Consider the following 72089-nt stretch of genomic DNA (forward strand, 5'->3'; position numbering starts at 1 on the left):
ACTGAATGCTGCTGATTTCATAGTATGCAATAATTTTTACCTCAAATTTTGATGGAGGTTTTATTTAAATCATGTTTTATTGGTGGCATCTTGCAATTGTCATGTTTTAAACAGCATTTTGTTAACTAGCCTGGGATCCAGCTTGGAGAAATGGTGGTTTAAAAAGATAGATAAATAAATAAATAAATAAATAAATAAATAAATAAATAAATAAATGGGTCTGTGCCTGTACAATTTCCCCAGAGTTATATGAGTCCAATCTCTTTTGTTGCCCAGTGGGCCTGGGACACTGTCCAAGTGCAAATATGATGGTATGTATCTGTCTTCCTTTAAATCCCTCCGCACACTGTATCTTTTCAGCGCAACCCTATTTTTACAGTGGCCAAGGCATGTAAGCTTGGAGCTAAGCATTCTTCCCTCATGGCCTGTGATTTTCTGACTTCTTCTTCTCTGTATTATTTGTTGCTCCTGTGTCTCCTTCCCTTCTCTCTCATCTTCTCCCACTGTCCAGGTTGTCAGCTCCGTGGGGCAGGGAGCTGTCTCTTTTGTTTATAGCTGTTTAGAGGCGTATATGTATATGCGGGTGGCGCTGTGGTCTAAACCACAGAGCCTAGGGCTTGCTGATTGGAAGGTCGGCAGTTCGAATCCCCGTGACGGGGTGAGCTCCCATGGTTTGGTCCCAGCTCCTGCCCACCTAGCAGTTCAAAAACATGTCAAAGTGCAAGTAGATAAATAGGTACCACTCTGGCGGGAAGGTAAATAGTGTTTCTGTGCGCTGCTCTGGTTTTGCCAGAAGTGGCTTAGTCATGCTGGCCACATGACCCGGAAGCTGTCCGCAGACAAACGCCGGCTCCCTCGGCCTATAGAGTGAGATGAGCGCGCAACTCCAGAGTTGTCTGCAACTAGACCTAATGGTCAGGGGAACCTTTACCTTTACCTTTATGTGTTTGTAGGCCAAGGGCAAAGCCTCTGCCCACATCCAGCATGTTAACTGAATATGATTTGAAATGTTTTTACGCAAGATACCATGTTAAAATAGGGTTGCCATAGGTCTGGAATTTCCTGGACATAGCTGGGATTCGGTTGTCAGAAGCAGTGCCCAGGTGGAAATCGCTGAAATGTCTGAGAAATATGTACAGAATATAAAATCCAGAACAAAAAAGACCAATCTAAAATAACATGGTGAACAGACTGAAGGAGGAAAAGTGCTTTTTATTTTTTTATGCATATGTTTATATATCCCCCAGCTACAGAAAAGTTCATTGGAATGAAATAGAAGAAAGCTTCAAGCAAGTGAAAATGAACCCTCACAAATATTTCTTGCAAATCTTTTAACCTTTGACACTGAGAAGAATTATATTTGTTGAGTCTTGAGCACGCAGGCTTAGGGTCACTAAGTCACAGAGTCCGCAACGGGGTGCTATTTTATTACATTTCTGCAGGATATAACAGCATGCCTGCCAGCATAAGGGGGAAGGGTGCAAAAGTGCAAAATCTGAACTTGAAATTCACCCAGTTCTGTTGTGTTTGAACATTTACTCTATTAAGACATTCTAAGTCAGCATCATAGTAAAAAAAAGTAAGCCAGCACCATCTAGTGTTGAATAGAAATACAAAACTGCAGTGTAATACAGTATTTAGATTTTGAGTTAAGAACTGCTGGGGAAATTTTATATTCTATGTTAACTTTGTTGTAACTCCATCAGCATCTTAGAATGGATAATAGGCTATGCATATATTTAATACTGAATAAGGCAGAATGAAATGTGCACAGTGATTAATAGTGTTTGAAAATGAAATGTGTATTGTACAATGATAATTTATTGCCCTTTCTCTTGAATTGTGGGTGGGTGGGAACAATGACTGAAATATGCAATTTTTAAAATGAACCAATAAATGTGTTGCTGTGCTGTGCTTAAGGTCATATCCTGCACTTAAGGAGAAAGGTCCATTTACTCCATACATATACTCACAATCTGTACATGTTCAAAGGTCTGTCACATTCCATACACGTGCAAAGGTTTCTGTCAAGACATTTCTTTTCCCTAGGGAGAGGCCATGCTCAAAACCATGCACTACATGCTGCCAGTTTTACTGAAAAAGTGATGTATATTATAGAGTACATGACTCTTCTATAGTCTTTATACCAAAGTCAGATCTGCTTTTTTCAGTTCCTCCTCTGTTAGAGGCTTGATGATGTGAAGGAATTCCATAAAGTTTAGTATAATTCCTCTATCGAATGGATTGAAGAACTTCCCTTGATGGTCCAGGAGATATGCATACTTCGTTGTTTTGAGACATTCTGCAGTAGTTAAGTTGACTGCCGCCATATAAACCTTTAGAAGTGAAACACATAGAGTTGACTTTCAGCTTTACATATAAACTGTTTGCACTGCTGCTGTTGCAGCAGAGGACACCGTACTGCAACTAAGATTCATTACACTACAAGCTGACCAGCTGAACTTTCTGAAATAATTCATCATTATAATAAATGTCTGACTTGTATGTAACACCTGCAATTAAACTGTGGAGACCAGAGGCAATAGACTCTTGGGTGTTTTGGTGTAATGGAGAAAGGATAGCAGCTGAAGAATTTGAGTTTACCAACACATATAACAGTTGTTAGTTTACTGCCAAGAAGAGTCCTTGACAGAAAGGTTGTGTATACACCAAGAAACAATATAGATTATTTCAATGGTCACTGAACTGAGAAAGCAGAGCAAAGCTATACTTAAATATGGACTAGGCTAAATGTCCCAGCAATAGATACAGGGACAGTCTGACAAGTTCTGCAGAAGCCAGTTTGGGACACTAGAAAAACAGTAAATCATCTATCAAAAGTAGACAAGTGAGAGTGTCAGGCAGGATCACAATAGCAGCCAAAGCTCTAAATTCAGTTCACAGGAAACTATGGTCTAACCCAGCAGTGGGAAACCTGTGGCTGGTAGTGGATGGCACTTACCTGACTTTCCTCCAGCTGAGTCACGGCTGCACACAAGAACAGAGAAGGGGGAAGAGGGAAGGGGGTGGGGAAGGCGAGGCCAACACAGTGCAAACATGGTGGTAGGACCACCAGATTTACTACTGGTGTGCTTGTACCTGGTCAACCTCACCACTCTGTTGCCTCTCCACCCTGGTATACAGCAGCAACTTGGGCAGAGGGAGGTCACATAAGTGGTGCCGCCCTCCCTCTGTGCAGTCTACTACTACTTGTGGCCCTCCAGATGCTGTTGGACTCCCAACTCCCATCAGCTCCAGCCAGCATGGTTAATGGTCAGGAATGGTGGGAGTTGTATTTCAGCAGTAGCTGGAGGGCCACAGAATCCCCATTCCTAGTCCAGTCTGTTGGAATCATCTCTACATTCCAGTTCTTATGACTGTGGGTGATGTATTCAAACATAAACAAAATGTATTTGTACTTTTCCTGTTGGTATAGTAGCAGCCCAAGACCAGTTGCTTATCATACTGGGCAGCAGGATACAAATCTAGAAGGTCTTGGTTTTATCTCTGCTAACTCTACCATCAGTTTTGTGACTGGCTGTTTGGAGAAAGGCCAGCAGTGGTTAGTGCCTATTTGGACTGGTAGGAAGACCAGCAGCAAGTGGTGCCAGAGCCAATGACAGCCAGAATCATCTAATTCTAGTTTTGTCCCCATCCTCCTCCCTCCGCAGTTCTACAAGAGCAGACTCTTTTCCAGGGACAGTTCCAGATTTAAAGAAGGCATCCTGGTTTCTGACTTGATCTCAGAATGTCCCGCTTTTCCTTAGGATGTCCCTATTTTCATCAGAGAAATGTTGGGGGGGATGGAGTTATGTGACCCCCTGAGCCAAGGAGATAAGTAACTATACAATCTTTAGAATACATCTCAAGGCAACCCTGTGTAGGGAATATTGGAAGATGCCCAGAATGTCTGGGGAAGCCCAGTCAGATGGACAGGGTATAAATAAAAATTATTGTTGTTATGGTGATGAAATAGGACATCCCTATTTTCATCAGAGAAATGTTGGAGGGTATACAAGAGCAGCACTGAAACTAAGGAGGAGGCCACTGTCAGGCAGTGCCACAAACCTGGGCTGGGTGGAAGTAAGAAAAGCAGGCTGGTCAAGGGCAGACTGAGCTTGGTAGGGCAGTGCCCCATTCACCTTAATGGACCACTGGGAAAGGCCCTAGCTCAGTGGCAGAATAAGTCCTTTGCATGTGGAAGTCCAAAATTCAAGATCCAGCCAAGTGGATCACAACTAGTGGAGATGCTGAGAGTCACTGGTCTGACTCGTATATGGCAGCTTTCCATGTTCAAGGAAGCAAGGACCATAAGGAACAAATAGTAGCGTAAGTGAACTACCAAATATTCTGCTGCCTGTCATCTTAGTTAATGATTCTTCTTATGAGAGTTCATCCCACGATATCAGACTATCCTGTCATTGGGTAGTAGAAACTCCCAAACAGAAATAATACAAGCTGTCAGGGAACTGCCATCGGAAGGAAGGGAGGTGGAAGGGCTCACACAGGTTGGGAGAGACTCAGCAGCTGAAGAGGGAACCAGTAGGGGGAGAAGAGCTGAGCTGAGGGAAAGTGAGCAGGAGGGATGGCTCCGAGACACTTCCAGCGAAAACAGTGGGGAGGTTTCAGGACCTCCTGTAGGGACACCCACTCCTCGCCGGAAACTGTCACGCAGAGAGTCCAGAAGACGTGTTTCCATTAAGGAGCTTTTATGTTGGAAGCGATTCCGAAAGCAACCACTGTCGGAATCTGCAAGCGACTGACAGAGCCATGTTTAAGGGGCTCCGTTACAGACAGAGGTTTGCAAACTTGACCAAACTCTGAGGGACTTGGATTTTACGCACAAGCAGCTCATCGTCCCATCACAGCATTCCGACAGTCTCTGTGAGCAGTTTGTGCAGGAGAAGGCATCATGAGCAACCCAGCCGGAACCGGAGAAGCAGGAGCTGGAGCGGGTCCAAGCCTGGAGGAAAGGTACCAGGCGTTGGAGGTCCAGCTAGTGCTGCAGACGGCGAGGCTTGAGGAGAGGAGGGCTCAAGATGCAGAGAAGGGGAAAACCACCCCGCTCGCCAGAAAGTTGCCAGGATTGGTGCAGAAGTTTGGGGGGGGAGGCCAAGGACTATCATGCCTTTAGGACAGAGATGCAATATGCCCTTAATCTGCAGTTTGATGACTTTCCCGACGAGGAATCGCGGGTGGCTTTTGTGATTGGGCATCTCGAAAAGGGGGTGAAAGACTGGGTGAGGCCCCTGATGGCAACAAACAATGACATCCTGAAGGATACGAGGAAGTTTTTTCGTGCAATGGATTTGATGTTTTCCAGCGATATTGAGCAGGGAGTGGTACGCAGACAGTTAATGGCGTGCAAACAGGGGAGCCGATCTGTGCGTGAGTACTGGACTGAGTTTACCATGTTGATCCATAAATTGGGGTGGGATCTATCGGCGGAACCCATTCAAATGCTCTTTGAAGAAGGGCTTGCTTCGGCGGTAAAGGATGAACTTTCCCGGGCGCCCAGGGCGGAGTCTATGGACCAGCTGACCAAATCAGCGCTGACCATAGGAGCGCGCCAAGAGGCGAGAGCCTTGGAGAGGCGGGAAGGGAAGGGGGAACGTTGGAGGGAGCTTCGCATTCCAGAGATTCCAGAGCCACCGTTCCCGCCGGGAGAGCCGATGGAAATTGGAACAGCGCGCGCGCAGTTTCAAAGCCCAGTGAAGAGCGGAAGAAGGAGGGAAAGGGCGCCAAGAAATGTTATCTCTGCCAACAGCCAGGTCATTTTGCCAGAGTCTGCCCCCAAAGAAAGGAATGGCAAGGAATGGCGGGAGCTGTTGGGGAGAGGGAGGAAAAGGTACCGGAGCAAGTAAAAGCCAACGCCTGGCTGCCACCGTCGGGGCACAGCAGCCAGGCCAAAGAGCAGTGAAAGTGCCCACGCCGGAACCTCCTAAACCCGCCCTAGTGATAGAGGTGTTACTAGAGCTGCCTAACGGACACCCACTAAAGATAAAGGCGCTATTGGACTCAGGCAGCTCCTGCAATTTCATGAGTAAGGAGTTTGCTGCTGAGCACCAGATACAGACTATCCCTTTAAGTAACCCTTTGCAGGTGACCACGATCGATGGAAGGGAGCTGCTGGGAGGAGAAGTCAGCCAGCAGACCGTCCCAATGATAATGAGGGTAGCAAGACACACTGAGCTAATAGCGTTTAATGTGGCTACCTTGGGAGGAGCTCCCATTATTTTGGGGATGAGCTGGCTAGCGTTACATGATCCGCTAGTGGGCTGGCATCAGAGAGTGGTCTCCTTTGGGTCAGCACATTGTCTAGAACACTGCAAAGAGCGGGAGGCTCAAGGAGGGGCCAGAGCCACTCTAGCAGGGACGGAAGTAACGGAGAAGGGGAAGGTTCCCCAACAATACGCCGACCTGAGCAACGTCTTCAGCGAGAGGGAGGCAGACAAACTACCCCCACATAGGCCCTTTGACTGTCAAATCAATTTACTCCCTGGGGCACAGCTCCCTGTAGGCAAGCTGTACGCCATGTCAGACAGAGAGATGCAGGAGCTAAGGGAGTTCATTGACAAGAACCTGAAGAGAGGGTTCATCAGAGAGTCCAGGGCGGTGGGGGGCAGCCCAGTGTTTTTTGTGGACAAAAAAAAACACGGACAAACCCAGGCTTGTAGTGGACTTCAGGGCCTTAAATGCAGTGTCAGAACCAGTGACTTTCCCGATGCCCAGAATTGATGACATTTTGACAAGGGTCAGGAAGGGAAAGATTTTTACTAAACTGGACCTGAGGGGGGCGTACAACCTGATACGAATAAGGAAGGGGGATGAATGGAAAACCACCATGTTCACCCCTTTGGGGGCATTTGAATATTTAGTTATGCCCTTCGGCCTACAAGCAGGCTCCGCGTGCTTTCAATCGTTTATGAACCACGTCCTGGGGCCTTTGCTTTACAAGAATTGTGTGGCCTTCTTAGATGACGTGTTAGTATATTCAGAGACTGAGGAGCAGCATGTAAAAGACGTCAGGGAAGTGTTGGGCAGACTGCAAGCCAATCAGCTGTGGGTGAAGCTAGAGAAGTGTCAGTTTCATGCCAAGGAGGTGGAATTCCTGGGGTACCGCTTGTTGGACAAGGGATTGGCCATGGATCCTGGCAAGGTCCAAGCGGTACTGGAATGGAAAACACCGAAAACAAGGAAGGATGTGCAAAGATTCCTTGGATTTGGAAACTTCTATCGGAAGTTCATCAGAAATTTTGCCCACTTGACGGCTCCCATTACGGACTGTCTCAGCAGTAAGAGGAAATTCGTTTGGACGGCGGAGGCGGAGCGAGCTTTTGAGGAACTGAAAAGGGCATTCGCTTCGGAAGAACAGCTCCTGCATGTGGATTTACAAAAACCGATGCGAGTGGAGACGGACGCATCAGACCGGGCTGTGGGGGCGGTGCTTCTGCAGCCTGGGAAGGAGGAGTCAGAGTGGAGACCGTGTGCCTTTTTTTCGCGAAAGCTGAACAAATCTGAGAGGAACTACACGGTGTATGACCGAGAACTACTTGCCATTCATGAAGCGTTCAGGAGATGGAGGCATTTATTAATTGGGGCACAACATAAGGTGCAAGTGTGCACGGACCACAAGAACTTAGAGTATTGGAGAACGGCACGAGTGCTCAACCAACGGCAAGTGCGATGGGCCCAGGAGTTCTCCAAATTTCACTTTGAAATTTGTTATGTGCCAGGTCCAGAAAATGTTAGGGCGGACGCTCTCTCACGCAAACCTGATATTTGGAAGGGGAGGGGGGACCCGAAGAGAGACATGTCATCCCAGAGGACCGCTGGGTGTGTGGGGCGGCATTGGTGGGGCAAAGAGAACTGGTAGAGGAAACAGAGAATGATGAATATGCCCAGAATAAGCTCAGAGGTCTTAGGGGTGAGGGAGAGGAACCAGGGGGTTTTGAGGAAAGAAATGGAGCGTTGTATTACAAAGGGGCACTGTATATCCCCGAAGGAGACTTAAGGGGGAGGGTACTCAAGCAGTTGCACGACAGCCCCACGGCGGGGCATTTTGGACAACACAAAACCATGTGGTTGGTCACCAGGGAATTTTGGTGGCCTAAGGTGAGGGAAGATGTACGGGAGTATGTAAGAGGGTGTGAGCAATGCCAGCGAGCCAAAGGGGAGAGGCGGGCGCCGGCGGGGCTATTAGAACCCTTACCAACCCCAGAACGACCTTGGGAGGCAGTGTCGATAGATTTTATGACTGATCTGCCGAAGTCCAAGGGGAAAACAGCCATCATGGTGGTGGTAGACCTACTAACAAAGATGTGCCACTTTGTAGCCTGTTCGCATGCAGTCACGGCGGAAGAGACAGCGAAGTTATTTGTAGAACACATTTTTAGGTTGCACGGGATGCCATTGAGGGTGGTCTCAGACAGGGGAAAACAATTTACTTCCAGGTTCTGGAGGAAGCTCATGAGCTTACTGCAGGTGGAGGTCAACTTTTCGACTGCCCGGCACCCTGAAACCAACGGGCAGGCGGAAAGAGCAAACGGTGTTCTCCAGCAATACCTGAGGTGTTATGTCAATGACAGAGAGAATGACTGGGTAGAGAAGTTGGCGCTGGCGGAATTTGCCTACAACAATGCAGAGAATGTGTCCACAGGGATGAGCCCCTTCTTGGCTAATTATGGGTGTCATCCCAGGGCATTCCCAGGGGGAGGAGGGGAGAGATGGAGCGTTCCGGCAGCCGAGCATTTTGTAGAAGAAATGGAAGCAATCCATCGTCAGCTCCAACTCAACTTAGAAAGGGCGAAGGAAGAATACAAGAGGCAGGCAGACAAGAACCGAAGGGAAGGTGAAACCATAAGGGTGGGAGATCGGGTGTGGCTGTCAACCCAAGGGTTGCCGTTCAAAGGAGGTTGTAAGAAATTAAGACCCAGGAGGTTGGGTCCCTTTGAGGTCATTCAACAAGTCAACCCAGTGGCTTTCAGGCTCCGGTTACCCAACCACATGAAACTGCACCCAGTATTTCACAGGTCGTTACTGTCACCGTATGAGGGGGGACGAGAAGGGATGTCCACTCGGGGACCGATCATAGAAGAAAGGGAATGCAGCAGCCATGTGGCAGAAATCCTCGACGCCAGGTGGAAGGGGGATCAGGTGGAGTATTTGGTAGCGTGGGAAGGAGAACCGGAGTCAGAAAACACTTGGGTAATGGCAGAAGATATCAATGACGAGGTATTGATAGAAACGTTCCATCAAAGGTTCCCAAGGAAACCTCAGCCTGTGGAGAGGTTCCGGAGGGAATACTTTGGGACCACTGATGAGGAGGAGGAGTTGGAAGGATTCACGGATTCGGAAGGGGAAGGGGAGATGGACTCTGAGGAGGAGGAGTACTTCGAGACCAGGAACCGCAACAGGTGGAGAGAAGTGTTCGAGACATCGGAAGGTGAAGGAAGTTCCTTCCGGGGTTTTGCCTCCTCACCGCCCATAGAGGAGGGGGCGGGAGGGGGTGAAGGGGGCCCTGGAGGGGAGGTGGATGTCAGGGAACTGCCATCGGAAGGAAGGGAGGTGGAAGGGCTCACACAGGTTGGGAGAGACTCAGCAGCTGAAGAGGGAACCAGTAGGGGGAGAAGAGCTGAGCTGAGGGAAAGTGAGCAGGAGGGATGGCTCCGAGACACTTCCAGCGAAAACAGTGGGGAGGTTTCAGGACCTCCTGTAGGGACACCCACTCCTCGCCGGAAACTGTCACGCAGAGAGTCCAGAAGACGTGTTTCCGTTAAGGAGCTTTTATGTTGGAAGCGATTCCGAAAGCAACCACTGTCGGAATCTGCAAGCGACTGACAGAGCCATGTTTAAGGGGCTCCGTTACAGACAGAGGTTTGCAAACTTGACCAAACTCTGAGGGACTTGGATTTTACGCACAAGCAGCTCATCGTCCCATCACACAAGCATACAATTTAATCATTTCTGTTGCCAGCTGTATTATTTATGCGGGTGGTATATCAAAACATAAATTATTCTTCAGTACATGTTATAAAGTTAATATATGCTTATATGCAGATACCAGAACAGTAAAAGACCGTATATCCAAAGGGATTGGCTAAAACTTACTCCCTTGCAAATTAAATGTATTTCCCACCAAGCATGCTATTGTTTTATTTTCAGTATGATCCCACTTGAAATCAGCCAGTCGAAAATAGTGCAGTTACTTAGCATCCTATTTGAGCAAACTTTCTCTTTCTCTCTGGCTTTCAATAAAGAGACACTAGAGGGCATTAACAGTTCTATCTAAAGTGAGCTGCTGTTCCCACTCTACAGTACTATATATAACACACATTAACCTCATCTGGTTTTTCGTAACTTATTGCTCTCCCTCTTTTAGGCGACAATCTTTCTAACATCAGCATCCTGTGTGAATGGCTGAGGGAGAGAAGATTGCCCTTTATGTAACAAAGCTGGTGAGCTTTAATATGCAACTCCAGCATCTAAATACTACGAAATACTAAAATGATTGCCTCAGGCAGAATGCAGAAACCCGAAAGCAGGAGATTGGGACCACTTGGGCCTCCAGATGTCCCTGGGCTACAACTCTCATCATTCCTGACTACTGACCATGCTGTCTGTGACATGTTTCAGGTTCACACAGTCTTTTCCCTTTGACTTGTCAATATGCGGTCTGGGATAAGAACGAGGCCTGTCTTACCACTCAGAGAGTCAGTGCCTTTGCTTCATTTTTTACTATGTGGGAAAATCCTACCCCTGCCATCTCTGAGGGCAGCAGTGGCTACCCAGCGGCTCATAGCTGGCTCCTGAAGACCCCTCCCCCCAATTTGTCATTAAAAAGCAAACATTTCTGCTCCTATGAGTCCTCTACTTCGATGCCGTGATGACAAAAGGTGACCCCTTAAAATGTTGCCGTTTTTTACTTTATTTTTTAAAATCCTTTTAATAAAAACTATTGACTGATCCTATAGCTAGCTATAATGCCAAAAGCATTTTTGTCATCTCCCCAAAGCCTGCTAATAAAAAATATGCATTCAAGACAATACATACACACAGTGAAGTCATCATTGCTGATGTTGTGGCAATGACGGAAAGAAAGAGAAATCCGATCCCGATGAAAATACTACGTCCCATTACATTAAACCAATTCCAGCATAGATATATTCCAACCACAGAGTTCAGACACATAGTAGTGAGGAATCCTACAAAATAGGGCCTAGAATGAAGCAAAACAGAAACAAAGCAATGCTTCTACTATGTAAAAAGCTAACAAAGCCTTTGCAAAGTTCAGTCAGTATCTAGAACAACCTCTCTCATATGCAGCTGATGTGGTGATTTAATTCATAAGACCATAGGATGAAGCCAATGGCCCATCTAAACCAACACCCTATTCTCACAGTGGCCAACCAGATGTCCGTGGGCAGCCTGGAAGCAGAAGCTAACCAAAACTGCACTCTCTTTATAGTACTCTTTACTGGAGGTACTGATTACTCTGTGAATTTAGTCCTTGGCTCCTGCTGTGTCACCACTTTTTTAAAATGAAGTCGGATCACATTAAAAACAAAATCTGTCAGAAAAGAACCTCAAATGGTAGCAGAGTGTGCTCAAGGTCACCTTTCATAAAAAGGTAAAGGTAAAGGGACCTCTAACCATTAGGTCCAGTCGTGACCGACTCTGGGGTTGCGGCGCTCATCTCGCTTTTCTGGCCGAGGAAGCTGGTGTACAGCTTCCGGGTCATGTGGCCAGCATGACTAAGCCGCTTCTGGCGAACCAGAGCAGCGCACGGAAACGCCATTTACCTTCCCGCCGGAGCGGTACCTATTTATCTACTTGCACTTTGACGTGCTTTCAAACTGCTAGGTGGGCAGGAGCAGGGACCGAGGAACGGGAGCTCACCCCGTCGCGGGGATTCGAACCACCGACCTTTCTGATTGGCAAGTCCTAGGCTCTGTGGTTTAACCTACAGCGCCACCCGCGTCCCTCACCTTTCATAAATATGCCCGTAAAAGATGATGTGGGGAAATAACTGTGGTAGTGCCTTCTATGAGCACCTTATTTCTGAGGAAATGTCTTCTGTGTGACTTGGATGCGTATATGATTAAAAATGAACAGCAAAGCAAGCAGTTGATAATACACGCCATCAACTGGCCTTCAGTGGGTTTTACATGAGCTTAATTGTCATGTCTTCTGCACTAAATACCTGGTCTTGGATTTCTAAGTATGGCATTGACCATTTCCCCCTTTACAGAAAATCAATTCCCCCATTGTTTCATGGGGTGGAGGAAGGAGCCACAACCATTTTCTCAGTTTAAATCTGTTTTGTGTACCACATTTTTGGCTTTGCCAAATAAATAAGTTTATGACTTATTTATCAATTAATTAATTAAATGTATATCTCACACCCTGCTCCAAAGGAATCAAGGGCAGTACACATTTCAATACTAAAATAACACAATTAAAAATTCTAAAAAACAGTTAAGAACAACTTCCTAAAAACCAGTTTAAAACTCCTGAAAGTAATAATCTACCCTTAAACTAATACAGTAATTTCAGAGGTCTCAGGGACAGAACTTTCAACCATCAAAACTTTACAATTTTTCTAGGTATCAATAAGTATTTTTTTAAAAAATATTTTTCCCTTAAAAAGTTTGTAAGTAGGGAGGCTGATGCAGCTCACTAGAAAGGGCATTTCACAAATGGGGAGCCACTACTGAGAAGGCCCTGACACAAGTCACCACCAGCTGGGTATACCCCAAGTGGGGTGACACCAACAGGGTCCACCTGCTGATTGTAGGGCCACAGATGGCTGATAGATACAGTGGTGATCCAAAGACTTATTGTGTCACATGTTAATGTTTCTGATGAAAGATATCAACAGTGCAACATCTGACGGTGTTGTGAAAAGGGGGGGGAAGAACGCTTAGTTACTAAAGACTTATAAAGTAGACGAGCAAAAATATCTTGAACAATCTTTCCCAAACCTCTTGCCCTCCAGCTGTTGTGGGTCACAACTCCCATCACCTTGCTGGCAATGCTGGCTGGAACTGATGACACATCTGAAAGCTAATGGGTTGTGGAAGGCTATCTTAAATGCTACAGGAAAAATCTCTTTTGCACATCTTTTGCACATCTGTACTGGTCAGGGGTCCCTTTACCTTTACCTTACCTGTTCCTGTATCCCACGCTGTTGTAGATAAAAGGACAATAATGATCAAAGCCAGACACACAACGATTGATGATATGACAATGTTTAGCTCGAAGAGGTTTCACAAGGTGGCACACATGACATAGTCTAGGCAACAGGATTTTGCCCTCTTCCCAATAATTAAGATAATCCACCTTAGAAAGAAGAAGACATCCAGGATGGAATCTAAAATGCAATGGCAGAATCTAAGAACCAATTGTGGTGTTTGTACGGAGCCCCCGGTCGTCGCACGGACTATTGACCCATACACCACTAATCCGCTGCCACCAACCAGGTCCTCCCTGGTAAAATCACTTCAGTCTCAGTCAGCTTTTCAATTAATAAAGAAGAGTGTATTTTATTTCAGACACAAACAAAACTTTTACAGCATTCCAAACATTGTTGCTCTTTACTTTCTTAGTCTTATTTTCCTCTCTCTATCTCTTCTACCTCCCCACACTCAAGAACCCACGGCCCTAACTGTCTCTCTGTTACCAACTGCCTTTCCCAACCAGCCAACCCACGAAATCCAACCAACTACCCACCCACAACTCCCAACGAATTCGTCCCAGAACTGGTTTTATAAACCCACTGACTCCACCCCCCTGGGTCCTGTCTGTGCAACCTATTTAACTATTTCCCCTCCAGCACTCTCTCATATATGGTAATGTCACACCAACTAACCTAATGCTTTTGTATATGTGCTTTGGACAATAGCATCATTTCAGAAAACCAGGTGATTCAGCTGCTGTTCATGCTTTATGTTTAGGTGGACTTGCATGAGTTTACCCATCTCCATGGTAAATGCATCAGCAAAAAGTGCAATTTCTCCCTTCCAAAGCAGGAAGCATGTAATACAGTGGTTCTCAAAGGGTGTGGCGCACCACACAGGTGTGACAGGCGAGGATGGCAAGTGTGGCAGGAAGATTCAATCCATATTATATATTGGGAATGGTTCATATTCTCATGTAGTTGCATTGTTTTATACTATCGGGATGTCCCGTGATCATATTATAAAACATGACTTCTTAGTGGAAAACAAAATCAGTCACCAAAACAGCACAATTCTATACTTGTCTACTCAGAAGTTAAGTCAATGGGACTTTCTCCCAGATACGTGTGCAGAAGTGCTGAAGCCTTTCTTTGCTAGCTGCCTGCATTAATTGAATTTTCTTATCTTCAACATTTAGGCATGTATAAAAAATGATGACAAAAGAAGGATGCTTTGAATTCAGCAACAGAATTATTACTAATGTGTGAGAGATGGTTGCATATGCAAAGGTGTACGAGAGAAATACCTGTCTGATGGCCTGGTAATATTCATCAGTGTGTTGAGGAAGCAAACCTGGGTTCATCATAGAAGCTTTTAAGAAGAGGAACCACATCAGAGCATTCCCAAGGAGGAAGGTAGCATGGGCGTTCCACAGGGTATTAAAAGATAACGGCATAATCTGTGCAATGAAAATAGACAAATGTCTTAACACTTTGAAACTAATCTGATACACTGGCACACAAACTGAAACATCATGCAAATCATTGTACAAAAGCACCAGTCATATACTTGACCTCTGGCTGCCTACGTATGTATACTGTTTACATGAAATCTCTCTCTCTTTCCCCAACCTCTCTGCTATCTATGCTATCTATCCCACTCTTCTAGTGTCCATGTACTACTCAAGGTGGCTTTCAACAGTTAGGGACTGACAAATCCATAACTGGGGATACAGAAACGAGAATTGGATGGAACTGGAGGAGCAGTTCTTGAGAGATTTCTCAACATGAGAGGTGAAAGAGACACAGAATATTATAGGCAAGCAGTATGAGGAAGCAGAAGGAGCTAACAGTAGGCAAGCTTATTGAGAAGAGATAACACAAGGAGATGTGTAAGAACTTGGCGTGAACCAACTTGGCGTGACCAAGTTTCAGGTTTCTGTGGGCCACAGGCAAGAAACCTGCTGTGGGTTTTCCTGTGTCACCAGGTTTCTGAGAAATAAGCAGTGTGAGGGTTTGAGGGCATGAGGTAACTTGCACCTGATTCATATTGGATGTCTGTTAGCTTCTGGGGGAAACTAATAAATTGTTGTTGTTGTTGTTGTTGTTGTTGTTGTTGTTGTTGTTGTTGTTGTTGTTGTTAAATGATGGAGCTTTGTGTCTAAATATATGCAGATGACCTAACAAAGATGGAGGTGCTTGGAGTGGTGCTTTGCAATGGGCCTTTTGCTAGGTCAGAGAATCCAGCAGCTGCTCAACTATGCCAACTCCTGACATTGAGCCTGTAGATAGGAGATACAGACACCCTCAAAATGAGGGCTTAGTCTACACATCAGTTTTCCAAATGACAAAGTGACAATTTATATGTTACGGAATTGCATCAGTTTTCCAAATCACAAAGTGACAATTTATATGTTACGGAATTGCATATTTTCCTGCATTGCAGGGGGTTGGACTACATGATCCCCAGAGTCCCTTCCGACTCTACGGTTCTATGATTCTATGGGTGAGCTGTTTACATGTAGATTTTCCATTAAAGTCTTTAGGAAAGAACCATACGGGTTGGGCAAATTATATATTTCCTTGCCAGGACAGTATTGTCCACTGATAAGTAATCCATCTGTTCCACGTTATTCCTTCTACAGATATTGCCACAGCAACATGAGGTCCAGATACAAGGAACTGGCTCCCATGTTTCTACATGAATTGTTGCTTAGGCATCATTACAAACTGAGTGTAAAAGCATATTGGGATTTCAAATAATGTTAATCAGGCAATTGCTTAGTTGAGAAGAGAAGTGGAGATCTTTAAACAGTAAGGACCAGAAGTATGGCCATGCCAGAAAGTCAGTTTAATTATACATAGCCACAATAATGAGCTATGGAGATGCATAACGTGAATGACAGTGAAGGGAAAGGCATTTTGCAGAGACGTTTTGAATCATTAGGCAGAGAAACCACTGTTGGAGGAGAAGCAAACAAAGGGGAGGTTACTGTTGAATTCCTGCTTTTCTTTTTTCCCTCGCCTTGGATAGAAAATGTTTTAAAACTTCACTTCTCATGAAAATATGATTATTTCATTTTGTAAATGTAGGTATCAAAGCCTAGAGGTTGTAAAAGCCGCTCTGAAAATCGATCCTGTGACAACTGTAGTCATCTATTCACTTAAATGCAAAGATATTCCCCTTTCTCATTTCATGAAATATAATAAAGTGAAAGATGCTAATAAATTACAGCTAAGTACTGTTCTAGAATATATTTCTGATCTTTGTTTTCAATTTAGCTTGGCAATTTTGCTCTGCACAGATAAAATACTACCATTTGTTCCATAATACGCCCGCCAGCTGACTGAAGAATTATGCTCAGATTAAGGAATTAAAGATGCAATCCTGATCCAATGATCCAATGAAGTCAATGACAGAAGTGCCTTTGACTTAAACTGAGCCAAGGATTGCACACTAAAGCTTTGGGAAAAGTTCCAGCCAGCTCCCTCCCATAAAAAGAGCAACAGGGAATATAAACAGAATAATGTATTATATTTGTACTGTATTGTATAGATTAAAGTCCAGAAAATGCAGAACCTTCTACCTTCTCAGGTCAGTGAGATACAGATATCCGTATGATATGGCATGTCTATCATTTATTTAAATAAAAGCATATTAATGGAATGCAACAGTTTGATATCACACTAGATAACAAGTACCATAAACTTTCTAATATTGGCTGCATTTCATGGAGTCAGTTGAGATAAACTCTTTTCAGGATTTCTTTTTGTCTGTTCCTTTCTTCTCTGTAAACCAAGGGGAATTGCCTAGAATCTGGGATCTTGGCCAAGTAATAATAGACATATATTGGCTTGAAATAACCATTTGTACATTATTATTCAGCATTGATGTGATGCACACCATGAATCAACTGCATCATTATCATACTGTTAAGAGCAGTTGCTTGGATGTAATTCCACAGAAATTTGTTCTTAATAACAGTTTCAGGATCAGAGTGTACTGGTATATCAATTCTTACCTTTATTTTCCAGAAATACTGGTAGCCCTGGATTATATCGGTACCAGTTTATCTTCTTCCAACTCCATATTACAATGATATTTTATATAATCTAGGTTGGCAAGGTGTCCTATTTTACAGAGGCTAGTCCTCTGTTTGTGGTGCTGCCAAATCCAAGTTCAGTTTAAAGAAAGAAACATAAAAAGGAGAGCCAGGGGAGGTGGCTTGTAGTTGTCCATCAGCAGTTAGAAGCTGGGCAGCAGACTGATCAAGATCACCTGGTCACAATATTCACAATATTCCCATTTATAGTGAGATGCATTTCTATTTAACTTACAGCAATTATTTCTAAATTTGCATCTATACATAAAAACTGTCATTTGCATAAGATGTGCGTATCTGTGCCCTCTTTCATCTTGATGTATTATGTGTGTGATGCATTTCCTCTTTTTTGGCTATGTGTAAGTGGCCATCCTAATGCAATTCTTAGCATGCTACTACTAATATATTTCTCCAGTCTGAAAGCAGGAGGTCAACGGCATTACCAAAATAGTTTGCTCCATCATGAGATATAAGAATAAGCCTTTGCAGGATTGAATTCTAATTCTGATTCAACAAATTATACAACTATATCTTTATCTATATCCATAGCTATATAATGATTAGAGTCTTTATTTTACTACCTTTCTTGTAGGGAAAATGCAGTCCCTTAAATAGAGAGCATTGGTGTATGTGGGGCTAATTGCCATATGAGACCAAGGCTTTCATGGAAAGCAACTCTTTCCCTTTTCACTATTATTCTATACAACGGGCACAAGGAAGAGCCGTATTTTGAACAAGACCATGATTGCCTTACCCAAAACAGGTAAGTTGGGTAACCCCACAGAAATGTGCAACTGTAAAAGAAAAGGACGGCCACCTTTGATTCACCAGGAGAGCTAAACTTCCATGATCTGAAAATAAAACACAATGACAAATATGATAATGGTCACAGTATCTCAATCACACAGCAATTGTGTTGTGTCCAATGCTGCTGTTACACAAGCAGAAAGCTCTAGTATAAATAAAGCCATGAAGGGGCCTGGAACCTTAACACCCATCACTGAAAACCTTAGTAAGACATCCTTATGGATCCTGAGACTGCAGCACAAACTTTCATGCATATCGTCAATGCCTTAAGAACTAGAAACTTTTTAAAAAATATATATATGAAAAATGGCACTAATGAAGTATTTCCTTCTGATGACATAACAGTGAGGTGTGGTAAGGTGGGGAGGTTTAAACTCTTCTGTCATGACTCAGAGACCCTGCACTGTGCAATGGACTCAGAGAAGGATAACCTTCACTGAGGGAAGAGCTGCCAGGACCATCTTCAAGGCTCTCCTCACTTGAGAACACAGCCTTGCCACCTTACTTTGAGTCAGAGGAGGAGTCTTCCAGGGTACTTTTGTCTCCTCAGCCCTACAGGAAACTGACTGCAGTATAAGGCAAGGTCCTCTAAAAGCCAGCTTCTCTGTGGAGGTGGAGCTTACTGCACCACAGTTCAGTCAATGTATAAAAGTGTCAGGAGCTGGCAGGACAACAGGGAGGAGGAAAAGGATCTCAGCGAGTGACTGGGACACACGGGGGCAAGCAGGGGATGGGGAAGGAAGTACTCACAGCAGCATTTGGCTCCTGAGCCTGAGGCTCCCATCCATATGTTTTCATAGACTCCATGACAGCAAGGAATGAGCAGCATTGCAATATTGTGAGGTTTTCAAAAAAACACTATTTGAAAATGTAGCAATTGGGTGGGCTGTATTGCACAGTCCACTAGGAAGGGCAACCCCCAAGTGGCAAGGAGCTGCACAGGTGCATGGATAACACTTCTGTATTTCTACACTATGCTATGTGTGATAAGAAAACATGTGGCTATTTTGACACATATCTATTCAATAACACATCTCTGGAAGCTATTGATCAACTATGGTGTCCCAATGGGTGTATACACAGCTAAATTGGCATGTGTATGCTAATTGCACATAGATAGGTACATGTGATGTTCATGATATGTTAACCTGAAGGTTAAACCCATTAGGAAATTGTATGTAAAGACTGCCTTAGGGTGAATATAAAAGACTGCTTTTGGGGCTGACATTTTTATGTGATGAATGGTTATATGAAAAGGTTTCTCACATGCTTTTCCTTCTTAATTTCCATGTCCAAATATATACAAATTTTGACCACCATTAGTAGACAGCCATGATCAGTGCTGAACACTGATCCTTTCCCTCACCCAATTTAGGGAGGGATCAAGTCTTGTGTCTGAAGTCGTTTTGGAGAATCTGAAAGCTTCTGTGGCTCAGACTAATGTTAGGAGACTGCTAGATCTTCTCCTGAACAGGGAGAAAGGTAAGGACTATCTCTGACCTCCTACTGGACAATCTCCCCAGATTAAAGTATGTTCTTACCACTGGTGAGCTCACATTTGCAGTTGGGACCCTCAACCATGCTGCCTTTTAAATAAGTTTGCAAAGTCAACAGAAGAGGTGCTAATGATACCTTCCAGCATTGAGCTCAATGGGCTAGTCATGGTTCAAACTCCATTCAGACATATAAATGAATGATGACTCCTTATATTTCCATTTAACAGTCCTTAATACAATCATGTATAGTTAATACTTCTTACTTTGTACAGCCAGGTGATTTATGTGCACAGAAAACCATTCCCCCCCTTATATTGTCATCTGGACACAATATATAGATTTAGGTTCCTTTCGTCTTTCCCTTTAATCTTTTAATCTCTCCTCATAATCTCTTAATATTTGCCAGTGATTAATCTCCCTGTTACAGCACACTCCTTTCTCCCAGCCCTTGAGAAGACAGCTCAGCTCTGTTACTAATATATGGCTTAGTTTATGCTTGTACAGCCATTATAATGAAATATAATCACTATGTTTTTCCTTTGAAAATGGAGGGATTTTCTTCCACTTTGCCTATTCATATTCTCAGCACAGTCACTTAGCCTCTTCTTAGACCTTACAAAAAAAAAGTCAACATAAGCTTTATTTCCTGTCAAATACACCCCTGCCCCCACCTCCAAATCCTGACAGCTGTAATGCTTTCAGACTATTTGGCTGAAAGTGCCTATTCCTAGGCACTCTTTAATAGCCCCCAACCAGTTGATTGTTTTTGTGTGCAAAGAACAATGATTCCAAGTATAAAGGGGATTCTAAGCAGAAGGACTGTTTTTCTGCTATTGTCATGAAGCGCTGTGGCTTGAGCTACCTGTTTTAAAGCTGACCTTCTATGTATTTCACAGCAGTCTTTGCTAAACGCAAGAACAGAAAGGTCCTCTATTTCTGTGGTATTTCTGTGGGATGGGAGAGGATTGTGATGATGAAAAACGTGAAAACCACCACAAATTTACTCACTTTAAAGTCAACCCTTGGTTTTTGTATGTGAAGTATTATGATGGTGGGCTTTCACTGGCCATCATGAGTACAGTGGTCCCTCGGGTTAAGAACTTAATTCGTTCTTAACCTGAAACTGTTCTTAATCTGAGATACCACTTTAGCTAATGGGGCCTCCTGCTGTTGCCACGCAATTTCTGTTCTCATCCTGAGGCAAAGTTCTTAACCTGAAATACTATTTCTGGGTTAGCGGAGTCTGTAACCTGAAGCGTCAGTACCACTGTATTTAGAGATGAGAAAGGGGAATATATGGCCCCTTCGTGCCCAGAAGAGTATAATCTAGTTTAGACAGGCTTTTTTAGTTTATAAGAAGAGGCTCAGAGCTTTTGTTCAGTTGAGGAGCTGGAGGACACTGCAGGGACTCTTTGATATGCTCCTGAGCATCTTTTTAGTCAGAGGGAAGCAGGGGTAGCTGAGTTGAGCTGGGTCACTGCTGGAGGGGGTTTGCTTTTACCCTTCAAAGAATTAAGGCACCACCACCCTCTGCCATCTGGAGATCCCCTGTTCCCTTAAAAGCCTCCACCCTTTCTACCTTGTTGCCCCATAGGTTGGAATCACACCCCCAAACACCTGTGAATGCTACCTCTCTCACCTCCATAAAGTCCACTTTTCCTGTGGAATCTTTGACACAATCCCTTCCTTCCCACACCCTAATGTAACTCAGCTTGTAAGTAAGCCTAAGCACTTACAACTGAAACAACCAGAGTGTTATGATTCCATAGTCCAGCAGTGACCAGGACACCATCAGAGCCAATGTGTCAATGGCTTAGGAACCAGTCTGGGTACCTGGCTCTCAGCCTTATGCCGGTAATCAGGGGAGCCCTGAACCTGAGGCTGGTAGGCAGGAACCCACTGAACCTGATGGCATGGCACCAGGCTCTGTAAAAAATCCCATATACTAACCAGACAGGGAGTTCACCATGAGGGAGGCCATAAAATGCAGGAAGTGCCCATCTTATGGCCAGATTCTGAAAATGTTTCTCACACAGATTATGCATGATGCATGCACTTTAAACTGGGTCTAGGCTAGCGAATGAATGAATACCACTGAATTTGGTACAGCTTGGTTTTAAATAAATGTGTTTAGGTTTAGTAACATTCCTTTCCCCCTGCTGTTCTAGGCACTGATGACTATGAGCCCCAACAAATGCAGACCACCCAAGTGTCCCTATTTTCCAGGGACTTCCTTCATTTTGAGAAGCCGTCCTGGTTTCTGATTTGATCCCAGAATGTCCTGCTTTTCCTTAGGATGTCCTATTTTCATTGGAGAAATGTTGGAGGGTATGCAAATGCCAACCCAGGCTTGAATGCCATCTTGGCAGGAACCACATGTGGTTTTGAGTCCTGAGTTCTGTGCAGCTATTTGATCACAGAACAGTGCAATGGATATAAGGGAACCCAAGAAAAATGGAAAAGATAACACAGGAGTGAGTGTGTGAGTGCATGGATGACTGCTTGTTGCTGACAAAGATCAAAACCAGAATATTTTTGGACACGAATCAAGGGAAAACAAAGTTTGTTTGTAAAAGAGGATAACTAAAGGAAGCATGCAAGAGAAAGGGTCAAGAGGAAGTTAAAAGAAAGGTGACTTGTGTCTAGGGTTTCTGAGAACCTTGAATTAGCACATTAAGGCTTAATATTAATGCAAAGAGCCATCTGCTTTATGAAACACATCCTATTGGGCTACATGTTTACAAGCAGTTGAGAAATTCTAGCCAAGCCTGCTAGGCTCCAGCTTCCCTCCTTCCCCCTCCCCAGTTCCTGCTTTGCTTTATTTCCAGCTCTCTAGCATCTGGCTTGCTCCATCCTGATTCTCTTTGTGCTCCTTCAGTTCTGCCTCACCCAACCTGGGGCTCTCCAGATGTTAGGGACTACAATTCCCATCAGCCTCTGCTAAGCGCAGCACCCAACACACCTGGAGGGCCCCAGGATGGGGAAGGTTACTACAAATTGTCACATTGTCCTAAAGAACTGGGTTCTCTTATAAGGGGTCAGGCTTCAGTAGTGGGGTATTCCCAGTTGTTGTCCAACCACAGGCAAGGTCAACAAGGGAGCAAGACCTGGATAAGCCCCTGCCTCCTGGCGATCTGCTTGCTCCTCATTTATACATGCAGATGTATAAAGGCACTTATATATGACACCTGGCCCTATAATAATTATTTGAACCTGGGTGAACTCTGGCTCAAATGAAGCTATGCAGTATGATATCCAAAGCTGTTCAAACCATGAGGGCAAACAAAGACATCGTTAGTGGGTAGCACAGGGTCCTCTGATCTGCTGCCCCTTCCCTTTCCCCCTTAAAATTTGTTTTAACATGGCTGGGTGGGCAGCAAAGTGCAGTGCTAATGAGAACCATATTAATTTTCCTAGGGGCATGCTATATTTCAATGCAAATGTGTGTTGTGAGTCTCTGCCCAGAATCCTTTAAGTACCTAGCAGTCATCCTGACAGCAAGTCTTTTCATTCTTGACAACTACCTTACTTTCATTGAGTTGTAATAGCCAGTGGCTTTTTCTGGGTGATGACAACAACAACTCCAAATACCAAGACAGTTGTCTTCTTTTTTTTTAATCTGGACTTCTGGCTGCCTGAACTGCTCAGAATCCCAAAGCTGAAATGTTTTGCCAATGTTATAGAATGTTTTGCAAATGTTATGCCACCCTTGGTGTTTTTAGGTACTCAGATAAGATTAAAATAGACTGTGATATTCATTTGCTCTGAAAAATGTCATTATGCAACCAAATGATATAAAGGTTGTAACGAAAGAAAAACAGCAATGTTTAAGTCCAAATGAGGCACATAGCTATTCTGTTTGCAGGGCTCTGTTACTATTTCCGTTGGGAATTCTGAATTAGAAACTATTTGATTTCCAGACACTTGATTTGTATAATGAATCCATGAACATGCATGGGTACATGAAACAAAACAAACCATCTGATTTAAAATTTACATTACCATTCTCTCCCCACCCTCCATTTAATTCTCACCTATCATAATACGAAACACCTGAACCTTCAGGAACATAACTGATGAAATTTACTTTGTATTTGGGGGTCAGTATCTTACCTCCTCCAGACTTGCTGGGACATTTCCATGTGTGGTTTCCTGAGAGACACAGGCAGTTTGTAGCTCCATTAGCAGATCCACTAGAATGACAAGCTGCTGTGGCGTTAGAGCAGGATTAGTGGCTGCCGCTGCTACTTCCTCTGCTGTCGTTGATGCTTCAGCTCCTGGGTGCAATCCAAAGGTTGCATTCCCATGTTAATTCTCACCTCGCTCCAGTTCCACAGAACCAATTGCTTGTATATCCTCCATTGTGTGTACATGGAAATAAGAGGGATTGTGATCCTGTGGGCCGACATTTGAATTTTAAGTAATGTACAGCACGTAGTATACTTCCAAGCACAATTTTGTGTGTTTGTTATCTTATTAAAGCTTTCAGCAGATACTTGACAACTTTTGCATGAACAGAAAAAATAAACAGTTTTCTGTATCCACCTCTTCCTGTACCCACATCTCTCTGTTCTACTAGGTTCCTCTTCCTCATCAAATCAAACGTTCAATAACATGGATTATAATAACACAAGTATACACACATTCTAAAATATTTCATTCACACACAAGTCACTACCCCATACCTCTCTGGATTTATCCTCATTGTCAGATATTGAATGATGAAGAAGAGAGATTCATGGATGTTAACACAAAGAAGACTCCTACCTCCTTCTGCATTTCACTTGGTGCAGCTACCTATATACATTGACACTGCCAGCGCCTGACCCTCAGTAAACTCCTGTGCTTTAAATAGCTGCAGAACTCAAAGATGGATGGCAGGTGCAATTTTTTTCAGGGCACTGCAGTGTGGCAGAGACCAGGGAAAGGGAGCTCTCTCTCTCTCTCTCTCGCGCGCTCTCTCTCTCTCTCTCCTGTGAGTATGAATTGTGAGTATGAATCTGGGAAAAGGGTACATTTTGGATTTCCCAAGACTGGAGAGCCTACCAACCCAAATTTGTGCAATATTTTTAGACGGATTTTCCAACAAAACCTATATAGGGTGAGGTTTCGGTAAAACAGAATCTATAAGGGCTAGAAAGCATGCATCCAGGCAATTTTCCACTTGCCCCATGCTTTCTAGGCAAGGGTCTGAGTGGTTTTGCCTTCATCCCACAACTTTCCCATGGAAAACTCGCTCTTTTGTGCTAAATCAGAACAAACAGCAATCCGTGAAAAACCCAATTGCCATGGGTGCTAAACCATGGGTTTTCCTGGGGGAAAGCAGTGGGGTGAATGGAAGTATTGACGAGCCCTAAAAAGAGTTCAGTTTTTCTAAAACAGTTTCTTAAATGTAAAACATCTGGTAATATTTCTCTCATGGGCAGAGAAAGTAGATCGCTACTATGTATATCAGATAAACCACACACTAGTACCAAATATGTATTTGTTCATATATATGTGGTCTGCACAAGCAAAACTAGTCTACCAATGATGTATTGTGGTCTATCTTTTTTTTTGGACAATCCTTTGTTTTTGCAGTTTTAGGCAGGGAAGTTGTTAGGGGGCAGTTCGGGGGGGGCTGAGATTTTGGCTCTTTTGCAGCGGGTCTTACATCTCCCACCCATCCCCACTGGTGGGGCAGAGGGCAGGGAGGACCCAAACAGTAGGTGGAGCAAGAGGCAATGACAGTCAGAGCCATCTAACTCTAGCTTTGTCCTCGGCCTCCTCTCTGTTGAGTTCTAGAAGAGCAACATGCCAAACTGTGGTTTAGGACCATGATGATATGCACAAACCTGGGATGTCTGTTCTGTCAGCAGGAGCAGTGTACTCAGTCTTTTAAGCACTGCACATGCCTACTGGATAACGCTGCTTGGAGATAACAGTTTCAATAAGTAATAAAACAAATTAGTCTAATTGTGATGTGGAATTATGAGGCAAATAGAGGGTTGCTAAATTTGTGTTCATCTAAAAATATTAAAGCAGGGATGGAGGGCATCTGCAGGGGAGAACAGGTAGTTGGGAGGTAAACTTTTCCCCACCTAAGGATTTCTCATATAACGTCTTCTTTCAAACAGGTCTCCCTGCCACCCCAGTGTTAGCAATTTCACTCCTCCGATGCTGCATTTTGTGATTGGTATAATTCACATGCCTATCTGAGAAGACTGTAGGAACAGAAGACAGCCTTCTCTCTTTTGTTGTCTGTACTTTTGCTTTTGCTTTGTTTTGTTTGTTCTCTGAGAGCTGGAGAGAACAGACGCCATTATGCCTTTGTCTGTACATAGTGTGTAAATAAATAGTAGATTAGACTATGATGTTTCACGCTTCTTGCTGTGTTAAGCTAGAAGATTAGTGTGCATAGATCATCTGATTTATGTCGCTGAGCGCACTGGAGAATGGGGGAGATGCCTTTTCCAGGGTTGCGCATACCGGAGGACGCTTGGAGTTCCGGGGGTTTGCAGGCACCCCTGGGCATTTTCCAACACCTAGTGGGTTGCAAAATTGGAAATAAGCCACCTGATTAAAGAAACAAGACCTTGGGTTGTGGTGAGTGTGGCATATGGAAAAGGTTACCATTAACTGGCGAATACTTACTCGGATACAAGTGTTTCCCAAAATATTGTACCAGTGATATATTAAGATGACCTGGAACAATGGTATAATCAAAATGAAAGAGAAAAAAATATAAATGAAAAACTTGATGTTTTCAAAAACAGATGCATCATCCATTTGCGTGGTTGAAAACCCACATTGTGGACAAAAGAGGCTTCTCATATTTGATGAGCATCTTGTTACAGCATTGGGCCTCTGTGGAGTTACTAAAAATAGAAGATAGAAGAAAAAAGGAAAAGAAGAGGGCAGAAGGGTGGAACACTGAGTATAGTTGTTCTGTGTCAACTAGAAAAGGAGTTGGATAAAAAAAATTAGGTCAGGGATAATCAACGTGATGCTCACTATATGTTGATGGACTATACTCCCAACTCCCAAGAGACTGCGATCTACTCCCAGTATATAAAAAAAATGGAAGTGATCTACCCATTGTCATTGGAAGGAGGATGAGTGGGGGGTGGGGTGGGTTGCCCAGAGGTGTTGAGCTTTTTTGGGGAGGGGTCAGTGTTCTTAAGCTTCTTTTAGGGGAGTACAGTGGTACCTCGGGTTAAGTACTTAATTCATTCCGGAGGTCCATACTTAACCTGAAACTGTTCTTAACCTGAAGCACCACTTTAGCTAATGGGGCCTCCTGTGCCACCGTGCCGCCAGAGCACGATTTCTGTTCTCATCCTGAAGCAAAGTTCTTAACCTGAAGCACTATTTCTGGGTTAGTGGAGTCTGTAACCTGAAGCGTATGTAACCTGAAGCGTCTGTAACCTGAGGTACCACTGTATAGAGAAAATCGATCACCAGCCATACCTGCAGCGGAGGGACGAGCTCCGGGGGCCATGACATTCCTTGCCCGCTTTATTTAATCCCGCAATCAACCAGGATCACCCCAGGGATCCATCTGTTGATCGCGGTCGACCGGTTGAACATGTCTGGACTATAGCATCCATTATTTTGGAGCATTGCCCATACTAGCTGGAGCTGATGGGAGTTGGAGTCCAAGAACATGTTCCAATGTTCCAACTCAGGACTGAACCCCGGTATTCCAAACAGGCTCTGAGGTAAGTTCTACTGAGCTGGGTTCAAAATAAGCCATGGCAAAGGGAGCCTTGGTTGGATAAACTCATTGGACAACCTCACATAGGTACAGCACCTTCCTGCTACTTTTTCTCCAGAGATTGGAGAAACTGAAGAATCTAAGTTTTTGCAGGCTGGAGAGATGACACTTTGCTAACTATACCTCCCACTATGATTGGTCACAAGAACAGCATGATAGTTTGTTGAAACTTGAACATTTAAAGTTCAAATCAAGCTCCATTGATGAATAATTCACTTGCTAAATGGTTACCAGATGAAACCTTGTCTTTGGTATTATCGTTTGTAAATTGAATATATTAATTTCCCAAACCTTACTCTATCCTCATAGCAGCCACTAGCATTATATGCCAAATTACTCACATACAGAAATGTGTCTGATTTCAGAGCACTCTGATGAATATTGTAAAAGTCCATGAACAGTCTGATGAATAATCCTATCCATGATAATTAAATACATTTATTCACAGTGTATGATATTGCTGTTCCGAAAACTTCCTACTGTTTCTTCATCTAAACAGAAATTGGCTCCATGTGGCAAGATTATACTGAAGAGAAAAATGTGTCATGATTACTATTTTACTGGCCAATTTATTTTAATATCTGTCTACATAGGTCTATCTACCAACTGCGGAACCCTAATATAACTTGCTAAGAGACAGCAATTTTCCTTAGGGAAAACCATGGCATTTCTCCCTTCTCTGAAATAGTTCATTTTATTACTTTTTCCTTTGGAAAATGCTGAGGAAAAAGAATGAGGTTCTGGCTGAAATCTGCAAACCAGTCTGTAGGACTCTGCTTTGACTCCCCATGATAATTTAAAAACAAATATTCTGTTTTCCATTTTAGAATTGGGGATGGCTGGACGTGTCTGGTTGAGAACGCTTGGCATTGTTTTGGCCTATAGGGATGACACTTCGTCTGTTTCAATGATGAATGCTTATAGAATGTTCATGTTTGTAAAACTCCAGTCTCTTAGGAACCATTGTTACATAGCTGACATTTATGAAGGACACCTGCGTTATGTTTGACAATTACAGTAATCTCTGCCACATTTGTCATTCCTGTCTGCATTTAGGTCTGCAATATAACCAGTGAAATGAGAGAGCATTTTTCTCAACAGCAAGACAAATGTTACAAGTGCTTGGTTTTTAAGTCCTTTTAAGATTTGTTACACAGCTTTGGCTACTGGCTTCTTCCTCACTTGATTCAGTGAGACAAGGTAGTGTTTAAAATGGCTGCTTTGAACGTACCTGTAAGTCATGGGAACCTTATGGGGAAGATTCCCAGACCACTGACACCCCTGCTAAATGCACTTGGGGGATAAGAGAATAATAATAATAATAATAATAATAATAATAATGTCATTTATCCTCTCAGGTCAAGGAGTTGGAACTAACATGGGAATTCCAAACAGTGCTTGGAATGAACTAGTTCAAAAATCTCTGAAATGCATCTGAAAGTAGTCCTCATAATTATCAAAAAACTAAAGGTCAATTAAGTTCATTTTGGGGTAGAACTTTGAACACTTTGTAGTTCATCTTCACTTTCATCTCCTACCTACTTACCCCACCCCCGCAGCAGAAGGGCTGGACTCTTAGCTTTCTTTAAATAAAAAATAAAAAATTGACATTTATAAAGAAAGTTAGAAAACAAAGCATGGAGGCAGCATTCTAAGGTAATGGTCCCCAAACAGGTTATTGGTGGACCACATAAAGATTTTTTGCTGGTTGTAGCAATTGTAATGCACTGTGCTGGGTTCTGCATGATCTTTAATTTTATTTTTACAGAAATGTTGTGGACCACTGGAATGAAGTTGGCGGGCCACAGTTTGGGAACCCGTGTTCCAAGGCTTATTAGGCTGATTTGGAGATGCTGTTGTTGCTATGGAAACTTAGCTACTTAATCACGGTTGCTAAGCAATCGGAACCAAGGAATGTGAGGCATTTCCTGTCTCTTCCCTTTTGAGGAGATTTGTTCTCTTCCAATTGGAGCAGCTTGCAGCGATAAGTACAGGAATACAAAACTGGAATCAGTTGGCTTTTCCTTTCGTTGTCCCCTGACTCATCCACTGTTGGCCTCCCTGCCTTGTGCCCTACGAGTCCTAATGGACACCAGCCATCGCTGTAGAAAAGAGAAGCATGACATGACAGGCAAAGAACACCTGTAATGGTGACCCGCATTGGTGACATTCCTTAGCAGAGTTAAATAGCGTGGGCACAGCATGATCTGAGAAGCTGAAAGAAAGTAAAAGGTTGAGAGAGAGAGAATTCCGCTCAAAGTACTGACTGTGACCCCTTGCCCTTTTGGAACAGATGTGTTTGTCCTTTACGATGAAAGCGCACTGCTTGCCGGCATGTAATAAAACCACTGATGGTATAATGTAGTCACTGGTGGTGTGAGCAGTAGTTAGAAGCAGAGAGCCAGTGGGGAAATGCAAGCTACTTTACATTTAACTCAATCCCAGTTGCCTTATATTAGCCTACACCCACATACATATTTATTCAGACATTCTTTTCACAGACTTTCTTCCTTTTTATAGCCTAACCCTTCCTTCCTTCCTTGTCTCTACTGACAAACCACTATGACATCTGTGGTGGTGGTTGGAGCCGGCTGAGATGTAATATATGAGTTCAGGCTTCCTTCCAAGCGGGATCGCTATTACAGGGACTTCCAGTTAGTGGTTCAGATTTCTCCCCCTCTGAATGCAATCACCGGAAGAGTAAACTCCTTGTGAAGACGTGTATAGAAACTTACTCTGACAGCAGAGTCAGTAATAAACATTCACTGCACTCCAAAGGAATACAGTAGTTCCTGCACCCTTGGTCTTTCATCTGCAAGCTAAATATAGTAAATATTTAACTGTAAGCGATATCTTAGAAAGCAAGGTTGGCTTTTGCAAGTTTCCATTTAAAAAATATTATTGTGAGTTGTAAAGAGGAAATCTCAAATCTAAATGTAAAACCCATGTTTTACCATCTCCTTGATACTGTGGTTGTGGCGGGGAGGTGTTGCACATGATGGGAATTGAGAAACATTGATATTTTACTATTAAATAAAAGTCATTGAGATATTGGCGTAAGAAATTCCTCCAGTTTGGATTCTATTACCAATGAAAAACCAGTTCAACATTCCAGATTTTTCTTCAGGCAGTGAATATATGTTGCCCTGAGGAGACATTTTGGCATGCTTCTCCCTTGCCTCCTAAAGGAAGACATGGCTACCACTCAAATAGGTATCATGAGGAAGTGGCTAAAATTAAATTCAGGCAAAACTGTAATATACTGCTGCCTTGGGTTGTCAGATGTGAAGAAGGCACTGAAGCCAGTTAGGTGTGCAGGCTAAGGCGGTGCTTTTAAGTTGAGTACTTCTCTATAACAAATGTGCTACATATGAGATTGTACTGTAGTACTAAAAATGGTAAGGCAACCATTGATGGAATGATGCCAGAAATATATAAGAGGAATAAATTACTGCCTCCAAGTATCAAATAATTTAACCATTAAACAATTTAAAAACATTTTATGCAGTTACAAAGCAGTGTAAAACAAAACAGAGCAAATAAAGGTGGACATTAATAATCACAGTCTGAAGAGCTGAACATTTTCCTTGATCCGCAAATTGAATCCAATCACATGAACTCCACCAATTTCAATTAATTATTGATTTCTGATTCTCAAGAAATAAATAAGCTTCATCACGATTTTATTCCATATGTGGATTTTGGATTTGAACAGTGGTATATTCAGTTGCTGATACAGACTTGGCCTCGAACATTTAACTACAGTACTGCTTTCAGTGTCCAGTTAGAGGATTCACTTTCAGTATGATGATTATGACTTAAAATTTGCATGTTTTTGGTGCAGAGTTAATTTAAAGACATTAAAATATGACAAAATTACAATCCACAATTCCAATAAAAGTCTCTCTCCTTTCCAGGACTCCAAACGAATACCTTAGGGCTCATTTGCACTTCAGTTCCCCCCACTGTTTCCCCCTGGAAAAAAACCCATGGTTTAGTACTGAATCAGAACAAACAGCAAGAGGATTTTCTGTGGATTACCGTTTGTTCCAATTTAGTGATAAAGAGAAAGTTTTCTGGGGGAAAGCAGCAAAGGCAAAACCACTGGGACTTGTGCTTAGAAAGCACAGGACAAGTGGAAAACAGCTTCAACTCGTGCTTCCTAGGCATGGGATGAATAGAATTACGGATGAGCCCTTAGTCTTTACTGTTAATATAAAGTGGGGAATTATCAGCCCCTTTGGCAGATTGGTTTGGGGAGAAGAGGCTCAGACTTGAGAAAGCCAACACAGAACTATTTATTCATACCATAGCCTGCATCATGTGTTGTTTGATTAAACGGATAAGTATCATGAATAAGGTTCTTGTCTTGACTGCAAACGATAAAGATTGAAACCATATTTCTCTTTCACATACAGAATACACATATACAGTAAGGAAGATGAGCAGTAGTCTTGGATCCTTAAACATGCTTAGACAATCTTTCCCGTGATTTATTGCGGAATATGCTTTGTGGTTTTTCAGTCTGATTTGATTAGTCATGGTTTGTCTCAATGGGTGTTTTGTCTAGTCTTGCCCCAAACCTCTTGACCTGGAATCTATTTTAGCTGTCGATGGAAGGAACTGATCCGGGGACCTTCAGCATGCAAGAGATGGGCAGCACTAATACTTTGTGTAAGGTCGCTTCCAGGCAACCTGCCTAATGAACATTCAGCCTGACTGGTCTGCAGAAAGATGATGTCCACTAGTTAATGAGCATTCATCCTGATTTGTTTGTGGGGAGATTAGATGAAGTTGTGTCAAGCAAGAGTTACCCTATGCATTTCTCCATCACTTTCCTTATCTCAAAAAGTCCAGTGTTTGGATGAAAATGGGTTTGTGTTTCACAAGAGCTCCAAGTGAGTTTTAATTGTGCAGCCTGAATTGGCTGGAATATGACAGTCTGGAAATGCGTGAGGTCAAGTGTGGTGCCTGCTGCAGCAATCCTTCCTCCTCTCTACCCACCAGTCATGTACTCTATAAATATATATATTTATAGTGGGAGTTAACTGGAGCATTTTGAGAGTGCTCTGCAAGTTGCCATTTGGCAATTGGATGTGTGCAGTGCTGCTTCCTTATCTTGACCTTTGCCACATCCTCTTTGTAAATAAATCTGCCGTCTCTCCATGCTCTCTCAATGAAAAGATACTAAACCCTGAAAGGCAGCCCCTGGAACTTCATTTGGAAATAGGGAGTGTGAAACCAAATCAGGCAGTATAAAGATATCTCGTGCTCTCATTAATTCTCCTCCTCGGCTACAAAAGCCACACATTTTTCTCTCTTTCCTAACCAAACTATTTCAATAAAGCAGGAAAGTTATAAATCTGCCACCTGGATTTCACTCAAAAGAAACATTACCAATAGCCCCCCCCGGGTTTCATAAATGGTGAATACTTGTTTGGCACATAAATTATGGTAAGTATATTATTCATATTGTCTTTTTACACAAATGTGTCTTGATGATTTGTTATCTGTCTCCATTTAAAAACAAAGCTGAAGACAGATGCTTACCAGTAAATGTCTGTTCATGAGTGAGATTTCATTAAAATGTAATATATTTTGACACGCAAGTCTTAATTAAATACTTGGGTTGCAAAGAGGGTTTCCGAATAGGGCTCACTGTCCAACTTAACCCTTATACACTTACCTATTCCTGTTTCACCTTAGTGCTCTGGAATTTTATTGCTCTGAAGTTCTTTAATAAATCTCTCTACGATATGGAAAACTGATGGTTTCCCACAACTTCCTGATTTTACTTTGCAGGAGATAGAAGAATAGCTAGCTCCACCTATTGGGGAAAACATAAATCTGAGAATTGCTCTTTTTAATTTCCATAAAACAAGAAAAAAGGAGAGTAAACAAACAAAACCTCAAAGCTTTTCTGCTTCTGCTTCTATTTTTGAAATTCATGAAACACATCTCTCTTCCTCCCTCTCTCTGTCTGTTCTATTCAAGGTTAGAGGATATGTGAAATGTAAGAACTTAATAAGAGACTGGTGGGTCAGGCTAATGGACCATCTGGTCCGGCATCCTGTTCTCACAGTGGCCAACCAGATGCCAGTGGGAAGCCTGCAAGCAGGATCTGAACACAAGAACACTCTCCTCTCCTGTGATTTCCAGCAATTGGCATCCAACTGTGGAGGCAGAGCATAACCATTATGGCTAGTAGCCATTGATAACCTTCTCTGTGAATTTGTCTTTTAAATTCTCTTTTAAAGCCATCCAAGCTGGTGGCCACCACTTCCTCCTGTGGAAGAGTGTTCCATAGTTTAACTACGCACTGCATGAAGAAGTTCTTTCTTGATGTGTCCTGAATCTTTCAACATTCAGTTTCACTGGATTAAAAGGTAGACTGCAGGGCTGTCTGAAGCATATGTGGCACCGGGGTGCAAACACCCACCTGGCGACCCCCCCAGGTTGCCTAGTCTCAGGTGTGCAAGAGAGCGGAGCCGGCTGGCCGCCTCAGCGTCTCGCTGGCTCTGTCGCCCCCAAACTCACGGTGCAGAGCTGCCCGCAGCAGAAGAGCCCGCCGCGGCGCTCCAACTGATGGACGGGCTCTTACCTGGACTCAACTCTCAGGCCCTGGACTCTCGACCTGCCGCCCCTGAGAGCCCGGTGCCTGGGTGCTAAGCATCCCTAGCGCCTATCACTAAGACGGCCCTGGTGGGATGTGATCCATTTGGTGGACACAGTACCTGTCGAGGCTAGTGTTTTCAGCATAAAAGCTTGTCAAGTATAAAACAGGTTCTTACATGGAATGCTGGACTAGTGAGCGGCAGTTTCACAGCCAAATGCTTCTTGGTCATAAGCAATCAGGTTGACTGTACTTTTGAGGGCAAGATCAGTCAGACAGAGCAAGGAATACACCAGGCGGGAGGTCATGGAGCACAAGAGAAGTCACCATCTTCAGGCCAGAGAGTTGGCCCTTTAAGAGACTGCAGTTGTCCGAAAGGGGCCAAGCCTAGGAGAGAAGGACTTAGGCAGAAGTTCAAAATGCCTCGATTCAGTTCTGACTCTTTGGAGCAAGTTACTCACTAGGTACTCACAGACCCACTGTTAAAACCGTGTTCATGGAAGACAATCTTACTTCGCTATGAGTGATCGCCAAAGAAAGAAGAAGCCTTGCCCCGTGTTCACTCTCCAAGGCTGTTCTAATACACTGGAAGCTACTGAGGCAGCACCCCCCCTTGACCTCCTCCGCCAATGGAAATTGGTGAGATCTCACCTCAAATCGGCACTGGTGCTGGTGCTGCTTTTCCAACAGCAGTGGAGGTGGCAGGGTGGGTGGTGCTGGCGGTGGCAGCAGCAGCAGTGGCAGGTAGATACTTCCTGTTTCACATCAAACGTCAAACACTGGGCCACAGTTTAGTCACCCCTGACCTAAACTACTGTAGAGGAAAATATGCTTCTGTGGGTTCCTTAGAGGAGCCTTTCTCAACCTGTGGGTCCCCAGATGTTGTTGAACTACAACTCCCATCACCTCTAGCTAGCAAGGTCAGAGCTCAGGGATGATGGGACTTGTAGTCCAACAACATCTGGGGACCCACAGGTTGAGAACTGCTGCCTTAGAGGAAGGGATGTCTAGAAAGATAGGTCAAATGATAGATCACACACAGTTACCTGGAAGTAAGTCTCAAGCATGGGATTAAATGTTTGGAACCAATATAAAAGTTGAGAGATAGATACGTGAAGGAGTTGTACTCTTGTTTGGTGTTATGTTTAATCTATTTATACTTGGAATATGAATGTTCTCTTTGGGCTGGTTTGTGGCATTCTGGTTAAATATTTGCTGGGCGTGGTCCTGTATTGTATTTCATTGATGCAAACAAAGCATTGTGAGATGCCCTATTTCTTGCTGTTCTGTTAGTCTTCCAGTGTATTTCTGAGAAATCAGACCATAAAGTTTGCCTGGGGATTTTTTTTTGTATGTGGCTGAGACCCTTGTTTATGTCTTTTCAACGAAAGAATACCTAATAAGCTGTTCCATTTCACACAAATTATCCCCGGAAGGTATTTATATCCCGCCACTCCCCCCCCCAAAAAAGCCTTGGCAGTTGATGACATATTAAATCAGTGGTTTATAATTCATCCAGAAAGGTCACTCGGGACTGGAAGTTTTGAGTTTCAGACTGTGCTCCTCCTTATTGTCAGATTCAGTTTTACATTTTGGTTGAATTTCCCTTCGTCCGGGAGAGAGTTCATTTGTAGCTTCTTGCTGGTTTTGGGCACATGAAGCTTCACATTTGGTGACAATGGGCTTAGAATTGTGGAAAGTTATCCTATGGTAGGAAAAGCTTTACATTAGCAATATAGGCTAGAGCCTGGCTTTACTCATGGACCTTTTGTCTTGTTTCTGCTTTTTAGCTTTTGTTTTCCAGTAGCAAAGCAGCGTGATCCTTGGAGTTTCCTCTGCAGTTGCTTTCCCTTACTTGCAGACCAAGGAAAAATCAAAGCCAACACATACATCTTACTGAGAGCCCAAGAGGGCCTGAATAGAAGCTCCTGCGCATTAGCAGGATAGTGCATGTGCTTCAATCTGCATAGGCCTAGCTGTTCTGTCTAAGGTATGTGTGGTTCTCCTGCCCAAATGTGATTTTGTGTACTAGGTATAATATTCAAAAGGGGCTGGGGCTGGGAGGGAAGAGAGGATGTGGCTGAAAGAAAGGAAATGTACTTGATACTACAATGGTACCTCAGGTTAAGTACTTAATTCGTTCCGGAGATCCGTACTTAACCTGAAACTGTGCTTAACCTGAAGCACCACTTTAGCTAATGGGGCCTCCTGCTGCCGCCGTGCTGCCGGAGCACGATTTCTGTTCTCATCCTGAAGCAAAGTTCTTAACCTGAAGCACTATTTCTGGGTTAGCGGAGTCTGTAACCTGAAGCGTATGTAACCCGAGGTACCACTGTATGCACAGGGCTACAAATTTGTATGACCAAGATTGAAAAATAGCCACATAAGACTGAGAGAAAATAGATGGGTCTTGTTAGAGGGTTGCACAGAGTATTTAGCTGGGAGGGTTGCTCTGGGCAGAGATTGGCGAGCCCTGACCTAAGCACTGTTGACTAATCTACCTTGGAATGGGCTTTCTCACACTGGAGAAGCCTGCTCAACAGAGTAATTCTACCAAGTATGGTGGAGAATATTATTCTGAGTTCTCTGGAGCTCATCATCGAGCTGAATGCTAACAAAGCAGGAATTCTGTTGGCTTTGGAACTTAAGAAGAGTTTGCTGGTTCAAGCCAATGACCTATCTAGTTGAACACCATGTTTTCACAGTGTCTTACCAGATGCCTGTCAGAAACCCACAAGCAAGATACAAGCACAAAAGCATTCCCTGCCCCCTGGAGTTTCCAGCAACTGGTATTCAGAAGCATCACTGCCTCTGACCATGAAGGTCTAGCATAGCCCTCATGCCTAGTAGCAAATGATGGCTCTATCCTCCATGAATTTGAGCGCCTTAGTATACTTAGTTTAAGCAGTGCACTCTGTGCAGTCTCTAGTTTTGTTAATATAAGGACTGCCATGTTGCTATCTACTTCTGTTCTCTGCCCCACAAAGGTCTTTCATCTAGGGCTGCAGATAGCTCTGATGCAACACTCAGTGCATAAGGTTAGTAACTAAGCTTTCAGCTGAGATAGCTCAGTCAGTAGAGCATGAGACTCTTAATCTCAGGTCCTGCATTGCACGGGGTTGGACTAGATGCTCTTGTGGTCTCTTGCAACTCTGCTATTATTTGATTCTATAAAATATATTTTTCTGTGCAACTAATTTTGGACTTTAAGTCATTCTAGAAACTTGAGCTATGGTGTATTTTCATAGCACCTTAATAGTTATGTTCTGCAATTATGAAAGAAAAAACACATTTCAAAAGATTTAGCTTTTTCAGTAGTTCATGTGATGATTATGGTATAGAAAACTCTTTTTGTCGTCTTGTAGTAGAAAGAAACAGAAGGGTTTACCACTAGAGGGCAGTCTGGTAATTTAAATCCTTCAACTGGAGGTTTCCTTTTAGGAGAAGCAGAGTCTTTTAAAAAATTTAATCTTATTAGTCTTCTAATTTCAAGCAGAGAAGATAAAAGATAATCACCAGACAACAAAGGAATATAGCTAATTAAGAATCTCTGTTTATCAAGAGCCATAAGACAATTGTCTTTACATACATAATAGAACTCCAGAAGTATCAAATTCCAGAAAGTTGAGGCAATCACTACAACAAAATTTTACAAAACATAAAAACATGTTTCCTGGCTCTACAGAATATGCATGTCTTAAGATAATTTTGCTGCCCATTGAGCCTTCATTTGTATTTACATTTTAACTGCTTTATGTTTTGTAAATCTTCATGGTAACAACTTAAGAGCCATGCTCTATATATTGTTGGCCTGACAAAGTATTACATAACAAAGTTTAAAATATAAGCTAAGTATTTAAGAGCTTTAAGCGCTTTTCAGAAAGAAACATTTACATGATGGGCAAAATACAATAGTTGTTAGCCTTTGTTGATTCATCTTACGTTGCTAAACATATAGGGCTTGGAAAGTTATATATAATTCTTCATAGGGCAGATATATATGTATGTCAAATATTTCCATATTTATTTAACAACACAAGTTGTCCCCAGAATGGTTTACCTGGATGATACCTACTTTGTTGTTCTTTCAGTTCCACACAAAGGCTGTTTTATTTCCCCAAAAATCTCCTCAGATGCTTTTTAAATCCTGTTGATGGTTTTATGCTGTTTTTACATTTTTATGGCTTTTACCTTTTTTGCATTTAAATTATAATTTTTTATTTTTGTGCATGAATAGCCTTGAGAATATAACTAAATGGCAGTATAAAAAATGGCAGAACCCCCTTCATATAATAATTTTAAAATAATAATTTTATTATTTGTACCCCACCCATCTGACTGGGTTGCACCCACCCACCCTTGTGAGAATTACTAACTTCTATGAAGATGGGGAGATAATATTGGTGACTTTAAGAGGATGGGTGAAAGTGGCAATATTTTCAAGTGGTGAGTAGATTTACATTAGATGAGGTAGCTAAGGTTCCCCCCCCTTCCTTCGTAAGAAAACAATTCTGTTATAATGATTCATTTCTTTTTCTTTTTTACAACATCAGGCTCTTCTAGACGACTTATTTATAGGGTGCTCAACCTGGTTTGCTTGCACAAAGCTTACAAGGAGGTTAGATTATATCTGAGCTTTACTGAGCATCTGTTCAGATTTTTTTGCTGGACAGTTAAATGACAATGCACATTCACCCAGCTTTCATCCTGATTTGTCTGCAAGTTAGCCATTGGATAACCCACAACTACCAATGCACTTTTCCATCACTTTCCTAACTGCAAGAAATCAGATTCTTTAAAAAAAACAAAAAAACAAACAAACATTAAATAAAGTGGCCTTGTTGTGCTATGGTTACAGAGTGTTTTAATCTCAGTTGCTCAAGATCATTAAGATCATTTCCATTAGGCATTCTAGCTCATTTGCAAATGGCAGCCAGTCAACTGCTTGGAGTGGTCACTTTTCTCAAAGTTAAAAACAGGAAGGAAAAAACATCTAGCTCATCAAAGTGTAAGCGCCAACTATCACCCTATAGTATTGTGACTTCCACCACTTCTCTCGGCCCCCCACCCCAGATTAGTACAACCTTTGGAGAGGCTTTTGCCACCTCATCCCCCAAAGTGCTGAAGAAACAATCCTGGACTCAATACTTCTGCTCAGCACTAAAAATAAATAAATATCGTGGCACATCTATTGTGTCTTTTGAACCCTCGGCTTTTTAAGCTTCCCTTGACCTACACTTCTCAGTTTCTTTACCTGTGGGGGACACTCTGTGCCTTGCCAGGAAGACTGACATTGTCTTACAAGAAGAGCACACAAACAGATATCTGTATTCTATTTCCATTCACAGGCTTTCTGAGCTTTTCGATCACATGCATTAAAGTGTACATTGCGCAACTTGATTTTTTAAAACACACGAGTCATAAACCAGAGGTTAGTGCGATTAAGCCTCATTGAAACCTGTATAATTTTAGTGCACGGTTAATGATTCTTAATTTTCTCTGAACTGAATTTGTGAGCGGTAATTCACGGCACAGGGGGCTGAAGTGTGCCTAGCTCTGTATTGGATTGTGGTCAATGGACGAATGAGACCATTCATAATTCATAATTGTGGAAACCCAGTGAAATCAGTGCTATTCACTTGTGGGGGACGAAGCCGCATTTAACTCAATGTTCTAAGTGGACATGATTTTCAAAGTAGCAGCCATGCAGATGCTACTGTGGCATTATGGCTTCTACCCTGCAAAGCCTTTTTGTGATCTTCTGTTGATGTGCTGGTGCTTGAGCCTAAAACTCCCTGTTGCATTCACTCGGGGCTTATCCACACTTCCATTTTTCCCTGACTTCTCCCACCCCACCCCAGGAAAACCCATGATTTTGTGCTGATTTGGAACAAATGGCAACCGGGTATTCTGTGGATTCTCCTTTGTTTTGCTTTATCACTAAAGAACAGGAGGGTTTTTTTTGGGGGGGGGAGGCAAAACTACTTGCACCCATGCCTAGAAAACATGGGACAAGTGGGGAAGGACTCAGACCCACGTTTTCTAGGCATGGGACAAGCAGAACTGTGGATGAGGCCTCTGTGTTTATCAGCCCTCACCACAAGAATCCTCCAAGTGCCAGCATATGCTTGCTTCAGAGTATACTGGGTGGGGGCCAGTGCTACAAGAGTGCAAACTTACTTCTGATTGATTGGACTCCTTCCATAGGCTTGTCCTTTATGATGTGTCCTATCCCTACTTTCCTTATGTTCCAGTCTCCTGTTATAGGTTCTCCAGTAGGGCTTTTCGTCCCAACCCCTGACTCCAATATTTCTCTTTCTTGTTGTCTTCTCATTTGTTCAAAGTGTGAGGGTTTCTCCCTCCCGATCCCCTTTCTGCTCTCATTTTTCTTCAGATGCTGCTTTAGAGGGCTCCACCCACTTAGCTTTGTCCCAACAATCTGCTCATTGTGCTAGCAGGATGAAATGCGCTATTACAATTCCTCTCCACCTTCTCTCCCCTCTTCTGCTTCTCTAATATTTCTGATTCATCATCAAGTCCACACCTCCCTCTCTGTGTTTCTGCTTTATCTATCATGCTGAGACGTGAGGCGTAGACTCTAGCCTGACCTGATTTATTGCTGTGGCCTCCTCCCACTCCCACCTGCACCGAAATAAACAAACCTGAAACCCAAATAAGATGGAATCCAGTTGAATGTCTTCCATTAAGATGGTGGTACACTCAGTATAATGAGACACAAGTGGTTCTCTGTGTGCAATTGTATAAGCATGACGCAAGCACCCACAGACGTGAAAAGTATCTAAAACTAAGAGCATGTTTGCCAAGTTTAATCTTGGAAAGACTTTTTAGAAAATAAAGCCAAATTACAAACTCCTTTTAAGTTTCCCCAGAAGGGGCTGAGGATCGATTTTCAATACTGGGATAATGTAAGAGAAGGACTCTTCACACCAAAGCATAGGATGCAGTGATATGGTTGGTGAAATAAGCAGTCCCCCAAGCTCTTACAATATTGAGTAGAATCCCAGGCTGAGTAGAGATTTGTTCAAAGTCAAGGAGGACTGTTGACTGCAGGCTTTTCTTACTCCCAGATAAGGGAGATGAAAATTCAACCCTACTTGAATTACTCAGTTAAATGGGAAGTTTAATGAGAAATTTAGACAAGTTCTGGAAATATGACAAGGTTCTTAAAAGTCTGTGGAGCTTCCAGAAGATACACAATGAGAAAATACTTACTGCGAAACTTCTCAGTCTAAGAGAATTCCAAATAACTATTTCTTCTCCTGACTGATCTGGTGATTCAAAAGAGGTATGAGTTAGCATCTCATGTATTCCATTTACTAGATTTGTCTTCTTTCACCAGCAGTTCCTTCCTTGTAAATTCAGTGTTTTGGTAATAAAGAGTAGCTGCCATCACTCCAACATCATTGTGGTATTCAATGCTAGCCCTGCTAGATTCATTGAAGTTAATGGACTAACAAAGGTTCCTTAATGTGCACATGTTCATCCTTGTGCCCAATGTGAACACCATTTATGAGCTGGAACTCTGTGTCCTCCATCCTCAGAAGGCAAAGCACACAAATCATTGCTTTATAGTTTAATGTCAGCTTAAACGATAAGCATGAAGCAACCAGAAGATGCTATTGATCCCATAGTATATATTGTTTGGTTTGTACTTGGGTGTTCTGAAATAGGTTTGGAGGGCTTTAGCTCTACCTGAATATTCAGATTTCCTTCACTAAAGCTGTCTACACACTAACCAAGAAGTACTTCTAAGTAAACTGAGTTGGAGTAAAGCACTAGTTGTCCCACTAGGAGATGCTTTTGTTCTGGGTGAGAGAATATCACCAACCATATTCATAGCTGCATTGATCTGGTACCTGGCTTTTCCTAGTACATCATCCAAAAGAGAGCCAAACATAGGAGTCTGTGACTCTGAACAGAATACATAGCTCAACTGTGATTTGTAGAAAATGAAGCAATGTCAGAAGCCATCAGAGAATGATAAATATATTTTCTGCAGGGCTTCTAAACTTTAGAATGGCTCAGCTCTAAACAATCGTGGACTAAAGCATTGGGCCTTGCCAGAACACAGTTGGATAAGTCAGTTACTTCTATTCCAGAAAGCAATTGTTTGAGTAAATTAGATAATTACACATGAGAACTTTCTATCCAAAACCTAGGACCACTGCTGGGTTAAGCCAAGTTTTCCATGCTATAACTAAATTGTTGTGTGTTATACAATTATAGCTAGAAGAGAGTAACTTATTTGCATCAAGCCTAACCCCTTCCCAAATTTGTGAGCCTTCCCAGAGGCCACTGTTGGAGACAGAATTCTGGACTAAATGGGCCTTGTTCTGATAAAACACAGCAGTACTTATTCTCTTATCATTTTCTTTACTCTATTTTTGTATTATCATGACTTGACCTTTGGGAAATTGCTAAGAAGTACAGACAGCAGCAATTTAACCATAAGGATCAGCTGACTTTTTAAAACTAGAAAGTATTTTTGATGAACAGCGCGTGTGCATCATTACCATCTCAATCCAGTCCAGAGGTACTTTTTTGTACTGATCTTTTGGATGTTCAGAGAATTAAGAAATGTGTTTGTTGTGTCCTGGTTTTTATGTTACCCGCTGAAGGAAGAGGTTGGGTAAAGCTAGCTGCATTATTTTTGCTGAAGAAGCTTCACAATCAAATAACGATTTGCTCAAAATAACAGCAACAGAAACAACAAAAACTGCCCATGGCCATTGAAAGTCAGCCCAGGCAAGAAGGTACCCTAAATGTTTGTTCTGCAAAAGAAACCAGGTTTTGATTGGGATGGGTTTCCAAAGTAAAATACACATACAGCAGATATGAGCTTGCCATGTTCATGTTCTTATACTATTTTTGCTGGTTGTTGAGTCTTATTGCAAGGAAGGCACCAATCAAGCCATGAGTCCCTTGACTGAAGACTGAAGTCATTAGGGCTCTTTCCCATTCAAATGCAGGGATGGTGACAAACCTACCTTCCCTGATATTTGTCTGCAACTTGCTCCCATATATATAAGCACATGTGCATAGGTAACAGGAACCCCTGGAAAAACGGGAGCTTTGCCACCTTGTGTATGCTTGGAGGCGAGCATTTAACATATGTATGGCAACGCAGGAGGAGTCTGAGTACAATATTCATTGTGTGCATTAAGAAGGGCACTAGCAACTGATAAGGTTATCACGAGAAGTGGCCTCTTAAGTATTTAACAAGCATGCAATCTTTTCCAACCTGCAGAAAACTCTGTTGGTCTGAATCCTATTTGTTCTCTACCATCGAAAAAGGATTTTTATTTTTTTTTAATGTGGGGGAGGTTTGAATATAAAACCTTACACTCTAAAAGCAAATTACACGATGCTTAATATTAAATAGCATAGCGAATTAAAGGTAGTTTTCAGTCATCAAGCAGCTTTGAGGCCAAGGCTTTTAAAATAACTTTTCCAGCCACCATATGGCTTAAACCATTTCTTTTCCATTCTTTATGTTGCTCTGTATGTATTAATCATTTTAAATTAAAAAATTATTTCCTTTTTTCAAATTGTTAAGCATACAACATTTCTAGTTTATTCATACAAGTAAATGGAAAACTCCGCCGGCTTCAGCCAACACTGGTTCATATTTTTCTTTCAGTGAAAGTCTTGACGCTTAAAAAACACTAGTTAATAAATTAGGTTTTTTATTAAGCAATTTAACAGAGTATTAAGATTTCATAATTTAAAAAACTGCTGTGGAGAAAGAGGAGCATTACAGAGAAAGCAGCCTGGCCTCGGAGAGCTTACCAACTAGCTGTGTTAGTCCAAATGCTATGGCAACCTTCATGAAAAGTGCCTGTATTCGTAAGGGAAATTGGCAGGGTTTCATCCTGTTTAATATGGTGCTACACTGATTCCTAGTGTGTTAGAGGGCCCAATGCATCTTCAGAGGCAGCCCCACATATAACGCATTGTAGTAATCTAAGCTAAAGATATTGTCCATGTAGAAAACCCACTTGCGGAGGAAAGCTACTATGTCGCACAGAAGGACTCTAGTTCACTGATGAGCTAGTTTTCTCTGTACAGTGAATTCAGGAATCCATTTTGGTTCTAGTTTTTGTTGCTCTTTCAAATTTCAGTTGGTTCCTGCTATTTTGCAGTTTGTGAAATGTTATCAATTTCCCCTTAAGACAAGACCACAGAGTCCCATGTCTATGTAAAGTAGAGATTTGGTTGATGTCACAGGGTAAATTGGTTTTTGTGAGTTTCGAGGAAATGATTTAATGCATATGGATTAAGAAGGAGGGAGAATGCAGATGCTTTGGCATTAAACAGAAAAAAGACTATACATAGAGATGCAAACAAAAGGTTTTGTGGATAAATTCAAGTGTTAGTTATCACAGAAGCCCTGACTTCTGTCTCTCTCTTCCTTATCTGTCACTGCAGTTGCTTCTAGACAACCTGTTAATTGAACATTCATACTCTACTCCATCCTCTCTGATCTCAGTGACTATAGCTGGGGTACCAGGGTTTAGGCAGTCCTTAAGGCAGATATGGAATTGTTCAGTGCTCTGTACAGCGGCACAAGAACCTTGAACCCAGAGTATACCTGACTATCTGGAACAGTGAACAGGAACACGGCACACTGCAACATTACGTTGCATGTACCACTTTATTATTATTATTTGCACAAATGCCACACACATGAGATACACAGGCCTAACTTCTGCTGACCTTTGAAGGTCAGTTGAGATGGTAGGTTATGTTACGATATTGAATCAATGCAGCCGCGAGCTGCTGGTAGCTTGAAAACAAAACATAATGGGAATGTTGGGACTGTTCCGTGGGAAACAGAGGGACAGTCAATTCACAGTGCAGAGGGCACCGGAATTAGCTCAGAGTGTAATATGAGCTGTACAGGAAGTACAGGAGGAGTTTGTCTCTTGACTGCAGGAGTTTGAAGAGAGCAGTCATGATTTTTGTAACACTGCAAAGACAGAAATAAAGGAATGTAAATACGTTTCTGTCTATCTCCTTCCCCTGCCTGGGGAGGCAGGAAAGAGGGTGTGTGTGTTCTTCTCACTCTGAGAAGGATCGCCTATCGTGACCTCTGCCTGGATCCTGCTGGGGAATGCAGACAGGGAGGTCAACAGGAAATCAAGCCGGGTGCCTGGAGAGTGGCCAGTTTCTCCTGATAAAGGCTTGATTCCCAACATCTGGTAGCAAGGAGCCGATGGCTTTGATCCATGCAAGCAGCAAGAGAGGTTGATGGATCGTACTTCATCCTCTGCAAGGAGATAAGGAAGATATGGTAGCGTGCGGATGGAAGCTACAAGGACGGCTGAGCACCGGAGGAGGTGTTTTTGCTGAGCAACGGATTCCCTCAAGGTATGGTGATTTTATGGCTGTGAGAGTGAACGCGAATTGAAGCATTCTTCGGTTCACTGAGTGTCTGCTTTTGGCTGAAAAGAGCACGGAAAAGAAAGCCTGCATACTTCGCATTCCTGGGATTGATAAGGGCTGCTGCCCAAGCCTGGAATGTCCAGTTGCTAAGCAACAAAACGTCAGTAAAGTGGAAAGTTACTAGCCAACACGGAAGTGAGGCTAGCACTGTGAGAGGCTGGTAAACAGCATTTGTTTTGTCTATTATCTCACTGCTCTTGGAGGGACTTTCAAAACAGCCTGCGTTTAGCTGCCAAGTGAGGCAGTAAACAGCCAATAGACTCTTAGAATTTTACAGGCTCGAGAGTGAGAGCTGACACTTGGATTCAAAATGGATACCAAGAAGGGGGGTGGCTTACCTTACCCACCTCCACTGACTAATGACAATTATTCCTCATGGTCTGTAAAGATGAAAGCCCTGCTTCAGAATCAGAGGATTTTTGGGGTGATTGATAACCCCATCCCTGCTGCACCAACGCCAGGTTGGAATTCACAGAATGTGTGAGCCAGGACGGCCATAATTCTGTGTATCTCAGATGATCAACTCGTGCATATTCAGGATTTGGAATACGCGCGTGAGATTTGGCAAACGCTGCGTAGAATACATCAAAGAGATGCTGGTTCTTCAGCGTTGCTGCATTTTGAAAAGCTAACCAATCTAAGGCTAGCGCCTGATGGAGATGTGCAAGCGCATCTGACAGAGATGAAATTCTTACGCCAGCAGATGGCGCAACGCAATTTCCCTCTACAGGAAGAGATATTCTGCTTCATGATTATTAACAGCCTTAATCGGACTTATAAAACGGTTGCAAGTCAGCTTGGTTCTCTACCTGCCGCAGATCTTTTGACGGAGAGAATTTGTGCCATGATTCTCAATGAGAAAGACAGACTTGCTGCAATAGATGTCAAAGACAGGGGGAGAGAAGCTCGGAGTTCTGACACCCCCACTGCTATTGCTAGTGAAGAACAGGCTGTTGCTTTGAACGTTGTCCATTGTTACAATCGTGGACAGACTGGGCATCTTCAGTGGAACTGTAAGAGGCCACGTCAGCTGAAAGGAGCTAGGGGAAGCTCTGCAAAGCCTGAGGCATCAGGCAAAAGTCGTACCAAGTCCCAGGTGAAACCTGCAAAGGCATTGCTGTCAACAAAAGCCGCATTTTCAACGGAGAACGCTTTTGTTCTTGACACGGGATGCACGCAACACATGACGTCGCGGTGAGATCTGTTTTCAACGTTTAAGTAGCAAAGCTTCACTGTGAAACAAGCCAACAGTCAGGAGCTGGAAGCGACCGGGTTTGGAACTGTGTATCTTGAGAGTCTGAACTTGACTATAAACAATGTGTATTTGGTTCCTGATTTAAAGTTCAATCTGCTGAGTGTTTCGCAGATCACAAAGAAAGGACTGACTTTGTCCTATGATAGAGAAAGCTGCAAAATCTTCAAAGATGGAGAGCTGTATCTTTCTGCCAGAGAGAAAGATGGACTGTATTCGCTGACTTTTGATCAAAGTGATTGCATAAGTTGTAATGCATCTGAGTCTAACATGATTTCTCTCGCAGGTGTGTCGAAAAACGTCCAGAAGACGACACAAGTAACCAAAGCTTTTCAGCGAGTGTATGCTGATGTGATTGGTCCTCTAGCACCATCTAGAGGCAATGCAAGATATTATCTTGTGTGTGTGGATTATTTCTCTCATTATGTGCGGGTATATATATTGCAGAAACCACAAGAAGCCTTAGAAAGGTTTAAAGAGTTTTGTGACAAGGTTAAGAATGTTCATGATGCTAACATTGATTGTCTTTTCACAGATGAAAAGCCAGTTTTTCTTTTACAGGATTTTCAGGATTTCCTGGATAAGAAAGGGATAAGGCACAAGACTGCTGTTTCTGCAGGAGCATGGAACAGAAGTATCTGTGTGCAAGTGAACAAAGAATTGCAAAATGGCATGAAGGCGCAATTGCTGAGTTCACATTTGCCACATGAGTATTGGGCGGAATCGTTAATGTGTTTTTGTTACAGTTGGATGAGAAAGGTTTCAAAAGGTTTGGGAAGTTCTCCTTTTGAAAAGCTATTCCACAGAAAACCTTCTGTTGCCCATTTTAAGGTTTTTGGGTCTCATGTGAAATCTGATGCTCCAGGTGGAGTAAAGAATGCTAGAGGCATTTTTGTGGGTTATGAAAAGGGTCTCTACAGAGTAATTTTGTCTGAATCTGGTCAGGTGGTTCTCACAAAATTTCTAGAGAGTGCTCCTGAACAGGAGAGAGTAATTGTTCACACATTTCCCACTGAGGACAATTCAGATGATGATGATGATTTTACTGATTACAGTGGTACTGAGAGTGACAGTGATAGCTCAAAGAGCTCAGTTGACACAGTCATTGAGAGGAAATCTCACACAATGGAAAGACCTTCACAGGTGAAGGATGAACCACTGTTTACTATCGGAACTGGTTCTCCAAAGAGTCCTGAGACTGAACCAGTGAGCAGAGAGGATCAGCACCTCATACGCAGGTCCGAGAGAGTTACAAAGGGTGTACCACCCAAGAGGTATTCAAAAGAGTTTGCTAACTCAGCTGTAGCATGTGTTACTATTGTTGACAACTCAAGACAGGTTAAAGGTGTGTCTAAGTCAGAGACAAAGACACAACAGGGAGTTGCTAAGCGTAACACTACATTCCCTAGCCAAGGAAATGCAGATGCACTCATTCCTTGGAAGTCAGACAACCAGAGAGGTACACTGGGGAAACCAGTGGCGGGTAGTTCCAAGGGTGGAACTGAAACAACAGGGGAGTGTTATATGTATAACAACTGTTTGTTTTCTTCTCTGGATCACGCTTTGCTCGCAGCACACATTGATTCATATGGGGGAGTATGTTACGATATTGAATCAATGCAGCCGCGAGCTGCTGGTAGCTTGAAAACAAAACATAATGGGAATGTTGGGACTGTTCCGTGGGAAACAGAGGGACAGTCAATTCACAGTGCAGAGGGCACCGGAATTAGCTCAGAGTGTAATATGAGCTGTACAGGAAGTACAGGAGGAGTTTGTCTCTCGACTACAGGAGTTTGAAGAGAGCAGTCATGATTTTTGTAACGCTGCAAAGACAGAAATAAAGGAATGTAAATACATTTCTGTCTATCTCTTTCCCCTGCCTGGGGTGGCAGGAAAGAGGGGGTGTGTTCTTCTCACTCTGAGAAGGATCGCCTATCGTGACCTCTGCCTGGATCCTGCTGGGGAATGCAGACAGGGAGGTCAACAGGAGATCAAGCCGGGTGCCTGGAGAGTGGCCAGTTTCTCCTGATAAAGGCTTGATTCCCAACAGGTTATGGCCTTCTCTTTGCCCATCAGATGATTAGTCCGATGACTGGGAATGGGATAGTTTGCATTCCCATTAGGGCACTGAATTGGGCAGATAGGTTCAAACCTCTTTGACCTGTCCAGTGGTCTCTCTCTCTCTCTCTCTCTCTCTCTCTCTCTCCTCCCCCTCTCTGTGGATAGATAGATAGATAGAGTGGACAGAGTGTTAGTTTGTTTTGGTGATGCTGTTAAAATCGGTCTTGCAAGGTCTGAAAAAATCGCTTGGGAGGGGAGGTCAGATTAAGCCCTCAGGTGGAGGGGTTAGATAATTCTGTTTCAAATATTCTCTCCCCCCCCAACAATCTACTAAAAATCACGCAGTGATCTACCAATAAACCTTGATTTATATTTGGCCCACACTCACTGTAGGCACTGTCCCACCTTCCTCCATTCCCCTACTCTGCATCTGAAATATAGGAACAATACCATGGATTGCAGCATTTAATGGCAAGTGATTACAGCAACACAACTGACGTGATGCACAGTGAGCACTTCAAAGTGGTATATAAATGCTAAATTTTATTGTAACTAATGAGCATGTGCACTTCTCTTACCAGTGACTGTTGTGTTGTGAGGTTGTCATGGATAGGCTGACTGGCTTTCCAAGCCTCGGCAAGCTCCCAGCCTAAGATGCCCTGAACGGACTGCTGTTTGCTGCATCAAGCTTGTGAAACTTGAGTAGATGTCAGAGTGAATTTGCATGTAAATCAAGCCTGTATATCAGTCTTGTCTGTCTGTAGCTGCTTGGCCCAGAAGAGGGAATATGAGCAGCCCTCTGACCTCCTAAAAAAAATAATAATCAGTGAAATTCTGGCAGCTGAAGTCCTGGGAGGGAGGTAGCCTCTGAACCGGGTCCATGATCAGGATATGGTCATACCAGCCCACCGGTTAAGCAGAGACAGCTGTGTGGGTTATGTGATCTCAAGAACTGATTTGTTCACCATTCGAAAGGACCCACTGTGAAGGGCCAGAAATGATCCATGTTCACGAAGGAGGTGGCTGTGCCCTGTTAAAAAAACCAAAAACCTCCAGCAAGACACTTTGAAACGCTATTCCCTTTTCAGAGTGTTTAAGAGGTGTGAGCCCAGCTGGAGTTGGCGCACAAGCATGTCCCAGTGCCATTTCCCCCTCTGGCAGTGAAGTATAAATTATCCAACCTGTGCTGCAGTTCTTGGAATGCTGCCCCAAAGAAAGCTCAGCGTGGTAGACCAGGGTTCACAGTGCTGCATAATAGGCCAGTACTCACAGGACATCAGATAATATGCAGTAGTAGTGAAGCATGAAATAATTTAGTGCAATTTAGTCTGCGAGCACAGTAAGAAATCTGGGCTTCTTTCCATCTCAAATCTATCTGGCCCAGAAATTTGGATGTGAGAGGGCTTTTCATTTACTTACTTTCTTTCTTTTTTTTGGAGAGGATTTTTCTTTCTTTCATGGAGTCAAACTTGCAGAGTGCAGTTACCGCCATGCATTTCAGACATTTCTTCCTAAGGATCTTAAGAGATAAAACCCAACAGAGGGTGCAACAAGGCGTTCAGCTGAAATGCAAGTCTGGGAACCAAGGTTTCTGCCAAACAGCTGCAAAGCAGCAGGGGAGGAAGTCGTTTGAAAAGGAGAAGCATCAGGTGGGAGGGAGGTGTGCTTAACCCTTCTTTTGCCCAGGGCTTATCCGTTTTCAAGATACCACCTTCACCAGAGATCTGAACTTGTGTTTGCAACATTGCATAGAAAAGTAGCTTATGCATAAAAGCTCTACCTGGGATTGAATACGGACTTAGGTCATATCCACACTATATATTTAAAATCTTCTTATAACACTTTATTAGTTATGACTTTCAGAATCTTGGGAGCCGTGGCCTGTTAAGGGTGCTAAGAATTAGGAGCTGTTCACAGAACTATGGCTCCCAGCACTCTTAAACTACAGTTGCCAGAATTTTTTTTTTTTTTGGGGGGGGGGGAGCCATGACTATTAAAGTGGCAAAAGAGTGCTTTTGATATAGGATGTGGCATTAGTCATTCTTATAGCAGAACTGTTGAAATCAGTAAGATACAAGTTACTAAGTAAGAGAACAATCCTAAACATGTCTAGTCAGAAGTCCTATTGAATTCAGTGAGCCTTATTCCCAGGTAAAAAGGTTAGGATTACAGCATAATTGAACAAAGTCCCATTAATTTCAGTGGTTTTACCCTAAGTCTTGTTGTTGTTTAGTTGTTTAGTCGTGTCCGACTCTTCGTGACCCCATGGACCAGAGCACGCCAGGCACTCCTGTCTTCCACTGCCTCCCGCAGTTTGGTCAAACTCATGCTGGTAGCTTCAAGATCACTATCCTACCATCTCGTCCTCTGTCGTCCCCTTCTCCTTGTGCCCTCCATCTTTCCCAACACGATCTGTCCTTCCAGTGAGCACTCAGGGCTGATTTCCTGAAGAATGGATAGGTTTGATCTTCTTGCAGTCCATGGGACTCTCAAGAGTCTCCTCCAGCACCATAATTCAAAAGCATCAATTCTTCGGCGATCAGCCTTCTTTATGGTCCAGCTCTCACTTCCATACATCACTACTGGGAAACCATAACTTTAACACCCTAAGTCTGGATTTAACTTAATTCTACCCTAACACTAGAATTCTATGTGTACTTGTTTGGCAGTGAGTCCCATTCAACACAGTTGACCTTACTTCTGAGTAAATGTTCTGAGGTTTACAGTGTGCAGGACAGGCCTTACGAGAGCCGGGGTGGGGGGTGGGGATACACACAGACATACACTCAGTGTTCATGTGGCACAATAATTTTGTTTTCTAGAATATTCTGATATATGGTCCAGTGCAAACACAATCACGTACGATGTAAATACTGAAGGGGACAGAGGGAAATCACATGGTGGTGAACCTCTACCGCAGATGGTTGTGGTTTTTTAATATATAAAATAAGTCTGGTATGGCAGGATCTGTGATGAATGTTGGGGACACTTCTGGACATTCATTTCACTCAGCTTAATTTGCTAAAGAGATCAATGTGCAAATCTATCACTTCTTTGCATGTATTCATATATGGTGAAAATAAATCTGCCATTAAGACTGGGATAGTTTACAAGAGGAGGCTCCATATATGGAAGGATCGAGGAATAAGAAAATGTTGTTTTGCACAAATCTACTTTTTATGACAAGTGCTGAGTTGACCATTTTCCATCCTAGTTGCCAGGCCCTATAATGTTACCACATGTGGCTTAACACTCAACGAACCTAGATTGTCTCTCTTTGCAAAAAGAAAGGCACCTGTGGCCAGCTGTGGATTCTGAACAGTATTCCATATCCAGTTCTTGCATGCTGGAAGTATTCCGTGTGGCTAAGTGAAAACCATATTCCTCTCTCTGCCAGTTCTTCCTTCATCATTATTACTAAAAAAATACACCACTCAAGCAGCTTAAGCTTGCAACAAATTTGCAGCAACATATCTGTAACTTTCTACTTGCTCCAACTTCGCTAGTGTGGAAGGCGCCACAGCCTTAATAAATCCTGACCTTTGGAGTTAAATGTTGGAAAACAGAGTAAGTGCAGCATATTGTATCAGTTACAACTTGTTGCTAGTTCATTTCCAGTACTGTAATGGGTGACAGTCTTACCTCCTCATGTCATGCTATCCTATACATCTACTTTTGTCTTAGTTTTGCTGATCCTACAGTTGAATTTGCCCATGATGGGCTTGATCTTGTATTCTGACCTAGTTTAAATAGAAATGATCATGTCAACAAAGCAGAATGGAATACAGATATAGAGTGAGGTTGGTTTGGAAGCTGGTCTGAACACAGGGACTATTTGTTTCAAGTTAGGGACTATGAGAATGGTCTTTAGCAGAGATCCTTATACCAACTTCATCTAGTTCAGTACTGACTACCCTGATTAGCAGCTGATTTTCAACATTTTAGGAAGAGATCTTTCTCAGCGGTATTGTTAGGGTAGAGGTAAATTTATGGGACCGCAACTGGTTCGGTTGTGCTTGGCTTGGAGACTTGGAGGCACCACAAGGGATGCTGCAACTATACTTTGGAGTGGAGAGTGATCAGCGGGGGATGCCAAATTTTGACATTGCACAGGGTGCCACTGAAATATCAGATCCCAAGGTCCGCCACTGGGGTAGGATTTTGCGAAAAGGTACAGGGCCCCATTCATCAGAGGGCCCCCAAATGCAGTTGGACTGGCTTGCCACATTTTGAAGCTACTGAAGAAATTCACATCACCATTCAAACAGAAGCCCACCAAATCCAGACTCTAAAATTACCAAATTTCATCACTGTCAGCACCTGCTGTGTGACCCTCGAGATGATGGGGACTAAATTTGAGACCTTCTGTCTGCAAAACATGTTTCTACCACTAAGCTGAGGTGATTCTTTCTGTGAAAGCTTTGCTAGGCTCTGTGTTTCTGCGATCATTTTATAAAAAGTATCTGAAGTTCAACATTTGATTAAATGAATTTTTATTCACTTTATTCCCTTCAAAGAAATTCTAAGTTGTGCAGAAAAAGGGATTTTGTCAGGTACAGCTTGTCATCAAGTGGTAAGGCAAAGCTGTATTTGCTGAAATTTGATTGAGATCTGTCCTCCTTTGGACCTGCTCATTACAAAAACTGGTATGCCCCTAAATCCAGTTTGTTGTTGTTTAGTCGTTTAGTCGTGTCCGACTCTTCGTGACCCCATGGACCAGAGCACGCCAGGCACTCCTGTCTTCCACTGCCTCCCACAGTTTGGTCAAACTCATGCTGGTAGCTTCGAGAACACTGTCCAACCATCCCAAATCCAATACATGTGTCCTATTTCTTAGAAGAAGAAGAGTTTGGATTTGATATCCCGCTTTATCATTACCCAAAGGAGTCTCAAAGCAGCTAACATTCTCCTTTCCCTTCCTCCCCCACAACAAACACTCTGTGAGGTGAGTGGGGCTGAGAGACTTCAGAGAAGTGTGACTAGCCCAAGGTCACCCAGCAGCTGCATGTGGAGGAGGGGAGACGTGAACCCGGTTCCCCAGATTATGAGTCCACCACTATTAACCACTACACCACACTGGCTCTCCAGTGTGGTTAGGACCAACATACTGTCATAGGCTAAACAAGCCCTGGCATAAACTGGAGAAGACAGCGACATTCAAGTAAACTTTAACTGAGAACTGGGGTCCCATTTGCAGCCTCCTGGCCTAGGAAGCGGTTCAGCTGAACCAGTAAGATCAGGGAGGGGATCTGGCCTGGAAAGTCCCAAGGGCCAGGCAGAGGCATGGAGGGCCACACCCAGCCCAGAGGCTAGATGTTCGCCACCACTGCAACGGGGGAAGAAACCTGCTGTTTTTTTAGCTGCCATTGAGATTTCAGGATTCCATGCAATAACAGATTCTACATTTATTGTTTGATTATGCAGAATTGCACAAACTTTATGGCCAGAACAGAACTGGCAAAAGTATACTAGCATAACTACGGTTGCCATATTTCAGACAGTAAAAACCAGGACACCCCGAAAGTTGTTAAGCTTTTTATTTTTAGACAAACCCCAAACGCATGGCAGCCCTAAGCATAACATGATTAACATGATTATGCAGAGAAGATACGATGAAAATTCATTCATTCTTGATGCATGCCCTTGTGTGTGACTACAGCTGTGACCACAGATTTAAGCTGTGAATTTAAAAATGCACCGTGCGGGAGAAAAATAAACATTTGGGGACAATGGAAAACCACAATGACTTCCTCTCCATTTTATCCTTTTCTGTTAGTTTCCTCTTAGAAAGCAATGAGACATTTCTGACATTTCTCAAGCTGTCGTCCCTGCAAGGCGCCATTGGAATTATTTCTGTCCCTCCAAAAGCAAATGCGGGAGATCACTTAGCCATCTTTTCTGGTGGATGGCTTACTTTCCAAGTGGAAAAAACACATGTAGGGAACATAATACGTCACCAACAAACCATGAGTTGGGGAACAATTTCCCAAAAAACATGATGCATCATAAAGTGAGCAAAGGTGGCAATCATGCATAATAAAAACTACATACCCACAGAGGAAATGGAGTAGCTGAAGAGAAAATATAAAGTGTTTTCTGTGAATGCAGGAGCAGTGTGGAGCCTTTTTTTTTTTTTTTTTGGAACAATGGCTTGGGAAAAAAATCTGGCCACAGTACAACCTGGGGTTCACTATTGTCCCATAGAGGAAATTGTTTTTCCATAAAATTTCAGTGTATATGGTCAGTTTATTCCTCCCCTGCTTTCCTCTCATTTGTTTCCATCTTTGTTTTTGTACTTCTCTGTTACTGTGGTTCCGTACCTACAGGCAAGCGAACAAGTGAGAAGCAAACCCTTTGTCATAAATTATCTGGCTATTCCTGTGCTATCGTGCTGTCGTCTAAGAGGTTAGGTGGCCTCTTTTTCTCCTGCTGTGATTAGTGGTACACACTGCTGAATGAGTCTCAGTTGGCAGCTAGACAGCAAGAGAGAGAGAGAGAGAGAGAGAGAGAGAGTGATACGATTTTCTCTTTGCATCAAAGGAGATGTGCATTTATGCATTCAAGAATCCCCTTAGTACGTTTTTCCTTTATATGCTAATAAGTGTTGCTACACTGACCTAATTTTTAATTGTGCCAGTTGGGGATATGACTCAGAATGTAAAACATCTTGTTGTGCTCCAAGGGCTACATCAGAAATGCAGTCAGTCTGAGGGCAGGAGCTAATGCTAGTCAAGAGTGAAATCTGCGTTAGGATTCCATTTTCAGTTTCATTTTGGGGGCCCAGGCAGTGGACCAGAATGGAAATTATGGGTGTTGAAAAATTATATATTTGTCTTCCAGTTTCTTCTGATTTAAAAAAAAATCTTTGCCAAACTATTACAAAATTATAGGGGCCATATATGAAGTTGTATATAGAAGGTATGGACATTTAGAAAAGGATATAGCACAGATTTGGTGCTCTGGCTGCTTCCCTCACTGCTTGTTTCTGGCTCCTGGCCCTTCTATGTACGGTACATGTTTGTTTTTCTTGTGGCAGTCATTTTAACATGCACATACATGGACACAGACCCTCCATGTGTCCTTATTTTCCAGGGACGTCCCTGATTTAGAGAAGCCATCCTGGTTTCTGATTTGAACCTGGAATATCCCACTTTTCCTTAGGATGTCCTATTTTCATTGGAGAAATGTTGGAGGGTTTGGTAGGTTGTTCCTATTTTCAGTGGAGAAATGTTGGAGGGTATGGAGTTATCTGACCTCCGAGCCATATTAAAGGCAATCCTGTATAGGGATGGTTTTTTTAAATTTTTTTAAAAAATATTTTATTATGTTTTTATATATGTTGGAAGCTGCCCAGGGTGGCTGGAGCAACCCAGTCAGATGTGTGGGGTATAAATAGTAAAATTATCATTATGGAATGGGACTCCCTATTTTCATTGGAGAAATGTTGGAGGGTAGGTGGACATTACATTGCCATTGCTTCTGGTTAAAAAGAAATAAATGTCAGCAAAGAGAGGAAAGGGCCACGAATGGATGGCACTGGTTGCTTCTTGGTGGCAAAGGTCCAAACTCTGTGCTTCAAATTGTTTCAGAGATTCATATGGGAATCATCTTAGATATACACAGAGCACGAATCGAAACGTACTTAAAAAAACTGAAGCTGGGATTCCCTGGATTATAAGGCACTCCTGTTGAACACACAGAAGTGCCTTGGGCCTGGATTTGGCACATGGGCTACATCTATTGCCTCTTCCAGCTATGAAAAGTCATGGAAGATGTATATGTTAATAAGAGACACAGATGAAACTGAAGCAGAAAAATATTGAAGATCAGGAAGTTCTATTTACATAACTCGATGCGTTGTTCAGTCTCTGTTCCAGGAAATTATTTTCTCCTGAGGCAGCGGAACAATAGTAGCACTTTGATAGGATTTGAGCTGTGGTTTCAGTCGTATAACACTTTCTTCCACTCCACGTACAACAAAAATTTGAATCATGGGGGTAGCAGCTACTTTATGTTTCCATCTCTTGGGACAGTTTCTCACTTGTATGTTTTTTAGATTCATGCCGGATTTTCTTGTGAGAACTGTGTTTGGAAGCTCAGCAGATGTCTTTTGTAGCATTGCTAATCTCGTGTCTGTGTGCGTTTGTTTTTAAATACATTCATTGAATGAAGTGGTTAAATGGTGCATATGAATCTTAATTAAAAAGGAAGTTATTCTAATTTGGTGGGATCCGCATGGAAGCTTAATGGAAAGAAACTTTCCTTATTTTCAGCAGCTAATAATCATAACAATTTGACATTGCATCCAGAGGGAGCCAAAAATATGGAAGCAATTATTTAGCAGAAAAGGAAGAAAATACATATTTTCTTGTATTTTGAAGATAAACTCAGGTTTTCAGAGTTCAAGTGATGGAAATATATATATATATATATATATATATATATATATAAAAGCTATTAAAAGAAAATGAGCCAGAAATGGTCTGGAAACACAAACAAATGTGTTGAGAACAAGTGGAAAGTTGTAAGGGTCTTTTTCCTGTCCTATCACATGATAAATTTCAGTTCAGTGCTGACATTTGAAGTGTGCCACAGAAATGGTGAGCAATATGTTCACTGGCACACTCACAGCAGAAGCTGGTTTTATGAAGATGGCTGCTGGTCTGCTAACGTACCCCCATCGCTCTGAATGCATAATCTAGTCTACAGTGGTTGTTGGACTACAACTCCCATTATCCCTGACCACTGGTCCTGCTAGCTAGGGATGATGGGAGTTGTAGTCCAACAACTGCTGGAGAAACACTGATTAGTAAGTGATATACAGGGATTTCACCTTGAGTCAAATACTCCTTAGATTCTAAACTGTTTGTAAGTTGCTTTGGGTTGTCCTGGGCCAGATAAAGCAACTAACACCAACAACTGTTTGCATTGTGATTTTTAGATGAAGGGCAGTATATAAACTCAATCAATCAATAATAATGGGACTTGTTATGTATATGAATTCTTTTTCTTTTTTATGATAGAACAGGGGAATGGGAAGGGAGGATGAAGACAAATGGCTTTGTTCTTCTTGCTTGCATTTCTAGCACCATGTGTTGACTGACTCAACACATTTACATGCACATGCACACACCATTTCTCTATGAAACACATGTGGTGGGGGAGGATTGGCCTGTTATTTTGGCACCGTGACTTATGTTCAATGGTAGTAACTTACAAATAAGTGTGCTTGGAATCATAACCTCATTTCCATAATTCTGTGTATTGGTTACTTTGAAGATGTCATACTTGGCAAAGCAACTTCTCAGACTGAGACCAAACATGGAAAGCTTCTGCCTTAAAGAAGAGATGTGCCAAAGATATAGCTGTCAGGAGAGAAAAAACATTGGTGTCTTTTTTTTAAATAGAACAAAAAGCCTCTTTTGTTAACCTTGACTGTTAATATTTCTAATGAATTTTTCTAAAAGTCTTGTTTGCCTTGACTTGTTTGTAAGTCCATCCACTCAAATGCCATGTGTATTTTGGCAGTAATTTAAAACGATAGCTGATATGTTAACATTAACGTAAATTTAATGTGATATGCTGCAGATGTAAAGTAACTTCATCACTGAAATATTTTAAATGCTACCAACAGGGAATCAAGCACACACCCATCAAAGCCAGGGTGGGAAGGCAGTTGCTATATTTCATTGTTAGTATTGATTGCATCCCAAGTAATTTCTGACCATGCTTTTCCTGCCTAGCAGATGAATGTTTGTTATTTAAACCACTTTAACTGCGCTGAGTTGAAATTCCCCGTATATTGTCTGTGAGTTGTCTGTTTTTTGGCCAGCAGGGCCTAGTCAGATCAGCACAGATTACTAAGTGAAATACTTCTGAACACCTGAAATGCAGTACATAAATGCTGCCTCAGCAGCTGTTCATGGTAGAAAGAGGTGAAATATACAAGGTAGGCATTTTAAAGCTCATGTTGAATGATATGGGAAGAAGCTTGGGAGCAGCTGAATAGAAGCTCAATTTATTTTGTTCTATCATCTATCAATCATCTGTCTATCATCTATATCTAATCTATCTATCTATCTATCATCTATCTATCTATATCTATCATCTATCTATCTATCATCTATCTATATCTATCTATCTATCTATCTATCATCTATCTATCTATCTATCTATCTATCTATCTATCTATCATCTATCTATCTATCATCTATCTATCATCTATCTATCATCTATCATCTATCTATCATCTATCTATCTATCTATCTATCTATCTATCTATCATCTATATCTATCATCTATCATCTATCATCTATCTATCTATCTATCTATCTATCTATCATCTATCTATCTATCTATCTATCATCTATCTATCTATCTATCTATCTATCTATCTATCTATCTATCATCTATCTATCTATCTATCTATCTATCTGTCATCTATGACTTTGTAGTATGGCATTGGCCTCCAGAGGTGGACCAACCTACCAAGTCATCCACCCCTGCAGAGGCTGGGAGTCTCTGTAAGACTAAGTCAACAGCTCATCACCTAGTAAAGGAAGCAGCCCTAAAGCCAGCTGGCTACTCAGTCTAATCACTAGGACTTGTTTCTTTTACAGACTAGTGCAGCAATCTCCATACACCACACACTGAACTACATATGGGAATGAAAGCACTTCAGTGAGCCCTGTAGGTAAAGAGATAACCTCAGAGGGTGCAAGAAGAAGAACGTCATGTCTTAGTCATTGAGCTAAAGCAGGGATGGGGAACCTGTGGCTCTTCACTGTTGGACTCCAGTTCCCGTCAGCTCCAGCTAGTATGGTCAGTGATCAAGGATGATGGAAGCTGTTCCCCACCTCTGATCTCAAGCAAATGAGCAAGTGGTAGTTAAGAATAGAATACAGGGTGGAGGAAACAAGAAATCTCAGATGTTTGTAGACTGGGGGATCACCAAGTCAGTCTACTTCATTTCGGATTCTTTTATTTTGTGAGAGCTCTCTGTGCTGGCTTTGGGTCAAGTCCTTTGCCAGTCTCAGCTACCCCTAATTAGCTTTCAGTTGGCAGTACCGCTCCGAACTCCTGCTGGGGTCCAGTTAGCTCAACAAATTATGGGCTGTGCCTCCTAGGAGAACCTCAGAGAGTGGGACACAGCTTGAGCCTTCCAAGACGAGCCCCAAAGGGCTGTATGAGTGGTCACGTTTCAGAAGTAGCCAAAGGAAATAGCCATCTTTCCAGCTGGATTGAAATGATTACAAGGTAGTCGGTGGATAGGTTTCAAAATAGCACTGCCAACTGGCTGTTCTTCTGCAGCGGGCAGTGTATTTATTTGAGAAAAGCTGTAGAATAGCATGAAAGGACAGAAAAGAAACCAGAGCCTGCAGCAATTCATGTTCCCCCTATTGTTTATAGAAAACAGAGTCAGCAATCCTTCCCACTGGCTCAACTCTATACTTTTCCTGATACTAAGAATGCCTCACCATCACTGAAGATAGAATAATACTCAGAAATCTCTAGGACAACAGATGCTTAACGTTAACTCGCATTTCAATCATGCACAAATCACAAGGAGATATAACTCTTTCTGTGCTGATTTCTTGCTTTGACTCGTCCTTTAAACTAGTAGTCCGACATACTGCACAAAGTTTTTAGTCTACATAGTCTTCTCTTTTGGAAATTGTTATTTATTTAGGGTTTTATATGGAGATTAGTTCTGGATATCGTGCTTGTAGCTTGTTATCAAGACACAGAATCCCTTTACTCCATGAAAATATTTAATATTAGAGGAACAAGTGTAACAAAAGGAAATGGCTTAGCTATTGGCAAAAGCACTACTGAGCTATTTAGAAACATGTTTGCAATTAGTGCCACTTGAGGTATGTCTGTGCTGTAATTTAGCTTTCCTGTAGTTGGTGGGCAGCGCTAGTTCACAGCATTTGGTTCTGTGCTGAAAACAACCATCTGATTGTTTGCTCTTGCATACGGTTCCCCTCTTTAAATTTCTACCAATGACTGCACACATCTGGATTATATCCACAAAGGAAGCTGCTTTATACTTGGTCAGATTATTTGTCTGTCAATCCCAGTATTGTTTGCTCTTACTGGTATCACCTAGATCCCAGGCAGAGGTCTCTTCCATCACCTGCTACCTGACCACGTAACTGGAGATGCGAAGGATTGAACTTGGGGCCATCTGCTCACAAAGCCATTTGGTCTACCACCAATGAGCTATGCCCTCAGTCAGTGGAATTTTCATCACTCCATCTTTAGACTTTCCTTACTTCATTATAAGTAATTACCATGGGGAGAAGTTTGGCTGGTTTGTGCAATTACATAGAATTAAGTTATGCAATTATACCGCAACCCACAACTGTGGCTGAACCATCCTAGATTATTATAGTTGAGTTGGTTAGAGTATGGTGCTGATAACACCAAGGATGCAGGCTCAGTCCCCAAAAGAGACAACTGCCTATTCTTACACTGCAGGTGGTTGGGCTAGAGAATCCTTAGGGTCCCTTCCAACTCTACAATTCTATGATTCTGTGATTTTATTCACTGCCCCCATGTCTGTATACTCCTATCAGACATTATTTGCAACCCCCTCCCAAGTTACTTCCCATAACTATGCTCCTTAAAAAAACCAACAACTCAAAATCAAATGTCTTGCACAACTTTTCATGTTTCAGGCTGAATTCATTTTATTCTGGAAAAGATTTCCAACTTCTGGGTCTTCTTTTGATTTTTATTTGCTGCTGTTACTTTATTTTATTTTTTCAGGGCAGTCATTCAGGTTGGCACTGGTACCACAACATTTTCCACGTTCAAAGGGTGGCTTGACATGCATGTACAAATGTTTCTTTTGTACCTTTCTCCTTGTTATTGTGCCTCTGTTTGTATTGTGACCCAAAAGCGAAAGGATGATACCAGGGTTGAAAGAAGATAGAATGGATTATATCCAAATTATCATTCTCCTTATCCTGAAATGGTTCCAAATGGATCACATGCAGATGGAGAGCTGGGTTTGTTTTTGTCGATGACAACAATGAGTTTAACATTTAAAGGTGTAATGTGTTTAACATTTAAAGTAATGAATTTAATATTGAAAAATGCAGTGGAAATATTGGGACCTGCTTTAAAAATAAGCTTCCAATTAAAAAACAAAACAAAACAACGTGTGGCATACCAACATTTCACAATAGCATTCCATGTCGGACACAGGGCTCTGATTCAGAATAACAAAAACATATATTTATGCTCCTTACATCTTCATAGTGTTAGGCTTTATAAAGCACATTGAAACACAGTTCCCTGCTAAAAGAATTCAACTCCTTACAGAGTTACAGTTCCCAGCAAGCCTTGACAAACTATAACAACTAGAATTCTTTGAGGGAGAGAGGAAATGTGCTTCAAATGTGCTTCAAGGGTATAGTACTGTACACAGCCCCAGTGGAGACAAAGCCTTGAACAAGATACACAAAAATGTATATCTTGTCATACAGAAATGCTTCTACAGGTGGGGCAGGTAACCTGTGGCACTGCAGATGTTGAACTCCAACTCCCATCAGCTCCAGCCAGGATCTCTAGTCAGAGATGATGGGAGTTGTAGTTCCATAACAGCTGAAGGAAGGCCCAAAATTTCTACAAAAATGGAGAATAATTTCCTTGTTGATAGGCTGTCCTTAATAAAAACCCAGTGGGTTTTAGGCCTTTTAAAAAGGCTTTGGACTGCACCTAGAGAAAGACGTCAACTTAACCAGAAAGAGAGCCCATTTGACCTAAAGGAATGTTACTTTCAGGTTTTATTGGCCCACCATGAGTCTTCCTCTTACCTCAGCAACAGAACCTGGGGGTAGTTTGATGGCTTCTTACATTGTGCTGCTTAAAGGCATCATTTAAAATGATTCATTCTTTTCTTATTGATTTAGGGATTGACCACAGCTTTGAAATTAGCCCCATATGTTTTGAAATCTGAGTCCGAAGACTGTTGAAGAGCCCACGCAGCCTGTACATTGCATTGTTCACCTTTGGCATTTGGGGACCACCAGCTGCGGGGAAAATTTTTTTGACTGTTGCTTTGTGCTGAGACAAGGTGTTGCTGCAATATTCTAAGTTATGAGACTTGACGAAGAGTACTTTTCTGTTTGAAGGGATGTAGGTGGTTTTCACATTTACATCAGCGCTGTCTATAAAAGGATTAACGAGCTTGTGGGACACACAGAGCGTGGGAAAGATAGATGAGCGCAGGATGCAGAATGCTTGTATTCTACCTATAACTGGCACTATAGAATTTTCTCGTTTGGAATGAGATGCACACAACATGCAAATGTGTATGAAAGCAAATGTTGTGTAGTGGTTTGTTGTGTACTAGGATCTGGAAGATCAGGTCCCAGGTTTAATCCCTGGCATTGGCAGTTAGGACTGGTAATGTCCCATGCCTGAAACCTTGGAGAGCCACTTCCGGTCAGTGTAGGCAATACTAACTCAGTATAAGGCAGCTTCCTATGTTCCTATGTGATTGGCAGCCCTGGCTCCCCAGAGTTCCTGGTCACAAGGAACCTGATAGACTGTTCTGGCAAACATGCCTACGAACACCTTTAAGACCCTTTGTACTAAACACATGAAGGTGGAGTCAGTGGACTCAGAGACATTGGAGGTATGTGTGTGTGTGTGTGTGGGGGGACACTTCAGGGGTAGAGTGAGGGCATGGGCCAGCCCCCTTGTGCTAAAATCATTGTTTTAATAGGGTGGGGGTTAACTTGGGTGGGTGTTGTTTTATTTGGCAGGTGAGGTTGCTTTAAATTGTTTTTAAATGTTATATGGTCATTTGGATTTTTGTATTGTTTAGCGGCTTTTGTTGAGGAGTCTACTTTTTATTAGTTTTTATAATTAGTATTGTTAATTGTTTTTATTATGTATTTTGTGTTTTTATATTGTAACTTACTTTGTGAAGCACCCTGAGACCTACAGGTATAGGGCGGTATACTACTACTACTACTACTACTACTACTACTACTACTAGCAAACCACCTCTTGAAACGTGAAAAATACTGGCAATGTAATCTTTGTCTGCTGAAAGATCTATATATAATCTGAAGTCCACACATACATGTGGGAGGGGTGTAGTTTAGCAAGAAGTTATCATTCATTAACCCATAGCTTTAAGCAAATATTAGCTTAATCATCCCAAGTTTTTCTGCATAAAACATTTAAGTCATCCATTAGCAATGCAATAGGCAAGGCTGCTGTTTTAATTAATCTCAATGGGGCAATGGGCTGAATATTTCAAGTTATGTGACAATGTAAAGCAAAACTCATTTATTTGGGTGGTGTTTTTTTTTAACAAAATGTAATTTAAATTAGCAGCCTCCCATCATCTCTGCACTTTGCAAACATTCAGATCCTTGGAATTCTGTGCAAGTTTAACCTTACCCTCAGTGCAGCCACTTCTTTTTATTAATGTTCCAATCAAGTCCCTTTTTGACATGCTTCCAGATCTGTGTCCCCCTTTTTATTGCAAAGTATTTGCTTTATGGTTGTCCAGCTTGGGAGAAGTCATATCAGGTGACAAGCTTTCATCTGGATATCATTTAATTGATATATCAGCACTAAGGATCTTGCCATGTTAAAAACCAAAAGCTCCTTAGAACACTAGGAGCAGCATCACATAATTAGAATCACAAGTCATCATGTAAGTGGGTGTAGTCTCTGGTGAGCCCTTCAAATACCCATGATAGGAATTGTTGTTACACTGCTATGATGGTAACAAATTGTTAATCCGGCTGAATGCTCTGCTGCATTGATTCATGGTACACAGAATCTAGCCCCAGCATCTCCTCCTTCTGTAAAACTGGACCCAACTCTATCCCTTGCATAGGGGCAAAGTATCATTAGAGCTATGAAAATTTATCCTTACAAATTTCATCATAAAAAAACACACTAATGTTGTCCTTTTTGGATGATTTCTAATCCCCGTGGCATTATATTGCCACAGGTGCTGACGTGCTGTGATGTATGTTAACTTTTTCATTTGTGTCCCCAGACAGCGGCCCCAGACATGGGACATCTTCTTTTTTAAAGTAAGTCTGTAGCCCTCCTAGAAAGAAAGTTATGGACAAAATGTGCAGGTGCCCTTGTAAGATATTTCCGTGAAATTAGTCAAGGATAGAGGGTACAGGATTGCAGCCTAGGCTTTGGTTTAGGGCTAACATTAGAGAAACACATGGTTATTATGCCTTTAAGAGCTGTGTGGCAGACAGAAATTCAACAGGCTTGGCCTTTTCTAATATGGAAATACAATTACAGAGAAAACTTGTTCACATTATTTCTATGCAGACATTTAATACAAATTTAATAAATCATAATCATAATCATAATCCACCTCACCAATTTCTTCCCATATACCAGGCATTCACATATCAGTTATTAAAGCAACAGAAACAAGCCTAACCAGACAAGAAAGTTGTTGGAAAGGGGCTGTTGTTGCTGGAAGGAAAAATAATAGATCTTTACAAGGGACTGAATAATATTATTATTAATTCAACCATATACCATAATGAATTGCTATGTCCATTTAGATTTTTGAATCCATAGATAAATGTGGTCATTGCTGTAAATGTTTTACTAGCTGAGCAGAAATTCCTTGCAGAAGATTTTGAGCACAACGTTGTTATTATTTTCCCCCTTCCCTCTGCACATATGTTTAAATGATTATGTAAAAGGATTCCTGCAGTGTGTCTTCAGCTCCTTCAGAAGACGACTCACTTGATTCATTTGCAGAATATACAATCTGGCTTAATCGAACCTTACTGTTATGTATTTAATGTGGACTTTGACCAGCTCTTCAGGTACTAAATGGCTGGTTACTAATTGCTAACAGATAGACCCAAAATACAGTCATGGGGAATAGAAAGGTAAGTGGGGAAAAGATTTGGCAGTCACTAGTTTGGGAAGAATAGGAGTATCTGTTACTTCACTTGGTTAGGTGTGTACAAAAGAAAGATTCGAGCCCAGTTTATGAGACTGCAAACCTCCTCCATGTGTTCCTCAGCTCTACTGCAAAGAAGCTACCTGGGTACAAGTTGCACAGAATAACCGACGGGTGCCTGGAGACTGGGGCATGGCCTGCCACACCAATCCTAACACCCTACTTTACCTTTACTCTGCCCTGTTGGCTCACATAAACAGGGCAATGGCAACCAGCCTCCGAAATGCAATCTCCTGTTCAACATTTGTGATTAGGCTTCCTATTCACCTTCACAATTTGTAAAAAACAAACAAAGGCAGGGAAGCACCAGGAAAGCTATAGAGGGCACTTCAAGACTTCCATTACTTTGGGGTAGGATTCATTCACAAACTGGCAAATTCAGAAAACACAGCTGTAGTCAACTGGGAAATCTTGCACAACAATTCCTCTTCCCCCAAAGTTCAGATTTTTGCAATGAGGAAAGTGTTAGGAAAATGCACTGGAGAGTGTGGGATCACATTTGTTTTGTCACAACTGCATCCAACCTCCTCACAGAAGACTTCATCCCTCACAAACACATCAGAATGAATGCCCATTAAAAAGCCAAGATGGACTAATCGTCCCCAACCAAATTGGGATGAAGCCTTCTGGAAGCACCCATAGTTTTACAGTTTCACTAAAACGATTTAGAGTGATGCAGTTGCCTTTCTGCCTCTCAGGTGCTCAAGTACTTGGAACAGAAAGGCGGGTTATGGTTAGTAAGACAGCAGGTTGTCTGGAGCCAAATACACAAACCTTCAGCAACAGGTTCCCCAGAATGAGGGAAAGCGTCTTATCTCTATTGCAAGCAGTGACACAGGATGGGTTGTCTCATATCACCTACTCCTCAAGAGCATAGGAATACTGAGGTGTCCCCATCTAAGCAGCGTGCAGTTCCCTCTGTTCCAGCAAATGGACTCGAGTGGTGCAGGAATCAAAGCTAGAAATTTAAGATTCGAAATTTGAGAAACGGAGAGAATGGAAATTGACATGTCCTTCCATCCCTACATTCCAGATTACTTTTTGATATGGTGTGAAGGTAATGGGAGAATATTTCATGCCTCCAAATAGCCATGCTGTTGCCTTCATGTTCTGCTTCTGGGCTTCCCACAGGCATCTGGTTAGAAAAGAGAGTAGATGGACCTTTGGCCTGCTTCTCTTGCATTTTGATGTTCATTTAAATAACAGCGTGAATACTTCATTCTGAGTTGTCATAAGCATAGTATTCAAATGGGCAGCCCCTCCATACACAAAAGCCATGTTGTGGTGACTTCCGTACATTAACCAATACCTTAAATGTCCTCATCTTAAAACTTGCACTTATGCTAAGAAGGTAACCTGAAAGGACCATGACATCATTTCTCCTCAATATTAGGTTAAGGATGGCATTGCATTCAAAGGGAATTGAGTGCAAGAACCCACTAATTCACTGTTATACTGTTGCAGTTCTCAAAGGCGTATTCATACATTTCTTGTGAATATATTGGTCATGTGATATAGGAATATATGTAACACTCTGGAATTCCCAGTAGGATAATCCCGAAATGCTGCTTTAGTGGAGCCAAAAGAACTATTGACTCCTCACTAAAATATCAAAACACTTTGACACAGGAGTCTTTTTCAGAAGCTTTTATTGAGGGAGCTAGACATGATTGCCAAAGGAAATTAAATTTAATAACCACAGGTACCTGAAAATAACTTAAAATTGCCTAAATTATCACTAGTGGGATTCCTGCCTCCCTACAATACACATTTTCTTTCATTTTATGTTGGAAGGTTGTTTCATGTTGGATGTTAACATTTCCCTTGTTTGCTAAGGTTGTCGGATGTGTCCCAGCTCCCCCCCCCCAAAAAAACCCTCATTACATTCTGAAGAAGCAGGTCTCATTATGGCCAAGTGTAACAGTGGGATCATATTGGGGGCTTGAAATCCTGTCTTTAGTTCTGAATTAAGCAGTGTTCCACCCCAAGACACCAGCAATTACTGGTCTGTAATTTTCTTCCATCACCACGATCATTGGTATGTTCCTCCTTGTGGAACTTTTCACCAAAGACCGATGGAAAGTTTTCTTCTTTTCAGCTTGCCCTGCAGGCTATGTGTAAATCACCACTCCTCCCTCTTTTGTAGCAATTTGTCCACAATTGGATTGTTTTGCACTCATTCCTCACAACCAGTGACATTTCCATTTGCAAATATAATTCTTAACCCTCTCTCTGCTTCACAGGAAGAGAATGGCTTTGCAGCAGCTGATTTAATTACATTTTATCTATTCTTATTAGCTATTGGATCTTTAGGTAGCCATTTTGAACTAGGATTGCAACCTTCTTAACCTTGCAAGTTATGACTGGATCAGCCATTCGCTGCATCAGTTCCCGTTATTACAAGGTAAGTTAGCCAGATGCCTACTGGATCAGGGGCAAAATAGCTAACTTTGTTTGCCTATTCTGCAATATAACGTAGGGAGCTGGGTTTGGTTGCATTTTAATCTGGTTGTAAGGTCCTTTAAATAGGTGACAGCTTGCAGTGTCAGAGCAAATTAAGGGGAAGAAATGGAGGCAGTGAGAGATTTTACTTTCTTGGGCTCCATGATCACTGCAGATGGTGACAGCAGCCACGAAATTAAAAGACGCCCGCTTCTTGGGAGAAAAGCAATGACAAACCTAGACAGCATCCTAAAAAGCAGAGACATCACCTTGCCAACAAAGGTCCGTATAGTTAAAGCTATGGTTTTCCCAGTAATGATGTATGAAAGTGAGAGCTGGACCATAAAGAAGGCTGATCGCTGAAGAATTGATGCTTTTGAATTATGGTGCTGGAGGAGACTCTTGAGAGTCCCACGGACTGCAAGAAGATCAAACACATCCATTCTTCAGGAAATCAGCCCTGAGTGCTCACTGGAAGGACAGATCGTGTTGGGAAAGATGGAGGGCACAAGGAGAAGGGGACGACAGAGGACGAGATGGCTGGACAGTGTTCTCGAAGCTACCAGCATGAGTTTGACCGAACAGCGGGAGGCAGTGGAAGACAGGAGTGCCTGGCGTGCTCTGGTCCATGGGGTCACGAAGAGTCGGACACGACTAAACAAATGATTGGTGAGCAAGGTATAACCAATTGAGGATGGAGGAATTTCCCCTAAGCCGGCTTCTCAGGGTTATAGCAAAATCTTCATTGGGCCATTTCACTTTTCCAAGGCTTCTTAGTTGGAGAGGTGGATGTGGCTCAGCCTGGCTTTCCTCAGCAAGTTTCTGATGTGTGGGCTGTAGAAAGCTAGGAGGAGAACTGGATGCTGTTCCACGGCAGAATTACCCAGATATGGAAATGAGGAAGGCGAAGCAGTGGCGTAGCGTGGGTTGTCAGCACCCGGGGCAAGGCAAGTAATTTGCGCCCCCTAGAGTGAGTGAGCCAGGTAGGGGCAGAGAGCTGCGAGTGCGAGCACCCCCCCCAGATGTTGCGCCCGGTGCGGCCGGCCCCCCTGCACCCCCCACGCTACGCCACTGAGGCGAAAGGTCCCCATCCTCAGCTCATCCCACGAGGATTCTATGATTCTGTGATTAGATACTGCCAGAAATGGCAGGGAAGGAACTAATACAAATTAAGATGAAAGTTTAGCTTATTTCATGTTCTGTTAATAATTAATAAAGTTGGTGTCCTCATTTAATCTAAAAATGTAGTGTATCATCTCTCCATTCCTGGGTCTTTGCTCAACAGAAACCGCTGCCCTTTGAGATAGCCAATTTTTAAATTTTATTTCTTTTGGTAAACGTCAAGAACAGCTTGAAATGGTCATCCATGGCTCGCGAAAATTTACCACAGCTGTTGCAAAAAAAGCCTATTCCAGTTCCACAGGAAACCCACAAGACTGGCAACTTTTGCTTAACAACAAGTTCTTCCAAACAACTTGAAACTCGTGATTTCAGAAGAAGTGTAGAACAAAGCAGATGTGGGTTTTTTTTAAAATCCATACAGCAGCCTTCACTGACCATGTTGGCAGGGGTTGATAAGAGCTGTAGTCCACATTGTGGTTCTTTATTGCACTGGTTTCATCAGTAACAGGTCCATTGGGCATACAATAGCTACGTAATGAAACATAATTTTTTAAAAGACTCTGGAAAATACAAAGCTTCTTGCAAATATTTATGTATGCGCACACACACACACACACACACACACACACGTGTATATATATGTGTGTGTGTGTGTGCACGCACACACCTAGGTGGGGCACACCTAGCTTGGGCAGCAGGTGTTTCCAATGCTGAATGGTTGCCCTGGGTCCTTGCTAGCTGTCAATCATGAGTTACCATATTTTTCCATGTATAAGACTAGGTTGTGTTCCCCCCCCAAAAAACATTAGGTTTTAAACTGGGGCTCGTCTTATACATGGGTAGTGGTGAGGGTGTTTTCTTAATTTGGAGTCCCCCAAAATAGGGGGCGTCTTATACACGGAAAAATACAAGTATGTTTTTAAAAATCAAGTATGTTTTTACTTTTAATCTACAAATGTTTGCTTAACCTCTTCTCCTGTGTCCCTCCTGCGCTGGGCCCCTCTATACTGATGTTTTATTGTGGGTGTATTGCTGTTGACAAGATACCAGTGCGTTGGCGCTGGATTTATTCTGTTTTAGTTTCTTCTGTGATGCTTCCCCAATGCTATGGCAGTATTGCTGTCCAGAGGGACTGTAGCAAAACAAAAGCAGCAAAAAAACCACACAAATCAGAACATTTGCAGGATACAAAGTTACAAAATTTCAGCAGGAAATTACATGATATGTACTGGTTGGAAATGAGGTAGTATACAGTATATAGCATGGGTAGGCAAACGAAGGCCCGGGAGCCGGATCAAGCCCAATTGCCTTCTCAATCCGGCCCGCAGATGGTCCGGGAATCAGCATGTTTTTACACGAGTAGAATGTGTGCTTTTATTTAAAATCTCTGGGTTATTTGTGGGGCATAGGAATTCGTTCATATTTTTTCCCCAGAATATAGTCCAGCCCCCCACAAGGTCTGAGAGGCAGTGGACCGGCCCCCTGCTGAAAAAGTTTACTGACCCCTGGTATATAGTATATAAAGCAGGATTGTGTATGACAGTCCCAGTAGCATCATGAGCACAAATCATCACACGTGTGCAATAAAAAGGATATCCAGAAGGACTGCCCCTGCCTCATTTTTTTGCTGTTGTGCTGAGTCACTTACTATGTGTTGCTACCTAAGGGCACTTCCAAATTGCTGCCATTTTAAGGTGGCATTCAGTTATACTGGCAAATTCAGGTTGGGCAATTAATTAAAGCTGATTTGGAGTTTTGCACAACAAACTTGTTTCCACCCCTCCCAATCAGACTTTTGCAATAAGGGAAGATGAACTATAAAGTATGGGACAACATTTGTTTGCTGCAACTTCCCCACAAGCAAAAAATGATAAATGTTCAATGAACAAGCTGTCTGGAAGCAACATCAATTTTAGTATTTCCTCTGTGTCTCTATGGGCCAATCAATGCAGTATGTTAAATGTGTCTTGCTTTTTACTTAAAAAACCAAAACCCAGGGGGATCCCATTCAATATGATGCCTGTGGCATGCAAATATGAGTTTTTTCCTCCACTCCCTCCTGTTGAACCAGTGCAGATCACACATCACAACTACTATTTTCCCCAAGATGGAAGTGCCCATTGGAACCAATGGTAGCTTCTGTCCCAGGACACTTACTTTGAAAGTGAAGGGGGAAAAAATTAATGCATACACACATTTTTAATACTCTCTAGTTTAACCCTTTGTTCACAGCAGTGCCCGGCAGACCTCCCTTTTCTGTGACTATTCACAGTTGACGAAACCAGACATCTGTGTGCACCCATTGGTGCATAAACAGCTGCTGTATATACAGAATAACTTCTATCAATGGACTAGTATAGTTCAGGTCACACAAATGAAGGAGGGCTACAACAACCAGGGAAACAGGTGAGGAAGTTCTGGAAGGCTGAAGAGCTTCATGTATATTTTGGGATGTCTGCTTCTGTAGCAATGTCTGGATGGGGACAATTGCTTTCTCCACTAAAACCCCCGTTCATCCCTTTGCCTCCAAAACCGCTTCTCTCTCTCTCTCTCTCTCTCTCTCTCTCTCTCTCTCTCTCTCTCACACACACACACACACACACACACACTGTAATTTGAATAATTAACAAACTGACTGTATGCTGACATGCCTGATATTCACAGGATTTGATAGAGAAATTTGGTGGCGGTGGTCTTATTGCACCATTATTTTCTGTTGCATACATGTTGATGCTTGGTTGTAATCCCCACTTCCTACCTCAGCAGGCCTTGGTTGAGAAAGTGCAGCAGACTCAGTGTGAGTTCTTGAAGTG

General features: G+C 42.4%; 1 protein-coding gene across 1 annotated transcript; it reads right to left on the reverse strand.

Annotated features, from left to right (window-relative positions):
* Positions 1-1194: 1194 nt before the first annotated feature.
* LOC308485859 (palmitoyltransferase ZDHHC12-like) lies at positions 1195-24382 on the reverse strand. The gene is made up of 7 exons (XM_081022092.1): positions 24269-24382; positions 23697-23978; positions 18035-18131; positions 14485-14637; positions 13169-13341; positions 11053-11218; positions 1195-2336 (listed from the first exon to the last, which is right to left on the reverse strand). Exons 2-7 carry the CDS (start codon positions 23723-23725, stop codon positions 2142-2144), a joined length of 813 nt encoding a protein of 270 aa, XP_080878218.1. The 5' UTR covers positions 23726-23978; positions 24269-24382; the 3' UTR covers positions 1195-2141.
* Positions 24383-72089: the final 47707 nt, after the last annotated feature.

This window comes from Podarcis pityusensis (assembly GCF_964106645.2).
Source record: "Podarcis pityusensis genome assembly, chromosome: 9".
Classification (NCBI taxonomy): Eukaryota; Metazoa; Chordata; class Lepidosauria; order Squamata; family Lacertidae; genus Podarcis; species Podarcis pityusensis.

Excerpts from the sequence above, each read along its gene's own strand:
- LOC308485859 (XM_081022092.1), bottom strand. The coding sequence starts at position 23,725 with ATGGAAATGTCCCAGCAAGTCTGGAGGAG. Across the intron at positions 18,132-23,696 it reads TCCCAGCAAGTCTGGAGGAG|ATCATGGAAGTTTAGCTCTC; the intron begins GTAAGATACTGA and ends TTTTATTTTCAG. Across the intron at positions 14,638-18,034 it reads ACCCAACTTACCTGTTTTGG|ATTATGCCGTTATCTTTTAA; the intron begins GTAAGGCAATCA and ends TTCATTGCACAG.